The sequence below is a fragment of the Crassostrea angulata genome, chromosome 1 (genome assembly GCF_025612915.1).
Source record: "Crassostrea angulata isolate pt1a10 chromosome 1, ASM2561291v2, whole genome shotgun sequence".
Taxonomy (NCBI): domain Eukaryota; kingdom Metazoa; phylum Mollusca; class Bivalvia; order Ostreida; family Ostreidae; genus Magallana; species Magallana angulata.
The window spans coordinates 11237620-11299027 of NC_069111.1; the positions used below are offsets into that span (position 1 = coordinate 11237620).

Genomic DNA, 61408 nt, shown 5'->3' on the forward strand with positions numbered 1-61408 from the left:
AGAACTTATTACAAAAGTCGTAAATATTTCAAGTCTCATAGAATGGTCATCAATAAAAATTTATATAAGACCATTTGTTTTCTTTTTTTAATTTCCATGATTATATTTTACAGCCATTAGAATAAAACAATGATTAGTTAGTGATTAATTAGCATTCATTTATTTGGTCGTAAGTCATAGGTTCTTTTGTAAAATGTTTTGCAAGTTATAGTATGACTACCGGTATCTTACGTGTACCTCTAATAAATTCTCTTTCATTGTGAACCTACATTATATATACGGCATGTATCATTAAATTGATGCTGTGAGCTATTACATGTACTTTCAACATCTACGGTGATAATTCGGTGATAATTTGCATGTATTCTTTCCTCTTATTAGATTACGGGCCACCCATACTTGTGTACCACATAATCAGCATTCTTTACTAATGGGATGGAAGGTTGGGTAAATTCTCAGAATGTGTGTGGGAAAACGAGCTGGAACAGAATTCGAATTTCTGACTGAAATTTACGTTTCGGCGAATTAAGTTTCTTCCGATTTCCCCATCGCCCAATATTCAGAGAGCTTGCATTTAGGCAAATGCGCTAGCCAAGGTTGACGATTCACGGTGTCGCTCTATTCCCTTAGGATGTTAATATACATACATGTATTTACATTTGCAATTTATTAACCTTTTTTGTTCTGTTTGCACAGAAAACAAGAAAACCATTTCAAAAACACATATGACAGAATACCTTTCAAACCAATACAAAGATATTGAATGATCACATAAGTCGACATAATTAGTTAATCGTATATGATGCTGTCCTTCTAAGGGAGAAATATAACAATTACTTTCTACTGTGTTTTTCAATGAAATTCTTCGATTTATTTACATAAGTAGTTCCGAAACAGTGGTTTCTATTGTTAAAAGCACATATTAGAGATATATTTTTCATGGATTATATTTTCGAGGCACATTATCTGTAGGTGGTCCAATGTGATATCCGGTTTTAGAGGGAGCTGTTCTTGCTGTTATTAATTTACTCCCTCCGTGATCTGCAATTTCATCCGATTTATTTAATGAAAATAATGGATTTCATAAATTTGAGAATGTAAATATAAGCATCAAAGAATTTATTTTTTGGTGCCATCGTGTCTAACTGCCGTCAGTAGAGCAGACAAATAATCGTAACGCCTTAATAATCGTAGCGCGCTGACGTCCCTTTCTAGTATTCAAGTTTCTAGTTATTGAAACGACGCCATTAAAAATAAATCATTCAACATACAATGTAAAACTATCATATACTATATTCAAAATTACCATCTAAACATCTAACCCTTTAAACTAATCATGAACAAGGTGAGAATGACAGAGCCTCCATGTGGTCTTGATGACGTCTGGACGATTTCAATAACTAACCACAAAAGAAATCTTCCATCCAATAGTTGTACACCCATTTTAAAAATGGACGATGTAAGAATTTGTGATCTTTTGTAATAAAAGACCCACGACCAATTTTGTTAGGTATTGGATCTCCATTTTGAATTTGATTTGAATATTGGTACTGTTATATGTGTTTCGAGGGGTTGAAGTATGTAGTACAATCAAATGTTAAAAAACAATCGGTACCAAATTTATACGAATATAAACTGCTTTGTAAACAGTTTATAAAAAGTATGAGCGTTCCAACCGTTAGATTATGTACATGTTGCATAAAGCATAGTTTATTTTCAAAACTTAACTTGAAATTGAACTGATTGCCATTTATCTGTGCATAGGAGTTGATAAATAATGAATACGAAATATCTCCTGGTTAAAATACTTTAATATCGATTAGAAATCTCTATAATATTGACTGTCCTAAAGACGATCCACAGCAAGAAAACCTGAAAAAATTGATAGAAAAATGTATCACACAATACGGGTACGAAAGAAGAATTTCTTTGTGTAACAAAACATATAACAATTTATTAGACTTTAAAGAAGAAATAATGAATCATATGTATAGTAATGTTGGCTTCTCTATAATTCGTAAAATAAACTTAATAAATCATGTACTGGTATAAATCAGTGTGTATATATTGAACATAAATTCTACTTTTAAAATTGAATTCATATCTAACTTTAAGATATGAATTAATACGCCGTATTTAGGTTTGTTTAAATTCATCAATTCGGTACACTTAATAGATTAAGTGTTTTAAATTCGTTAAATAAACAGCGTATGAATATATAATTATCCTAAACTTAAATATTTTTTTCCATTTTAATTTTATGTTCAGTATGTATACACAAGCATAGAAAAGACCTACACGGACCCTTTAATCTGTCCGGGAGCATGTCTCGCAGCAGTGGACTTTGTAGTAGTCTGAGCTACACATTTCCCGGAGGTTGTCACTAAACAGTTGTTTCAGGTAATCCTCACAGGTGATATCCATTATCCCAAAGTCCGAGTCCTTACAGGTGCCGCCGTGACTATCCCGGCCGTCTCTCTCGAGAAGCTGTCTGACCAAATCGTCCAGCTTTTCATACTCTCGGCGAGTCAGGGCTGTAAAAACAGATAAAAAACACGTAACTTTTAGAATTTTTGTGTTAAATATAATTTTGTATATAGATAGTCTTGGTAATCACAAAATGTAACCGTGTCTACCTGTGATTCTGTTCCATGAATGAGCTTACAGGTGTAAAACAGTACACTCGGACATTGCCGGAAACCTATACGTTGGTCATAGCTGCAGCTAGATATGTAGCTCTCTGGTTGAACAAATTCGGAAAGAAAAACTGGTTCAACTACTAGTATCTCTGGTTGAAAAAATTCGGAAAGACAAACTGGTTTGTCTATCCGATTTTTTTTCAACCTGAGAGCTACAGATCTGCAGCTACGTTGGTCAATGTTTCGTCTCTCGCTGCATATACAACATGTGTATCATTACAAATTATACATGTGTATCATTACAAATTATACAACATGTGTATTATTAAAAAATTAGGCAACATGTATATTTATTTTTCCCCTAAACTTGATAAAGAAATAAATCCTAACAGTTATTGCTGATTCCTGGACGGGAATACATGTAAAAAGACTGGGATTCTAAAGGCGCCGACAATAACGAAAGTGACAATTAGAAGGTCGCTAAAATCTTGAAACTTTTAACACCCTTTCGCAAGGGAATTGAGCTTATATAACCTCTATTTTCCAGATTACGTTTTCTTTAATGTATATCAATCAGAATTAATTCGTCCAATATATTAAATGTCATTTGGATGATAATAGATGTGCCTGTTATTAAAAAAAAGGATATAAAAATTTTTGTAAATCTGTGAATTAGAATACATCTAGGCTGGCCAGAGAATTTTTGGTGTTAACACATGACAGCGTGTGACTTAAGAAGTGAACATCATCTTTAAAAAATCTTTATTCATATATTCATATCTCATCTACCGCCCCAGCATGCGCTTCGCAGTGGCAAAATCGTTTTCGCACAAGGCAAAAATCGAAGTGACGTCATATTTGTTAGGAAAATGTGGAAACATAGCCGTAAATTCGCATCACCAACAAAAAATGCCTCTTTTTTGGAAACGTACGTACATATAATAAAGTACATGTAGGGACTAACATGTTATTGTTAATTTGATTTACAAAAAGCTGCACTTAGTGGTACGGGTCGTTTTCTGATTAAGAGTAAAAATGTAAAGAAATGGTATTCAATTTTTCTTTATCCTACTGTCTTTTACAAGAATTTAGATTATCGGGAATCAAAATTAGTACATGTACAAATTTTGATGCCCGATAATCTAAATTTTTGTAAAGGACTCTGCATTACACAATATTCATGTGACAAAAATGAAACTTTTTAACCGGAAATTGAGGAAAGTTTGAAAAAGATAAATTGGAATTCAAAAGAAAATGCAAAATTGCGCATTCAATTGTATGATCTACAAAACCACATCACTTCATATGTATACATTGAATACTGTTATGAAAGAAAAAGGAATCATTCTTTGAGCATTATGAGGTAATACTTTTGGTCGGGGCGTGATCAATTCCAATTAAATCCCTAAGGGCTTCATGATAGAAATCGCCAGTATTTTACAAGGTATATAAAAAAATAAATAAAATCGCAAAATTTTACATCCGCGAAAATAACATGTTATTATAAATAAGCGATGGAGGTATATTCAGTACATGCTTCCTGAAAGATATCACAGAGGGTGCAATCAAAAGGATTCTCAAAACTTACGTGTTGCAAAGACACCCACAACAAAAACCATCAGTAGAATTGCCGTCTTCATCTCTGTTACCTGTCCGTGTCGTTTCAGGGCTTACACTGGGGTGGCTTACTCACGACACCTGGTTCTCTATCGGTGTCACGCACGACTTCCACGGAACAGACACGCCTTGTTGGTGTTTATCGTTGTCCAATCTCGATCGTAGAGTCTTCGGGGCTGCGTAGTACTAAATAACTTGGGATAAAGTCATCAATTTTCCCGAGTTTTATTTGATTATAAATCCACATTTTCACCAATTTTTTTTACTAACCATTTATTACCAACTATTTCAATCTATCGAAGTATTTGCCTTTTCAAAAAATTGATATTCTAATTATCAAACTTTACTCGAATTTTGATTTTTTTTTAATGGACAGTGTATGTATTGGTGTTTAGTATATCATCAGTATCGTTTGTTCTTGTGAAACACACTCCTGGAGTTGGTTTATCGATGTTTTTATCAGGCTGGTCTATGTTATACTACAATGAAGCGCATTGAAGTGGTAACATTTTTTCGTTTGAATGGAATGTTCCAAACTTTGTATCGAACGTCAATTGTTATACATAAGTCACTCTCATTTCTATTGAAACGAGGAAAATGGCATTCGTCTCAATGTACATGTATTTTCTTGGACGTACCGTTTCCATATTTTTTAGACGGTTTTACATGCACGCACTTTGAATTTCCTTGTGGGAAAATACTCCCTATTGCACTTTACCAGTCACTCTGTTTTTGCCATTCTCTATTGGTTATTGAATTAACTAGAATCTTAGAACATTTTGGCATGTGTAACTGGGTTATGTTTGATATTTAAAATGCAAATAAATCTAAGAACATTTTCATTTTGAAAGAAAAAAATGGGTATTAAAATCGACACAAAACTGATCCGGTGCGTGAACAAATGGAGAGATATCTTGTTTTACCCTAGGACCCTGGCAATGTTGACGAAAGCTGCATCCCGATTTTTAATCATATATAATTATGTCTTTTACGTTGTTTATAAAATCATCTTTATAGTTTTAAACGGTGTACACTTCAAAACATTGAATTGTGCATTCCTCGTTTCAAAAGAAATGGGCGTGTCTAATGTAAAAATTGACGTTCGATAAAAAGTTGAGAACATTCCATTCAAACGCAAACTTATACCACTTCAATGCGCTTCATGGTAGTATGATTTTTTTGTCAATTTTCATACAAAATATTGCAAATAAATATTAAAACGTTTGAAATTCGCGCTTTAACTGCATGGCACTGCAATTCTTTAAAAGCAATATTGTGCCCCACAAAAATTCCAGCTTTACTGTACATATATTTATTAAGTTTTGAAATTAGCTGGCAGATGCAACAATTCAGGCCATTTTTTTCAAATGCAAGTAAATACCAAACTGTCGAACTTTTTTTGTTTTGTTGTAGCGTGATTCGTGTCTTAAGGCTTCTGAATCACCCTATGATTAACACATCTACCAAAAAGCAAATCTGAGGAAACTATCTTGGGACAGTATCACTTCACAACCAGTTGTAAATAATTTACAAATCAGGTCAGGTTTGACTTTATTATGATATTATATTTACTAGATGATACCCCAAGCGCGGGAATTAACATTTTATCCATTATTACCCCATAATGTTAATATGTTGAACCATATTTTTGTTCATTTTTTGTATATGCTTTATCTGATTTTATTCTTTAAAATTGAAAAAAACCCACTGCATTGTTGGCTATTTAGAGGAGCGGGCAGGGATGAAAAACTAAACTTAAAGCCAGTGAGAAAAGAAATGGAAATTTGGGGGTAATTGGATGATTGCAATCAAAAGCTTTGCAAACATGCAAGTAAAGATGTCACGTAATCTCAACTGACTTTTTCAAATACGAGAATTGGGCTAGCCCAGTGAGAAAAGAAATGGAATTTTGGGGGTAATTCGATGACAGCGATCTTATCAAAAGCTTTGCAGACATGCAAACTGTTGGGTTGTAGATGAAAACCGGCTTCTATACCGACGGGCCGCCCCTTTGTGGCTTTTAGACGGGGTCACGTGACCCCGTCTATTGGTTTACTGTCAGCCGAAGTCTCAAACCGGACGGCACGCAATGTGCCGTTTTTGAAATGTTGTGAATTTCATTTTGATTATCTTTCACCTGAATACTATCAAACTTCATGCGCAAGGCGAAGTTAAAATCGGGGCGGGTGTTTAACAAATTAAATAGGTGTTTCATTGGCTTCCAGTCTACTTGCGGTATGACTGCTGTTCGTCTCTAAAGGAATTTTGTACAAAGAAAATAAAAACAAGTCTGAATTTGCCTTCTCGTTCGTTGGCTCTTTAGCTGATTAAACTGAATTTAAATTTTAAACAATGCATTGTAAGCAAAATCTATAATAGATTATACATTTTGGAGGACTTATACATCATATAATGTATACAATCTTATCGATTGAAGAACCAAGTTAAATGTTAATGTTCATGTTTTCCGGCTTAGTTGGAATCATGCTTGGTGTGAATTACATTGTAAAATAATGCATTACATTACCATTACTTCATGAATCAGGGCATTAAATTACCATTACCATTACTTAATTTTCTTGAAGTAATGCATTACCTTACCATTGCATGAGAAAAGTAATGCATTACCATTACTTTGTGAAAAGTCAATAAGTTTTAAAAAAGTTATTTTTAAAAACTGAATAAAGAGTTTTTGTAAATATTTCATAAAAAAAACGTGCTTAAAATATTTACAGGTTCATGTTCACTATCAGGTTAAAATTTAATGACATATACAAGATTGCTTTTGCACTTGTAGTTCTCGAAGTAAGGTTGGTCCCGTAACATTTACACGCTAATGGCGGAGTTGACAATCTCTGTAATTTATGTCTCTGATTTTCGGAGTATGATTTTTAATGAAAGGAACGGTTGTATCGTAATTCGTGTAGGTGATGCACGGGTTTACACAAAAAAGTAGTAAGTGGCGAACGGATTTATTTTTACCTATTAATTTTGCATGAATCGCAAATGAAGAAAATGGTGTCAGATAAGTCGGTCTAAAAAATCAAAATGGCGACCGTGACAAATCTTTTTATTGTCAAAGTTCTTGGAATATTATTGTAAATTTATTGTATTTCTAACGTCAGATACCTGTGTTTGTTATCGGTATACAAATGTTCACTTTGTTTGTTAATTCAGCAGTTTTAGAGTTTTCGGGGTTTTCATAAAACTTTTATTACGGATACCGTCCGACTTGTGGATTTTCCCTTGGATCACAAAATTAAATAAATCTAATGATTAAAATTATCTACTTTGATATAGTTGTTTGATTTTCCCGCTTAGTAGTAATTTTTAAAATTTTTCCTTGAGGTCTTATTTTACATAATATACCGTTGTGTCAATTTTCTACAATTATGAAGGTATCAAATGAAAGATCTTGTAGATATAAACAATGTCATATTTTGTCATTGTCGGGATTGAGTAAAATTTAGACAAATTATCAGACAATTACAAAAAAAAAACGAATTTAACATAGATTGTAACAACTATTTCAAACTCATAAATTTTGGAAGCATATTCGAGGAAATCCAGGACACTTTCAAGACCCCGTCTTTTAGTACTCTCAGTACTTTGATTTTTTCATGTATCGTAATCGCATTGTTTCGGGCATCTCCGACAGAGCTCTGGAAATATGTTCTAAAATCCCCCAAGAAGTTGCCATTGCTGTGACATGCTGGATTATTTACAGCTTCATGAATCCATTAGAAAGTTATTTTCATCTCAATAATGGAATTAAATATACTAACATGTGGTGAAGATTTTATTTTTAAATAAGTGGTTTATGTGTCACCATAATATTCGGAAATCTTTCTCAAAGAGATTATATGAACAATTTTGTGACATTTAATATAACTACCCTATATATAGAAAGAATGAAATACAGATTTGCGTAAATTTTAAAGAAACAGAAAGTTTTTTTTCAAACTGGACAACTTGGGTAGTAAGTAATTTGCACCCACTGTTATAAACGGATTTAGGTGATAATAATAGTTAATGATGCCTCGCCACAGGTTGTGCGGAATGTGTTACCCTCGGCTGTATAGGTGCGATAAAGATGTATACATCAAATTTTGTATCAAAAAGATGGTTCGAAATCTTGACCACACAGGTTGAAGGCTTTGTCCATTCTAAGTTTTCATGCCTAGCATTCAGAAATATGTACATGGGTTTGTTTCAAAATCCAAAGAAGAAAAATGCCATTCGTGTGTCTTTTGATTTTTGTTTTTGAAAATGAAAACATATAGAGATGAAACGATAGAAACAATGTCTTAAATGTATGAAATCAATAAATTGTAAATGTAGCGATAATATAAAAAACTTATATCAATGTCATTCAACTTTTGATTTTTTTTAAGAGTTATCTGCTTTTTTTTAAAGAATACGCTGTTGTGAAAAAAATCAAATTTTCTGTCAAAATACTTGCAATTTGTCATTTTAGATTAAGAAAAGCCAATGTAAATTTTATCAGAATATTTATTGGAGTTTACAAAATAGATTTTAAGGAAATATGCTTTTCCCCATTAACTTAAATGTAAAGATTAAAATTACTAGTTAATACAAATGAACATGTATCAACAAATCTTTAAAAATTAATACCATTTCAAAAATAATGCCAAGAGTCGATCAACAACTAGTTTTAAATAAAAGAGTAATAAGGTTGAGGTCGTTATACTTTGAATAGTCTATATCAGTACCATCCTCAGCCTGATTAATCTCCACCTGACAAATAATATTTAGATTGAATAGCAGTGACGAGACACGACTGGGCTTCAATTAAACAAACCTGTGTAGAAAAATAATAGTAAGGTGGCATTTCTGTTAACAAAATATTTTTGCCATAAAACTGATTCTGGCAAACGAATTAAGAAGTCATGCATTTATCGTTACATATACATGGTTATGTCCAAAAGGTGAGAATATAATAAAGCACACTGTAATATATGCCATTTCTGACGAATACATGTACATATGCATATCACAAAGGACAATAGTACAAAATTACACAGTTTATAAGTCGCACAGGTATTTATTATAAATAAGTAACATAACTAGACACGATCTCGTTGCGAGCAACGAGGAGGTCTTCCGTCTGATTTTAGAATTTGAGATACATGTTCGATCTTGATTTTGCTATTTAACAGCTAAACATGATTTAGAATAGAAAAACGGGGTCTACATTCTAAGGGCCAGATACTATTTTGTTTCAGGGATAAGAGCTTTGTTCAAAAAGTGTTTAGAAATTCGTTACCGTTCTTGAGATATCTGAGAAAAAAAATTTTTAGGGGCCAGTCCCTTACCTCCTTATTGGAGCCGCTGTACCAAATTTTGAAGGTTGCATTTTGTAAATTACATCATTTTGAGCATCTTTTCTTCTATCTTGCATTTCAAAATATTTTCCTTTTTGAGATATAGCTTGTCATAGTTTATGGACTCATCACCCCTAAAAAATCCTTATTCCATAACACATGAATAAATCATTACAGTACTTGGATACAGAACTGTAAGATAAACATATTTGCTTCTATAGCCTTTCATTAAATTTCCCTCAGTAAAGAGCTACAGTTGAAAATTTTTAGAGCCCTTTAGTTCCCTAATTCTAAGGACCAGCCCCCTTTTTTATATCAAATAAAAGGTCATTTAAATCTCAACACATTTTGTTCAACAACTGTTTAGAAATTCGTTACCGTTTTTGAGAGATATGGGAAAGAACGTTTAAGGGGCTGATCCCTTAACTCCTTATAGGGGCCGTTTAACGAAATTTTGAAAATTGCATATGATTTAATACATTATTTTGAGCATCTTTTCTTCTATACTGCATTTCAGAATATTTTTCCTTTCTGAGATATATGTGATCAAAATTCTGGACTCTTGGCCCCTAAAACCCCTAATTACGTAACACATGATAAAATCATTACATTGCTTGGATGCATAACTGTGAGATAATCATATTTGCTTCTATAACCGTTCACAAAATATCCCTCAGTAAAGGGCTACAAATAAAAGACTTTAGAGCCCTTTGGTCCTCTAATTTTAGGGGCCAGCCCCTTTTTCTTGATATCAAATAAAAGGTCATTTAAATCTCAACACATTTTGTTCAACAACTGTTTAGAAATTCGTTACCGTTCTTGAGATATATGGGAAAGAACATTTTAGGGGCCGATCCCTTAACTCCTTATAGGGGCCGTTTAACGAAATTTTGAAAATTGCATATTATTTAGTACATCATTCTGAGCATCTTTTCTTCTTTACTGCATTTTAAAATATTTTTCCTTTCTGAGATATATGTGATCAAAATTCTGGACTTTTGGCCCCTAAAAACCCCTAAATACGTAACACATGATAACATCATTACATATCTTGGATACATAACTGTAAAATAAACATATTTGCTTCTATAAATGTTCACAAAATACCCCTCAGTAAAGAGCTCCAGATGAAAGACTTTAGAGCCCTTTAGTCCCCTAATATTAGGGGCCAGCCCCTTTTTCTTGATATCAAATGAAAGGTCTTGTTAATATAAACTTTTTTTACATTACATGTGTTAACAAAATATTTTTCAGAAAAGAGATAAACTAAGAAAACCATGAAAAATTACGACGTTTTTTTGGTCTAAATTTTCGGGACCAGGCGAGCTTTAACGCCTTTTGAGCATGACAAATATAAATGCCAAATTGCACATCTACAATCTCTTGTCTACAATCCCTGAAAGTTTGAATTCAATATCTTTTACCGTTTAGGAGGAGATCCCTGGACAAGCCGACCCTCTGAAAATCGCTTAAACGTCATTTTCTCAAGAACAGAAATGACGTCATCAAAATAAAAAAATGTATATGAAGTTCGGACTAATATCTATTAGATCTGAAAGTTTTACGAAAATCGGTTCAGCCATTTCCGAGAAATCGCCTGCACAAATTTTGTAAGAAAAAAAAAATAATAATAATAGGGAAAAAGAAACCGAACGAAAACAATAAGGTCTTCCGTTGGAAAACGGAAGACCTTAATTAATAGTTATTCAGTTAGAAAGATTTTTAAACAGTCTCTTATTATTATTTTTTTTTTTACAAACGATTCAAAATAAAGTAACAAGATCTGAACAAGAGAAAATTGTGTTGTACAATTCAAAAAGAGAATACTGGGTACGGTATATGAATGACCCTTAGATGCTAAGATCATCATTATCATTCCGAACATTGTTAAAACATTGAAAATAGCATCACTATGGCTGGGCATCTTGTGGCAGTTCAATGAACCTCGGGTCGATGGACATATCGGCCGACCACAATCAAGATTATTACAGTTCATCATTTGTGTTTAGGAAAGCAACTTATTTTACACGAAAAAACGATTATTTTAAAACAACTAATGAAAGTGAGCCGATGGGCCTTGGAAGGACATCTACAAGCGGTTACAGAGATGAAAATGTATTTTATGTTTATTGCTTAAAAAATAATCACAGAAAGAATTTCATTTCATTACTTTTTGACGCGGATAGTTTAAGACTTTATGTTTGCGGAGAATTAATGTTTCGAAAAGGATCTTTTTGGATTAAAAAGAACAAAAAAACATAAAAAAAGGCTGTTTTATGTTTAGACATAGTATATTCTAAGAATTGCACGTTATTTGATAAAAATGTTAAAAACGCATATTAAAAATGCTATTTCGTCCAAAAATCTACAGATTGATCAGTTTAATGCACATTTGAAGATTTTCAGACAAAAGCATGAATTTATCTTCTTAACGGTTGTTTTCTGGAAGGGGGGGGGGGGGGGTAGAGAAAGTTCAAAATTATATGACAATCTTTTTGAGCAGAATATACACCCTCAAAACCCCCAATAGTAGAATCGCATAATGTTCATCTCCGTGATCGGTTTGTTCCGTTTCAGGCTTCATGAGATGGTTACGGTATTCACGACACCTGGTATTTAGTTAACACGGCGTTTTCACGGAACACAATTGTATCATTGCAGAATCTTATCCGTAAAATTACCTGGAGAAAGTATGCGTTTGTCCCAAAGGTTACTCTCACTGATTTCATCCGTTGGGCATTCAGTTGAGAGATTGCTATCTATATCATTATATGTATCGTTTTCTTGTTATGTATTTTATAAGATGTTAAATCAGTTGATTATAAATATATACAACAATACAATCTTAATTTTAAAATTTTTTAAAAATGTATAAAAATTCTATAATTATAACAGAGATCAATCATCATCTTACAGGGTGTTTGACGGCATTATTACATCATCGCAAACCTGAGTCGGAATAACTCATGTTTACAAACTATATCAAATCCAACAATAAGAGGACTGAGTGGTCGACAGTGGCCATTTTTTTTTTTTTACTATACATGTGAAAAGCTCTGTATAAAGACACAGGCAAATGTAAAACCGTTATGGATTTTTTCTCCATTACATTATAGTTTAGGACCGGACATTCCATGTTACAAAATTTAAGGTAGATCTGACCTGACAATCCAGCCTCCTTTGCATTTGCGTCGCGTAATTGCGTCATGTGTTCATATTCAAACAGAGCGGAAAAAAGTCTAAGGGAAACAGAATTTAAAATGATTTAAGAAAACTTATTAACACAAGCACAGTCATAATAGATTCAGAAAAAAGCGGACTATATTTACAGATCCTTTGACCATTGCAGGCACGTAGCATCCGTGGGGGGGGGGGGGGGGGGGGGGGGGGGGGTAGGTATGCCTTTAACTTGCCCCCCCCCCCCCCCCCCCCCCCCCCCCCCCCCCCCGATGCCACGTGCCTGCATTCGGTGCCAACCTGTATTACTTGCAGTTATTTTATTAGCGCGTGTCAGATAAAATGAAACGGTATTTTTATCCAAATTATGCGCGAACGTGTGATAGACAACTAAGCACTCGACACATTCAGCAGTAGGTATGTAGGGGGTAGGTATGCCTTTAACTTGCCCCCCCCCCCCCCCCCCCATGCCACGTGCCTGCATTCGGTGCCAACCTGTATTACTTGCAGTTATTTTATTAGCGCGTGTCAGATAAAATGAAACGGTATTTTTATCCAAATTATGCGCGAACGTGTGATAGACAACTAATCACTCGACACATTCAGCAGATCTTAGTCTGAATTAGGTATTATAGGACAAAAATATTTGCAAAAAATAAATACGTTATTTATGATATATCATATCGGCGACACGGGGCTGTATTTCCTCTCCAAATACCATTAGAACGGAAATAAAATCGTATCATAAATTCTCGGTTATTTTTTTTGGAAATCCCAAACTGATCATAATATACGAACGTGACTTTCCATTCTCAAGACTCTAAAATGTATTTCACCTCTACAGAATTGTCGCTCGGCGGTTTGAAATTTTATCGTCGGAAGAAGAAATGAAATCTCTTTTTGAAATAAATTTAACCAATCGCAATGCCCCAAGAATCTTTGCTCTTTTTTCTCTGTCTCAAGGGCACCATTGTCGAATACTAATCGACATTCCTTTGATAAATCATTGATCCCAGATAAATAAATTTTGATTTATATCTCCCTCTCTCTATTTAAAAGTTGCAGCGATAAAAGGTTTGACTAGTAATAAAATAATAGAACTATGGAGGTTAAAATTTCGTGCACATTTTCAATTTTAATTTCTTCAGTAGCATTCATAACATCTGCTCTAGACACACTTGATTTTTAAAATCACATGTAACACTTTTTCAATAATTTTACTTTTTATGCTGTTTCTCGGCATTTGAGGCAAGCAATTCAAAAGATTATCGTAGAAAAATAAAACTGATGTCGTATTTACACAATCGTTATTGTTACATTATATTTAGTTCATATCTTTTAAGAAGAGAGTAAATAATAATCGACAATTCCCGATTTACCGTTGTGAGTAAAAGTAAATATTTTCTTTATTTAATATCGAGTCGCCCTTAAACTAAGAAGACGATCAAAAAAATCACGTAAAACATTTTATTTATCAATTAAAAAATTATCTGTCTTACAGTAGCATTCTTAGGTGTAAGTAACATTGTAAATGAATAATTTTGTGTGCACATGTACACTATTTTGCTTTTAAAGTAAAACCAGTTCATTTGTATCTTCTGTAACAGTGGCACGATAATGATGTATCTACGTTATTCCTGAAAATATCTCTTGTTTACGATAGCATACATATAGTACAAATTGATGGCACTAACAAAGAAATAAGAAAAACAACAGATAAATCATATCAGTCCCGCTTCTTATTGCTGTAGTCCTGTTCTCACATGGCACCCTCTAATAATTCTCACAGACTTGGCTCTTCTCTGTTTACTTGGAGTCAGCTCCCTTCTCACCATCAGACTGAAAAGTAAAGAATTTGCTCATGATATTAAATGAGTTCCTTTGTTTTAGGCACACACCTGAACACAATTGCGGGGAGAAGGGGAAATACACAAACCTGTGGAGTTGGATATGTCTAAATTGTACACTGTATTCGAGAAAAGGGTTCTTATCTGGCCCTTAAATTCAAATTATATAGAAAGTGCAATTTTTAATGATATAAAAGTTCATGCAGCTTCAAGATGGATTTCCTGATTTTCTTTTAATATCTATATGGAGCATTTTAACATATTACTGGTATGAGAAAATATATTAACAACCACATGAATAATGATCATTTTGAGAAGTTACAACATTGGCCAACAAAGAACAAAGGTCAAACTTGCCTCCCACCAGATTGACCCCCCTCCTCTTTTATTAGCAAAAACTGAAGAAAAAAATTCTACACAGAGATTTTTATTTCCTTACCAAGTTTTAATATGCTAAACTTCAAGTTGGAAAAATAGGGTCTAGAAACCTCCAGGCGGCAATTCCAAACAAACAATTTTTTTAAGGATGGCCTGATCTTTTTAGTGAAGTCACGGACTAAATTTGGCTTTCACAAAAATAAATAGTGAATGTCTTTTTTCTATGTAAGATTAATGTTCTGGATTAACAAAACATGTAATTATTTGTATGAAATTTTCAATAAAATTGAGGCCATTATTCAATGATTCTTTAGCACAAAGCTAATGAATACATGAAATCAATATGGCTTAATTTGCTTAGTCTTGAAAAAAAACCCCTACAATGTATAAGGTAGTGGCAATCTATAAAAATACGCTTTCCATTAATACTTGTTCATGAACATTTCATTGAATGCATTGTAATGCTACACAAGTATCTCTTTTACCTTCTCCTTCATGTCATATTTTGGGGTTTAGATAAATCTTTTTGGCCAATGATAAAAGAAGGTGAATTTACAAAACAAGTGCTGCAAATTTTATTTGACACTGCAATAGACACAGGGTATCATGCACAAAAATGAAAATAACCTGGTTATTTCTGAAGGTTGTTCTTGTCTATATATCATATTTAACAACAAAAGACTATATATTTATACATAATAAGGGCCTAAAATGGCCCCCTAAAATGAACATCATTTTACTGAAATTCTTTGTACATTAAATGTACAATTTCATGTACATTAAATACTTTAAAAATGGTGAATTATGGGGGCCAAATTTGTTCCAGTTCCAGGTCCAATAATCACCCAACTGGAAATCCTCCCTTTAGGCATGTACCGGTATAAATCACACCAGTTCATGAGGATCTACATAGCCTCCATTGAGGGCCAGGTTTGTGCAATTCTATAATAGAAACAGATTTACCATGGAGCCTCAGTCATCCCCAGGGGGTTGGGACACATTACATCGCTCGGGCATCTTTTCTCCGAAAGCCTCACATTCTTGATCAAGGGGCAGCATGCCATGAGCCATTTTATTATCCCATTCTCCAATTTCCTCAAAACCATCAACAAAGCGATTTTGAGGCTGAAAAATGGTTGGATTTGTGCATGTACAAAGGTCAATAAAAACTACTGAAATGGTCCACGTAACTTATATTTCTCTTGATAGGTGTTATTTGAAGTCCCCCAAGTAAGGTCTTGTGCTGAACTCCACAAGGAATATTCTGCTTAAATATGACCGTAGCACAAAGGATACGCATTGAAATGATACAAAATAGTGTCAGATGAAGCAAAAAAACAAACATGTATACATTAAAGCTAAGGCTGAATGTTATACTTTCTGTATTAAAAGCTGAATGATCCTAAGATTTGTTTTAATTATACCTTTTTAGAATCTTCAGCAGCAAACTTTTCAAACATTCCCTGGTACTTGGCTTTTTCCTTCTTGTCAAACTGTTTTATCTTCTGTTCACAAATTTTGACTTGATTTTTAGCGGCTTTATTGTCCGGCTCTATCTCACACACTTTTTCAAAGTCTCTTCTGGCAAGGTCAAAATCATTTCCAGCATAGTAGGCCTTAAAAATATATGCAAAAGAATTAATAATTAAGAATATATGTTTAAAAGTTACAATCATGTTTAGATATCACATACAATGCAATGTTAAAAAATCTCAATGTTAACTTTTCCACTATCTCATTTACTGTTTCATCAATGCATTAACTCACTATCCCATGAATGTTTTACTTCATGTTTCTCATTTAATTATTCATCATCTCATTAACATCTCATTTACTGTTTAAAAACATTTCATTCTGTTTATGCATTAATTTTTTTTCTTTATGTGACTGTCATAAAATGTTACACATCTTGAAAACTGTTTGACTATCTTTTTTTTGACTGTTTCACTACTGCACTGACTGTTTCCCCATCTCATTCACTTTCACTTACTGTCTCATTACTTGTTTTCTCATATCATTATCTATTCCACTATCCCATAAACTCTTTTGCAATCTCATTTTAAACTGTTTCACCATCTTATTAACTGTTTCACTACCTCATAATGTATTTCCATCTCTATCTTCCTACCAGTCTTACTGCGGTATTCATTCTTTAATAAGTTACATCAAGCAATAAGCTAAACTGCTTTAAACTGCACTTAATACCTTTATGCTCTTTGCTACTGTATTTATCTCTTTTAAAAGCTGACATGATAGTTGTCTTGCAATCATCTCATTATTAGTTATCTTCGCTTGTTTTCTATCTCATTAGATGCCTTGATGTGATATCTCTCTAGAACTATCCCACTTAGCAATCTTAGATATCTTGAACAGCTTGTGTTTCTGCTAAATATTTTGAATTCATAATCTTGCTATAAAACTCTCTAAATTTCCTGCTATTATTCTAAGTCATAACTACTGCTATCGTTAATCGTTAGTCTGCCTATAGCTGTTTACATTTTCAATATCTGGTAGTCCTATCTTTTGCCTTACCTGTCCCCTCCTGAAGTAAGCTTTAACACACTTGTCGTCCAGGTCCAGGGCTTTGTTACAGTGGTCGCGAACTTTGACATACTGCTCCATCTTCAGGTGACACATGGCCATGTTGAGGTGAGCTTGGACGATAATTTCCTTCCGCTTCTCTTCATCCTCACCCTTAAGGGTCGTCTCAAACTCCAAATTCTTCTGACATTTATCGTAGTACTTCAGGGCTACTTTGTAGTTACCCTCCTGTTTAACAATAAACAATATGAGAATTAACAGATTTTCTTTCGAATTTGGAAAAAAGAATTCTGTTAGATATTGGATGATCCAATCTAATTAAATTAGACTTATAAATCCGTTCCTCTATGATATGCTATACAAGTAGCGATCATACATGAGTGAATCTAAGATCTGATATAATTTTAATAAGATTGTGGATGATCAAATAAATATTTTTATTCATTATGTATGATACCTTGAAAAATTTTGTTCCCTTTGTTTTGGCTATAATGGATTGCTCCAGTTTTTCATGGGGCTCCATTTCCCAGCTTTCTTTTGCCTAAAAAAAAAGAATTAAACTTGAAAACTCCATTTAAAAAACTGAGAAAGTAATACATGTACTAATGTTGTAAGTTGAGAAATATCATGATTACCCACATTTTCAAAGCTGAGTAGTTCTACATCATAAACAAGTTCAGCATCCGGAGGCACCCCTAGATCTGGATTTCCTTTTGATCCGTATGCCATACTGGGCTTGATGTCCAGCCGACATTTCTCTCCTTCCTTCATTCTCTTAACCGCAATGTCTAAACCCTCAATGACATTTGAAATGACTGCATCTCCAACTGTAAACTCCACCTCCCGATCCTCAAAAACATTTTCTCCATGTCTCCCAACATAGTGCACTGTAAAAAGTTTTAAAAATTTTCCGGCCATCCTTAAAAAAATGTTTGTTTGGAATTGCGGCCTCAAGGTTCTAGACCCAAGAGGGAGGGAGGGAATTTTTTCTTTCAAACTTGAAGTTTAATTACTTAAATATTGGTAAAAAAAAACCCCCAAAAATCTACATAATTATACAAAAAAAGTTCTTCACTTTTTGCTAATAAAATGTTATCAGCAGGGGTATTTCAATGAGGAGGAGGCAATTCCAAACAAACAATAATTTCATTTTGGCCTTAAAGGTTTATCAAATCTGTGTATACTTAAAACTGCAAATCTCATCTCTTTCATTGAATATAAACTCTTTCACTTTCACAAAGAGTATTCTAACATCTGGAACAAGGCTTAAATCGTGATCCTCAGATACATTAATCATGCAAGTTCGGTTCATATTGCACACAACGCACACACTGGTATATACTTAATTTGAGCCAGCTCCAAACACTTTATTAGGCTTTGCATGTTGCCCAGTAATTAAGTGCAAATTGCAAAGTTTACTAAGATGAAATGCAGTTAAAACTGTTATAATGCGCAGAGAGGGTTTTTAACTACTGCTTTACACAAAGTATTAATAAATGGTGAAATACCATATACCATTCAAACAATGGCTTCAATATTTAGTTCTCTATTTGTTTAATAAGTATATTCTAGATGTTAATGTCATCATACATTAAAAGAGTGAATATCTAAGTGAGCTATGGATTGATTCAGCATCACGGAACACTGAGATTGATCTGTACAGATCTAATATTTACCTTTGACCAAAGCGCCTTCGTTTGGATTTTTCCATCCTTTTCCTTTTGTTGTGATATGTCTGATGATGGATCCATCATTTTTCAATGACAAATCTTCACCTAAAATCCAAGGAATACATCTAAGTATAAGTGAGTGTGTTAAGATTTTTTATGGTATCAAATTACCTGCACTTGTGGGATTAGCTAGGGAAACCAAGACTAAACTCTTTGATTTATGTTTATCATTTCAAAAATCACATCAAAGTATTAAAAAATTTTCAATGATATTTTTGGCTTTAAAAATAGTGCATTTCCTTTATCATGTTTATAGCAACATGCATTCCAAGAGAACAAATTAGAGCATGAATACACATGTATGAACTTTAAAAAAATTCTTTTTGTTGAATAGTTATTATTATTGCTTTAATATTACTCGATATAATATCAATTCTGAATATTCAAGGTTTCAGCATATATTCATTCACATAACAAAATAAAACACCTTTGGCAACCAAGAGTGATGATTTGCTGCTATCTCTTTTTAAAGCTGAACACCGCTTGTAAATAGGCACCAATACCTGGTATATAAACCCCTCAATTTCACTATACTTGACTGCATACCTGAAACTCATGGCAGACATGTTGTATTCCTTTCGTGGTCTTTGGATTTTATGCATTTATTTCTTATAATGTATGCATATTCTGTTTGTAAATAATGTATTTACCAATTAATATGATGTTACCATTCTCCTGGCGAGAAAAAAATACCGTAAAACGGGTATTTTTTACGTGCTGCTTATTTTTACGAGTTTTATAAATCCGTAAAAATTAAACGCGTAAATTTTCACAGAAGTAAAAAAAAAAAAAAAAAAGTATTTTTTAAAACTACGTATAATGCCACGTTAGTAGCTAGATTTCAATCACTCAGTCATTAACTATGACGGGGATACGAACCTAACAGTAACACAATTTTCTGATTTGTATGTGTGTTAACTGTAACAAAGTTATGGTGAAATCCCCCCTTTTTACCACAGATGATTTTAAATTTTACGGACATGTCCAATTTGTAAAAAAATTAGGCGTAAAAATTCAAATCGCCCTATTTTAAGTAAAATTCGTAAAAAAATCACAGCAGTAAAAATTACCCGTTAAACGGTATGTAAAGTTTGAAAATAAACTTCATCACGACGGAGTAACACGGCGAGGCAAAATGTACGTCCACACAGGTGAGAGCTCTACAGCAAAATACTTTGAACTGTTAAGAGGTCTGTGCCTTATATAGGAGTTATAGGGGTAGCAGTGGTGAATGAGAAATATGGCGGACAGTGCCTATTTACGAACTAGTGTTCAGCTTTAAGAAGAAGGGACCAAGAAATTTGCACTGTTGGCTAGTAAAGATAAAAACAAACATGTACCAGTACATTTTTTTATATAAACAAGAGTAGTCATATCTATGAACCTTGTGCTATACCTTTCCAACTAACAAGCTCCACTTCAAAGATAAGGGTGGCATTGGGTGGTATCTTGGGTAATGACCCCGCTTCTCCATAAGCATACTTAGGTTTGCAGGTGAACTTGGCCAGTTCTCCTTTCTTCATGGTCGCAATTCCCAAATCCCATGCTTTAATAACTGATCCTAAAAACACACAAATATATTTATTTATTAAAAAAAATAATAATAATTCACAGTCTTCTGTCCAATTGTTGATAAAAATTAGTCTGTAAAAAATCAATACAGACATATTAAAACAAAAAAAAATAATATTTAAGGATTCTATTAATCTTTCCAAATATATCTAAAATGTTGTCTTTATATCAAAACAAATACTATTAAAGGTCCTTGACTATTGGTATCTCTAAAGTGTTGTTGGAAAGTTTCAGTCTACTAACCCTTACGTACCAAGTTCAAATATAAAAAGGACAATTGTTTTTATGAACAGCAATAGTGAATACATTTTTATAACTTATTTCCCCAAAATTCACTTTTTTCCCCTAACATTTTCAAGTCAAATGCATGCTTTAATTTCATATCTTGAAGATAAAAACTTAGAGAAGTTGGGCTTGTATGCAAAACATTTCCCCAAGGTGTGGAGGACCCTTATAGAGATTATCAAATCTCTACCAAAAGGTATATTGACTTATACACTGCATAGACGTATTATCCCCAAAATACAGCAATTAAAAAAGGCAACAAAACTTTTCTGATTGTAATGCATTGATAATAATGAGAAAGGTAAACTTTGTTTTGTAATGTAACAGTCAAATGTTTCGATGTTTTAGTTTATACTACCAATTTTGAATCACAGAAAAGAAACCAATGATATACAAATATCAAATAAACACAAATAAATTTTTATATCTACAATGAATATTTCCCCCTTTTGCTTTATTAAGAAACTTGATTGTGCTCTCATAAACACGTGAGAAGAGTCGAATTTAAATCCTTCATTTCAATGCTACAAATATGAACACATTTACCTCTTAGACATGGTACATGCTTCCAAAATTTTTATTTTTTTTTGAAGTGAAACAAATCCCAGATGTAAATGTTAAAAACTATGAATGTAAAGCAGATGTGTGCAAGAAGTTACATTTGAATATATTCTATAGAAAAATATGTATCATTCAAATCAACTGTAAGATGCAAAATACTAGATTCAACATGTTTTTACTTTATTGAAATTCTAATGACAATTTGTATTATCAAGAGGAGAAATGATAGTGTATGAATGTGTCTGATTTTCATAAACAATTACATATTTTGACTGATCTTGGTTGCAGCTACATTTGAAATATATAGTCAATATCATAATGTAACATGGGGGTGTTAAACAACGGATATTCAATCAAGTAAAGCAGGAAATTTTCTCTAGCGTTGAAAACTGTAGGAAATGTTCAATATAGAAACACTATTTTAAGACATAGAATGCAGTGTCTCTTGTGAACAGAAATACTGGGAGTTCACCTCCCATTTAGTTAGCAAAATAATGGTCCAATTTAGGCAACTGACCATCAAATTTTAATTAATCTACAAAAATGTAGCCTGTGTCTACCTGATATTAATTCCAACCACTTCAAAAACTGAAAACGAAACTAACTGAATAAAATGATTCAGAGGTCGCAACCCGCATGTTTCTCACCTTTCCCAAGATCAAACTTGAAATGTTCGCCTCTATCACGACTCGAGTCGAACTGTGTTCCATCGTCCAGTGACCCAACGTAGTGGACGGAGACATTGTCTCCAGGCACGGGGCTCTCGTTTCCTTCCCCGGCACGTAAAATCTGCTTAATCACACCTCCATCCTTGTCAGGGGTAATGTCGGTTGGTTCATGCGCTTCTTGTGTCATTATTCACCGCTGATTCACGCGTACAACTTGTAAATAACAGTAAATATCCTCTTTTTTGTGCACGTGCACAACAATTTATTGTTCTACTTTCCTTTTTGTCGATTTTCGCGAAAAGTCCATAATTTGTGATTGTCGATCCCGATTTCAATAAATAAGGATATAAATAAATGCTGTTTTAACAATATAAATAAATATATAATCTATCTCAATGTTTATAAAAAGAATACTATTTAGAAAAGTTTTAGTCAAAAATACTCACATTCTTAATTATCTTTAAAAGATTTATTTTAAATCGGGATAGGAATTAGAAATTCATGTCGAACTGTGAACTAGTGTTTGGAATAAAAAAATAAACAATGTCCTTTAAGAGGGATGGTGATGATGTTGACCAGCTTGGGGTCTTAAGAGTATGTATTGAATGTATTGTGTTAAATTTCAGTTTATCGAATGACTGGTTTTACTTTAAGTGTCTGAAAATCAAAGACGAATGATTGCACATTGTAGAGAAGGAGGGTTAAAGAATTATTTACAGAAGACATTCCAGAGGATGAGGCTTTGCTGACAAGCAATGGAAGGTAGGCAATATAGGCATTATCCTGTTATTAGCATCGCGATGCTGATAATTGTTGACGTTGTTGACGTTATTAACGTCAATTGTAGGCCCAATTGTAATACTTTTATAATACTTATCTTATAAGAGGGAAAGTATAAAGTTCACGTTATTATTTGTTGAATCTATTAAGATGTATATATTTGTGTGTTTCTCTGTGTTGTACATAACGGTATTTAAAGTGTTACAACAGTAACATTTTGTTTTGTAAAGATCTACTACGGAATAAAGGTAAAATATATTAAGATATATGTTAATCCATGTCATATTACGATGAAGAATCAGGCACCAAAGTTGTATTTTAAAAGTATTTCATTACGGAATAAAGGTCGGATATCGAGTCCATTTCAATCTATAATGCTTATATCATGAAGGAAAATGGCATTGGGGTTTTATAATTAAAATCAACTTTGTTACGGAATAAAGGTCAAATGCGAAGTTGTTTCTTGTATGTAATGTATACCATTTATTCCATTGAATAGTATGTCAAGAAATTTTATAATTTATATTGATAATGATGGGTTTGTGTGTAAATAATTTACATTCTTGCTCTTTATTCCGTAGAAGAATGCGTGAATTTTGGACGAGGTTTAAATGCACGGACTTTAAATGCATTGTCATTACACAGGGATGTCGATAACGGGAATATTACTAGACAGACGATTATTCTCGCTCTCTCTATATATACTCCTGTTATTGGCATCGCGATGCTAATAATTTCCAGACATTTCGGATGAACTGAACACTCTGTAATAGTGACATCCCCCCCAAAAAAAAACCAAGCCCCAGGTTTTTTTTCTGATGGACCCCCCAAAGAAACCCTCTTTCCCGGGAATACTTCCCTAGCGGAGTTTTTATAATGATTTCTGAACATCGTCTCTCTATATATACTCCTGTTATTGGCATCGCGATGCTAATAATTTCCAGGCATTTCAGAGTGAATATATAGACGGACGAATCATTCTTGCTCTCTCTATATATACTCCTGTTATTAGCATCGCGATGCTAATAATTTCCAGCCATTTCAGAGTGAATATATAGACGGACGAATCATTCTCGCTCTCTCTATATATACTCCTGTTATTGGCATCGCGATGCTTATAATTTCCAGCCATTTCAGAGTGAATATATAGACGGACGAATCATTCTCGCTCTCTCTATATATACTCCTGTTATTGGCATCGCGATGCTTATAATTTCCAGCCATTTCAGAGTGAATATATAGACGGACGAATCATTCTCGCTCTCTCTATATATACTCCTGTTATTAGCATTGCGATGCTAATAATTTCCAGCTTTATTTCGGATGAACTGAACACTGTAATAGTGACATCCCCCCCAAACAAACCAAGCCCCAGTTTTTTTTCTGATGGACCCCCCAAAGAAACCCTCTTTCCCGGGAATACTTCCCCTCGCGGAGTTTTTATAATGATTTCTTATTATCGTCTCTCTATATATACTCCTGTTATTGGCATCGAGATGCTAATAATTTCCAGCCATTTTGGATGAACTGAACACTGTTATAGTGACATCCCCCCAAAAAAAACCAAGCCCCAGTTTTTTTTCTCATGGACCCCCCAAAGAAACCCTCTTTCCCGGGAATACTTCCCCTCGCGGAGTTTTTATAATGATTTCTTAACATCGCCTCTCTATATATACTCCTGTTATTGGCATCGCGATGCTAATAATTTCCAGCCATTTCAGAGTGAATAGATATCATTCTCGATGTCTATATATACTCCTGTTATTAGCATCGCGATGCTAATAATTTCCAGTTTTATTTCGGATGAACTGAACACTGTAATAGTGACATCCCCCCCAAAAAAACCAAGCCCCAGTTTTTTTTCTGATGGACCCCCCAAAGAAACCCTCTTTCCCGGGAATACTTCCCCTCGCGGAGTTTTTATAATGATTTCTTATTATCGTCTCTCTATATATACTCCTGTTATTGGCATCGTGATGCTAATAATTTCCAGCCATTTCAGAGTGAATAGATATCATTCTCGCTCTCTATATATACTCCTGTTATTGGCATCGCGATGCTAATAATTTCCAGCCATTTTGGATGAACTGAACACTGTAATAGTGACATCCCCCCCAAAAAAACCAAGCCCCAGTTTTTTTCTGATGGACCCCCCAAAGAAACCCTCTTTCCCGGGAATACTTCCCTTCGCGGAGTTTTTATAATGATTTCTTAATATCGTCTCTCTATATATACTCCTGTTATTGGCATCGCGATGCTAATAATTTCCAGCCATTTAAGAGTGAATAATTATTCTCGCTCTCTATATATACTCCTGTTATTAGCATCGCGATGTCAATAATAGGAGTATATATAGAGAGACGAAACATTCTCGCCAAAGTATGAATATTTAGTGTATTTGCGATGAAGTACTGGAATGCACATAAGTGATATTATGTTTTGTAATAATCTACACAGATGCATCATCCTGATGTTTAAAAAAGGTATAAAGAGTATTCATTGATAATTTTAACGCTTCTGAAGTTACGTAAAATAACGTCAAAAATTATCAGCATCGCGATGCTAATAACAGGATAATGCCGCAATATAGATACTGACAGTCTGATATTATAAGCAAAATATTTTACAATTATGGACTTCATTATAGGTTGATATATGGTAATATGGATATTGACTGAATACACAGAAAGTGAAATCGACTGAGCTTGTTAGTCTGTTATCACTTCTTGGGTGTATTCGTTTGGTCAGTTGGAAAGTGCAAGAGTAATCCTAATTTGCTCGTTTGCAGTTTGGAAATCTCCGATAGATTTCCATTGTCTACTTTCCAATTTTAGGTAGACGCCGGAGATATCCTAGACAAGTTCTGCATGAAGCTAGCAAACCAATACTTGTGTCTGAGGTTGATATTATTAGTTACATGGTTTGTAGTTGACCTAATATGGTTTATACATGGTCAGTAAATTCCATATGGGGCGAGAGCGGAGCTCGAGCCCCCATATGAAATTTACTGACCATGTATAAACCATATTAGGTCAACTAAAAACCATATAACGATTATATCTTACCGACTGCCTTTATTTTAATGACAAGAGGCCCATGGGCCACATCGCTCACCTGAGGTACAATAGGTATGATAAAGTCAGCTTAATGGAGTCATAATACAAACAATCTGGACAATGTACAATAATACACGTAGATCCTGTATAAATAAAATCCATTTTCCCCCATGGAACTCGGATAGCCCTGATTGCTGCCAATATTTACAAGAGCAGACTTTGATCACCGCTCCTGCACATATATAGGAACTCAACGTTACGCAGGCAGGGATGACCGCACACCTACGCAACTCAACAGGTACCAACGTTTCCGCCAACAGCTCAACCTAACGCAAGCAGGGAGTGCCGCACATTTGTGCTAGAAAGGCCTGAACACCTGCAGGGATGACCTTACACTAGTGCTCCGCCTCAACCACCACCAATACAAGCAGGTATGACTGTACACTTGCATTAATGCGATATAGAGCAGGAATGACCGCACACTTTGTATCGAAGGTTAGAAAACACGGATGTTCACACACTCAATCTACCCATACCTGTTCAAGTTTAACCCAAAACAGTCGCTCATCATAATGCAATAGACACTGTCCCTATATATGTGCCGGCCTAAAATAATTCATAGTATCTAAAAATTGGAAATCAAAAATAACTAATCCGGCCTAACCCAAAACTTCTGATGCAGAACAACTTATATACATTGAATATTTATTATTGTATAAAAATAATCATCACAATAATTGGTTAACAGTGGATGCATTAATTAAAATAATCAAGAATCAATAAATCAAGGGCAACAACTCAATACAGTAATACAAAAAGATTCTAATGAAAAAATAGCTGCCTGCTTCAATTTTATAGTCATATCACATGTTGAGTATTGCAGTTCTCAAAAAAATCCATTACAATTGTTTATATATGGGATATTTAGCTACATCAAACTCTAGATCTGAACCTTCTTGTGAGGCCGAAGAATTGTCCTGGAGCCAAAGCTTTAACAATTATAAAGAATCTTGCTGATTAGTTTCTGAGAAGAAGATTTTTAAAGATTTACTCTATATATTCCTATGTAAAACTTTAACACCCCCCCCCATGTCACCCTACCCCCAGGGATCATGATTTTCACAACTTTGAATCTACACTACCTGAGGATGCTTCCACACAAGTTTCAGCTTTCCTGGCTGTTTAGTTTCTGAGATGAAGATTTTTAAAGAATTACTCTATATATTCCTATGTAAAACTTCGACCCCCCATTGTGGCCCCACCCTACCCCCGGGGGTCATGAATTTCACAACTTTGAATCTACACTACCAGAGGATGCTTCCACACAAGTTTCAGCTTTCCTGGCTGTTTAGTTTCTGAGAAGAAGATTTTTAAAGATTTACTCTATATATTCCTATGTAAAACTTCGACCACCCATTGTGGCCCCACCCTACCCCCCGGGGTCATGATTTTCACAACATAGAATTTACACTACCTGAGGATGCTTTCACACAAGTTTCAGCTTTCCTGGCTGTTTAGTTTCTGAGAAGAAGATTTTTAAAGATTTACTCTATATATTCCTATGTAAAACTTCGACCCCCCATTGTGGCCCCACCCTACCCCGGGGGTCATGAATTTCACAACTTTGAATCAACACTACCTGAGGATGCTTCCACACATATTTCAGCTTTCCTGGCTGATTAGTTTCTGAGATGAAGATTTTTAAAGAATTACTCTATATATTCCTATGTAAAACTTCGACCCCCCATTGTGGCCGCACCCTACCCCCGGGGGTCATGAATTTCACAACTTTGAATCTACACTACCTGAGGATGCTTCCACACAAGTTTCAGCTTTCCTGGCTGTTTAGTTTCTGAGAAGAAGATTTTTAAAGATTTACTCGATATATCCCTATGTAAAACTTCGAACCCCCATTGTGGCCCCACCCTACCCCCGGGGGTCATGAATTTCACAACTTTGAATCTACACTACCTGAGGATGCTTCCACACAAGTTTCAGCTTTCCTGGCTGTTTAGTTTCTGAGAAGAAGATTTTTAAAGATTTACTCGATATATCCCTATGTAAAACTTCGACCCCCCATTGTGGCCCCACCCTACCCCCGGGGGTCATGAATTTCACAACTTTGAATCTACACTACCTGAGGATGCTTCCACACAAGTTTCAGCTTGCCTGGCTTTCTGGTTCTTGAGAAGAAGATTTTTGAAAATTTCTCGAAATTTTTCATTAATTTCTAATTATCTCCCCTTTTAAATGGGTGTGGCCCTTAATTTTCACAACTTTGAATCCCCTTTGTCTAAGGATGATTTGTGCCAAGTTTGGTTGAAATTGGCGAAGTAGTTCTTGAGAAGATGTTGAAAATGTGAAAAGTTTACGGACAGACAGACAGACGGACGACAGACAAAATGTGATCAGAATAGCTCACTTGAGCTTTCAGCTCAGGTGAGCTAATAAAAAGTAAATAATTTAATTCTGGTTGTAACCCACTTTCTGATTGGCTAAAGAATTATTTTATATTGTATAAAGAATGTTGCCTACGTCATAGTAAGACTAACGTCAAAAATGTATTAATCCGCCTGACGTTTCGTTTGAATTTTGTACAATTTGATGTCATTTTAAAGGTCAAATGACTGTTTTTATCTACAATTAATAGCAAAAAATTAAATAGACTAAAGTTTACGCTTTTTTATAAACCGCTTCGCAGTTTATAAAGTGTAAACTGCCCCAAACCATTTTATATCGTATAAAACTAAAAAACATTGCATTCATTCCTTAAATAAAACAATGAACATCAAGCTCTTATAATAATATTACAAGTTTCAGTACGAAACATGACATCATAATGCTCTAAAATGACGTCATAATGCTTAAAGGGGTAATATTTTCTACAGACTATGTATGGAATATACAGTAAAACACGGTTATAGCGAACACGCTTAAAATGAATTGACGCTTACAGCGAAGTAAATTTCATTCCCCAATTTTTAATTAGTTTAACTAATTAAAAATTGAAAAAAATATGAAAAATCTCCATATTAAAAAAAACGGTTTTCATTTTTTGCTAATAAAATTTTATCAGTGGAGGGTATTTCAATAAGGATGGAGGCAATTCCAAACAAACAATTATTATGGCCTTATTGTCATATATAATATTACTGCTTACATCATCTTAATGTACATATTTGTCTACCACAGACAATAAATGTTATCAGCATTACAAGCCAGGAAATATGACAATATAAATACCATACTAAATAATGTTTTCTCAAATACAGACTGGCACTAGGTTTTATTTAACCCTACCCCTCTATTTTAGGTATGCATGCCTAGTGTGTGCCAACAGACCTGTGTTTGATACAGTCATTGTATTGTCACAACACAGACAAGGAAAGAAACATCAGGCTTGTATGATTTTTTTATTTCTTGATTTTACTAGAAAGTGTGTCACATTTAAAGACTTACAAATTCATGATGTAATCTAGAGCCTTACCAGATCTTATTTTCATCTAGACTTTGTGCAATTCCAAGAGAAGAAAGATGAGCTAGATATGCTGATAAAGCAAAGAAAACAAGACCAGTATTTGAAGGATGGAACTACTGATATAAAGCAGGTACAGAACTATTACACAGATCAGTTGGTGAGAAATGATTACCGGTACTAAATATTTTCACCATGAAAAAAATATGCACATTTTTATTGACATTTTAGGCCACAACATCACATAAAGGCCTGGGATGCGGACACAGGTATGACCCAAGGGTAAAGAAAAAGTTCCAGTCTCAGAAAACACGTGTAAGCCTGTCTGGTCCATCTGATGGTGAGACACCATGTCAGAGCGAGGCTCATACTGCTACTGATATTGCATCACTTCCTGGAAACTCCCGTGTCATAATACCATCACCAAAGGTTGCTGGAATTTTGAAAAAGGAATTCCCAATAAATGAGTCCAAAATTGAAAAATCTAAAGTTCTATCCTGTTCCTCTGGTGAATTCAATACCAATGAAAAATTCAGGCAACACATTATGGGCCAGAAGGGCCCTTTTCTTCATGATAAACAATTGAAAAATATTTTCTCAGGTCCAACATCAAATAGTTTTACTCCTATGCCATACAAGAGAAAAGCAGCATATGGGGATGATATTCAGTGTAAATCTAAACAAACAAAGGAGAGTTGTCATAATGCAATAGACAATAATTCTAAACCTGGTTGTGCCTCTAAAACCTATGAACAAAATCACCATGTGAATGAAATTGATCTTACCTCAGTGTTCAAGTCGAAAATAAAAAAGCCAACCACCCAAAAAAGCCAGGAGGACAAGAAAAGAATTCAAGAAAAACAAGAACTGGCTGACAAATACCTATACTACAGGGGGTAAGTACTAGTTTGTTGTTCAAGAAATAAGGCTGGAAGTTATGGTGAATAGATATTATAGACAATGCTTTCATTGTGAGAGAATTTGCACTGAACTGAATTTTCTATTTAAATATAACTAAATTCTTCTTTTTTCTTTGACAGTGGGGGATGGAAGAAAAACTGGAAGGGAGAGTGGATCAAGGATGAAGATGTGGAGTTTGACTCTGATGAAGAACCACCAGATCTTCCATAGACTCACATTTTGTATAGATGTTTTACTGGATCAAACCCAAAATAAAATGTTTTACAAAATTATAGCCTTTATTTTTAGTAGATCTGACATTGTATTTATAGGTCTATGGAGTTCATATATAATCAACATTTAAGGGCACTGGTAAAGCAGTTATTCAGAGAAACTAATGCAGCAGGCAAGTTGAGTAATGAGTAACCCACCTGAGTTGAGCTTTAAAGGAGACATAGAGAATGTGGCATATTAATCACTAACATAAAAAAGACATCCACTGGTGAACAAAATCTACAGAAATCAAAAATACTACTGGATACGATGCAAATATTTCAATGGCAACTTTGCTTTCTAGATATAGAAAGAGTTAAACTAATATGAACAGATTTTAAGGGAAGTAACTCTACCACATATTACAATGCACGTATATAAGGCTGACTGTGCCATCTATCTTTATTTGCATTTTCAGCAATTTAGACATTTTAATGCCATATGCAGTGATATAAATATAATTATACATATATTAATTTATAAACTAAATGAAATATATGGAATTTTGGAAATTGTATGGCAAATCTATATCATACAAAATGAAACAAGAACTGAAGTCAAAATATTTAAAGTAAAGGTTGGTTTATGGTTTAAAAGTCCCTAATAAGTATGCAGTATAAGTATAGGGAGCATAGCATTTTCACATGACTGTTGAATCTTTGGAAATAATAGCTTTTCCAAGGAAGATTAAGCAGCCATCCATGTAACTTAAAATTTTCCACCAGTATACATGCATTCCTTTGCTCTTGCATATTTTTTTCCTCATTATTTTGTGACTGTCCTGAAAAGCATATAAATAGACTTCAGATAAAACAACATATGCCTGTACTAACCACCAAAAAGTCAAAGACAAGGACTTTGATGAATGTTTTGAGATTTTTATTCACTAACAATCTTAATAACATTTTAAGTGCTGAGATGAACCATTTCATTGTGATGATAACTTCAAGCTAAAAAACAGACAACAAAAGAAATCAAAATTAAGGATATAGTTGATCTGTTTAAAACATTGTTGTCTACATGTATTCAGCTCTGAGAACATACATGCATATAACAAGAGCAAGTGTTTGTGGGAAAGTTTCAGATTTTGGTACCCGGTAGGTTTACAGTCACAACCATACGTGTATAGTCAAACACTTGGCCACTCAACAAAGTAATTCTGTTAGGGTGGACAAAACATGACAGAGAGCTCTTTATGTGACATTACATCCCTAAGGAATGAGGCTGTGCTTTTTAAAGAGTTCATCAGGAGGACTGGGCGTGTCCAGGCTGGGTTTCTTCAGACAGAAGTGGTACTCCTCCTGTGAGGCCCTCTGAGGGGACCTTCTCTTCTGACTAGTGCTCTCTCCACACTGCATACTAATGATGTCGGGGTCTACTGTCAGGTTGTCAATGATGTCTCGGTGTGGTAATCTGTTTGAATAGGACGCAGAGTAATTTTCCTGCCTTGAAGAACCAAGAGAATGAGGTGCTTCTGTGTTGTCTAGAATTTCTAGGATATCCAAGGATTTTATCTGAAAAGACCAACAACCTTAAGTTTATGTAAACATGTAAATGTGCAATGGATACTAGTAACAGCAGTGTTTTTAAATGTTGAACACAAATAGTACATCCCATATATGTTCGCTTTTATTTTACAGTCAGTTTTGAACTATAGGAAATTTTAACAATAAAATTGTGCTCATGATTTAATATTCTTGCGATTTAATACAAAAAAAAAGCGGAATCATAGAATTAAGTACTTTTGTAAAATAAGGAATTTACAGTATTTAAATCTGAAATGTGAAGGGAAAAAATCTTACTTTACTAGACATTCCACTTGTGTGGTTTCCATTGTAATAGTCTTGATCATGGAACTGAGGCATAAACCCAGAGAACTGTGCTGGTCCAGAGTAAGTTGGTATCTTAAAGAATATTTATTATTTTAAAATACAAACTGCACATGAAGAAGTATGTTTAAAAAGCAATATGAGCTGTATTTTTAGAATTTATTTTGCTGTAAAAACCTGCTGGTATGCTAAGTCTACACGTAACTTTAACTTTTATGATAAATAAGGTTGGAGAAAATCATTAATTTTTGTCAGAGGAAAAATATCTCTTCTAAGGAACATATAGCAAATCAATTTTTGTACAGGATGACAATAATTCAATTTCGCTCCAATTAAGGCTCCTTAACCACCCTTTTCACAAAAATTCCGTGAAAATTTTCCTAAAACCATGATATTTTTGTCATTTTAGTAGAAAGAAACATTTTCATTAAAAAAAAAATTCATCATGAAAATTGCAGCTCATATTGCTTTAACTGTTGAACAACAGCAATATAAGTTTCAGCACAAAGAAGCAAGCCTCAAACTATATGTCTCATCAATTACCATTTCAGTTTTGCAGTTTTTTGTGTCCCTCAGGATCTGACTGCCTTGGTATCCCGAGGACACTGAAGAACCCTGTGATGAAAACCTTGCCTCTGGCATCTCAGGGAATAAGTTTCCCCAGGAATTCTCCACCTTGTCTCTCCTCCTATTGTTCCCGTCCCTGTCTCTACAATTGTTTCCCTCCTCACTCCTCCAAAAATTCCCCTCCTTGCCTCTTTTCCAATCTTTACCTTCCTCTCTCCAACTGATCCTCTCCTCTCTCCTCCAATATCTCCCCTCGATATTTTCCTTATCCCCCCGCCAGCCTTGGTTTAGCAGCTTCTTTGCTTGTTCATCATGTTTCTTAAGGATGTCTAGACCATCAGCATTATACAGGTCCTCTAGTGAGATCTCCTCACGTGTTATGGTCGATTGCTCTGTGTGACGCTTAGCCTGAGCAATCACCTGGTCATGGCACTGCAGCAGAGTCTGTGCATCGCTTTGAATATCTGTCAGATCATGGAAACAGGGTTGAAACTGCCTCTTTCCCAGTTGAAAAGGACTACTGCTAAACACCATGGACTCATTGGTGCTAGGCTCCTTCTGTAATGTAGCTTTCTGATGGTTTACTTCCTCCCTAGGGTTGGAATTGCCAGCATTTGATAATGTTAAATGCTTTGGAACAGGCTTTTTTTCCGTACTTTTATCTGTAATATAAATTTGTAGTAGCTTTGGTGAGTTCTTTGCCATGCTCAAAAAAGTTCTTTGATATATAGCCTTAAAAATTAGTAGTCATTTTTATATCAAAAGCAAACAAAAAGAAAGAAAACTTTAAAATATCATATACATGTACTGTACCTTTTCTAGGGGTGGGATATCCGGTCAATAGAGATCTTTTCACAGATGAGCATGTCCTTAGTAAAGGAGTTGGGGTGTAGGACCTTGGTGCACTATTAACATAGTAAAAATCAGTGTTGTAGTTTTACTGAATAATAATTAGTTACACAGAGATATGAATGACAACTCACAAGTATAGTTGATCTCATTTCCAAAACAATGTGTAGTAAACTTACTTTATTCTCATTATTCTCCTCAACTCATCTGTAGTTTCTTGGACAAAATCTACTGTCAATTCATTAAAACAAGTAGCACAGTGATCGAGCTGTAATACACCTGACACTAATAGAATTGTTTGGAATGAAGAAAAGCTACTTCATGTTTTGAAATTTACATTTATTGTGAAATTGTGAAGAATCTTATTCAAAATCCTAAATCCAAAATAATACCTCTGTCAGGAAATATAATCTCTGGCTTTATTCGAGACAAAACTTTATCCACAGTTTCTTCCAATGAAGGCAGCTGTTAAACAAGATATTTTTCATTCAAGTATCATGTAAGCATCATTTTATATTTGTGATTCATAAGCCATTGTTGAGAAATATTTCAGGATAATAATCATTTTTTAGGAAGAAATCTTTATCTATTTCCTTTAACCAATAAAATTAAACAAAATTACAAAACATGAAATCGAAGTTGGAGAAATAAGAATTGGCTTACATGCTCTTCTTTCCCTCCTGAACTACAGCTGCTGACAAGGCTCCTAATGCTGAAGAAATACACTTAATGATTACACTTCTTTCTTATAAATGAACTTAACCCCAACCAAATTTCTCATTAGTTAAACGATTCGGAAAGTGTTTAATAAATCGCTGCTAATTTTTAGGACTGAAATTTAGAATTACATGTATCTGATCTTCATTACCTATATATATATACAGTCAAACCTTGTAATCTCAAACTCAAGAGGACTAGCTGACTCAAAAAAAATATCTTAAGATATCTAAGAGTTAGCAATTGGTATCTTTTGATTACTTCAAATTATCAATATGATTCACAATCATATCAGAGTTTGAGATATGGAAGTTCAAATGTATGTGTATAAAGATTTCTAAAAAATACCATCATCTAACTTATCAAATAGTCTATATTGTAAATATAAAGCATGAGTACAGCATCAAGTGCTGGTATCTATATGACAGAGATTGGTGGTACCTTTGTGGAGCAGACACCCTTTGTATAGAGGCCGGGGTGATGGAGTGTAAAGTACTAGGGGCACTCCTGTATCCTGTCTCTGGTCCACTCACATCTGCAGATCTCACTCTGACCACCTCATTTTCCTTTGACCTACCATTGCTAAAAAGAATTCGGTCATATAGTAAATAAAAATTTTGTTTGCTGTATATATCACTCTAAACTCTGTCAACATGAGTCCTTTGAATATAAGTCACGTGTATAGAAGTAATATCACTCTGCAGAAACCACCTTAACAGATGAGAGCTGAGTCTGTCTGCTTCATTGGATCGTGTGGCTGTTGGACTTTTATTTAGAAATTCTTGTAGATCTTCCTCTGCTGTTCTCTGCCTTCCATTCAATGTATAAGCTGCTGTAAAAACAACACAATTTATAAATCAATTTATCCGAACATTTCAAAAAATAATTTGGAAAATGCATGATCACCCATTTTGGAACATCGTGATTTCTGTTCTTTCTGCTTGTATTATTATTAAACAATACGATTAATGCATGCTTAGTAAATAACAATAGATTAATATTAAAATCATGATCTCCCTTATTTTGGAGATTTTAGTAACTTATGATATCTATAAACTTAAAAGTAAATACCTCTCAATATTGTTTCTGATTTTTTTCCTTGATTAAATAGTCCAAGTCGTTTCTTGAAAAGAAAGAAGGCAATCGATTACAACTGAATTTCAACCATACAAACTGTAAATTCCTAATTAAATGCAAGGAACTGATAATATATTTCAAGAAGCAGTAATATTACAAGAAGCACACTGTCACAGATAATAAAACCTTGGTTTTTTAGGACAGTTGTAAAGTATATGGATTTACAACAAAATTAAGTTTGACACTTGCATTTCTATATTCTTGCTACATGATAGAAACTACTGGAATTGTAAAAAAAAAAAAAAAAGGAAATCTACAGTATATACCCTTAGTGAAATTCCACACCTAAAAGCACTAGTTAGATTTATTAAATGAATAAGTAAGTTCATGGAATATTTAGAATACCAGTTCGTTAAAATTGGATATGCCAGCAATTATCAGGTTGAAAAGACATTTGCTTTATCATATAATATGCATGCAATCATGTTCTGTACTGCTGAACTAAATTTACATTTTATAGTTCAAAAAATGATCATCTTCACAACTTCCAAAAACAAATTCATGAAAATAAGATAAATGATACTGACTGTCATTCGATTACTAGCAATTCTGGAAATTGCATTTCTTGCATGCTGTTCTTTTTGTTGTTGTGCTGATCTAAGAGCCTGTATAAAGTTATATTCATTTCATTTATGTTTCAGTTTTAGAAAAATATAATGAAGAGATACAATATTATTATGTAAATGAACTCAATTATTTAAAAAATTGTCAAAAACTTACATATCTCAAATTTGAAGCTGAGTGGGCTTGTACTTGGCCAATTGTTTCCTCTGTCTGAAAAGATAATGCAAATTCACAAAGTGAGCAACTCAATAAGTCAGGGGTTTTCTTATAATAGCTCTGTATTTATTTGTTTATTTTTAATCACATGTTTCAGTAATGATGATCATGTTATTCAAAAGAAAGCACCTTATGAAGTTTTATCCTGGCTCCTTTGGTTTTGCTCATTTTACGTTTTCTGCTCCTTGTGTTTCGTTCAGCTGGACTCATGTTATCCTCCAAGTCTTTTCTATCAGCTGCAGAATACAATTCTCTTAAATGTTTCTGCCCAAATCCTGCACAGGCAGAATTTTTGTCAGGAGAAGCTGTATGTGTCTTTTTCCTGTCAGTTTCACTATGTGTTCCTGCAACAAGAAAGGCACCATTCCCTCCTGGAGATTTTGAGCGTGTCCTGAAAACTTAAACCATGCACATATTGTAAATATTAAATTTTAGAATTCAAGTAGGTCATCTTAAAATTTCAAAATTATTATTTTGCAATTGTCCAATACATGTACATATGCACCATAACTCAATCTGTTGTGTATAATGTAAATACCTTCTAAAACAGATTCTTTTATTTTCTGTTTTTCTTTTGCTGCAGTTTGTCTTATATATTCTTCAATGTTTCTGTGTTTTCCCATTAGACTGAAATGAAGCATTTTTTCATAACCATTAATGTTACAAACAATCAATGAAAATTAAAGCATATCAACAAATATCATTCCCCTTTCATGCTGGTTAACATATGAAAGTCCAATGATTCAAGAAATGACAAACTATAAGCTAGATTTAACCTTAGAATAGTTGGTGATGGAGAAGTTTATACATTTTATACCACTAGGCAGTACCAGTACAATACCAGTAGTTAGGCCTATACATTGAAGCCAATACCAGCAAATGAAACCTATCTGAAAGTGTTATGTTCATTTTTTTCAATATGCATAGTACCAATATAAGACTTATAAAGAAATGAACCAACTTTTCATATGAAAAGTGTATTAAATTTAACATCCTGTTGATATAACTAGATCCAGACGAGTTACAAATAAGGTATTTCGACAAAGGGGAATAACTTAGTAAGAAATGTTATTGTTAATGTTATGTAGAATTATAGATGCTGAATAAAAGTTCAAGGCAACATAAATAAATAATGCATACGACTGTCCTCACATACATTCTTGCCTTGGGCCGTGTTGTATCATCGTATACCCTTCTCGATGATTGTCGTGATTTTGACACTTGAAATCGCCGCCATTGAAGACTGCAACTGTTTCCGAAACTAATGACCATTTTTAGTGGTTCTGAATTTCAATCAATAGAACAAACGTAAAAACATACACTTATTATCAAATTTCAATCAAAAGAAACATAATTCTACTTTCTCCCTAGCAACTTCGAAAAAATACGAAACTGTAGGCATAGCTTTGTTTCATTAACATCGTCACTGGTAACCAGCGTAAATCTTGTCGAGAAGTTTGTGTTTGTTGTTAGTGTTGGATATATAGCTATTAAGAACAAAATGGCTCAAACAGTAATATCCGCGAATTACCCACCTCATATCGATCCAACAAGGACGCCTTTGGCCTATGGAGATCGGGCTCTTCCACGTTTGGTAAGATTTTCAACAAAGTCTCCTTATATGATGATAGAGGAAACGCGGGAGGCAACGTAGCGCACCTGCAAAGTTGTATTTTTCAGTTAATCTTTTCGTCTTAATAATATTATAGATGACATCAATAAAGCATACACTAATTAACATAATGCAATAAGCAAAATAGAGCATTGTGACAATTATATTTATACATAATTGCACTGTATTGATCAACTTTAATGATAATTAAACCATATTTTTATTAAAATTAGAACAGGGAATTGAAAGATTCAACACTATTAGTTCGTCAAAGAGCTGTTATGTCATTATGTGACCATCTGCATGATCCTGAACACATAGCAGAGGCATTAAGAGTGGGTAAGTGAGCATAGAATTATTATATACGTGTTATCAATTCGATATAAATGATTCAGTGTGAAAATGTGGCTATAAAGTCAAATCATTTTTTTTTAATGTCAATTCAAGTTATTTTCATAAACAATATAAAGTCTACTTTTTCCTAAAGAGAGAATGTAATGATTGCCAATGCATTTGCAATTCTCTTTGCTTATAGAGAAGTGGATACTGGACAGGTTGCGTTCATCCTCTGTGCCTGTCCAGTGTGTCCTCTTTAAAGAGTTTAATAAATAAGTAAAGTATATAGTGATCTGCATGAATATATGCATATCATGTTTTATGATAGTTAAATAGATTTCAAATTAACTTTCATAATGGAAACAAGTTCTATAAATTGTATTGCATGTGTTATGATTAAGGCATCACATAATTATATAAATGAAAATAAAGATACCTTGATTTTGATTTAAAGGAATAGCAGAGAGTCTGAAGTCTTTACTCACTGATGGAGATCTGACTGTTAGACAAAAAGCTACAGAGTGCTTGTTTGTCATTGGAGGTAATAAATATTATAAACATTATTGCAAGTTATACATTGTCTTTTAATATGTTTAATACGGAACTATGTTTTCTGTTCAGTAGTTTACATCTATTTCATATTTTTAATTCTAACAGGTCATGCAATTGGGAGAGATGCCTTTTTAGACAATGGCATCATTCCACCAGTGGCAAAATTGTTTGATGACAAAGAAGACATTGCTAGGAAGAATTCCCACCAAGCAATAGAAATGATTTCTGAAACACCCCCTGGAGCTGAGGGCATTGTGAATGCAAATTTAGTCCCTATTCTTGTTCAAAAATTATCAACAGAAAAAGATGAAATCAAGGTAGAACGCTCCTATTTACCATATAAGCACTTATTTACTTAGGAATATGAGCATCGTGTACAACATAGTAGAATGTCTGAATGACTAAGGAATCCATTGATAAACTAAGTACTCATTATTTGGATACACACAAAAGGCATCGGCTAACAATAAAAAAAACATGTTACATAAAAATGTCACCATTCTGAATAGATATTTATGATTGTGATATGATTTCTCTTTCATCTAGATACTGATCTTGGACACCCTTCACTATTGCATGAGAGTGAACACTCAGCAGGCATTGGCAGCTGGAGCTATGGAGACCTTTACTAAGCTCCTGGACCATGCCTCTGATGTGATCCGAGCGAAAGCTGCCAGGGACATTATGGATCTCAGGTATCCTGTTGACATATATGATCAACACAGACTAATTTTGTTAATGACAAATATAAACTATAAACAAGTTCTCATTTGTTGTAAAAGATAATTTTACAAAATATTTCATTTTCACATGTTCAAATGAACAGAAAAGTTTTGGAAAAAAAGTGGTATCAATATGCAATATACCCCGGTACTAGTACATATACCTGTGTGATAAGTCATCTTTATTAATGCATATATTTTCTACTTCAGTGTCCCATTAGATGGTAAGAACAAAGCTGTGGATGTGAAGTCTGTACCACCTTTGGTCCGACTTCTCAAGGACAAGGAGCCCGATGTGCGCGCCAATGCAGCAGGTGCCCTTATGATGTAAGTTTTCACAATTTGCATTATGTCATAAAATCTTGTTGGGTTTTTCTCTTGAGCTTGAATTGTAACAAATAGTCTCTACAATATCTAAATTTAAATTGCTATCATTTCTTTTCTTAGAAATTGACCATTAATATGATTTTTTTTTTTGCATTATTTCTAATTCTACCAACAGGATAACAATAACCACAAAAGGCAAATACACAGCAATAAATGAAGGCAAAGCCATTCAGCCTCTAGTAGACTTAGTGGATGATCCCGTCAGTGAAGTCAGACTTAATGCCATCAAGGTAAAACTTAATCAGTGTTCTTATGGCAGAGAAAATGCAAATAAAATGTAATTCATAAACTGGAAACCAATTTAATAAGACTGCAAGAAAAAACAGCAAGGTTTTGAAGATGGTGGCATTTATTTCTTGCTGTAATCCAGTCTCCATTAATACAGCATGTATTTGCTCAAGTGATAAAGCATTCCAGACCATTTCGTTATTACTGACAAATCATAATCATAAAATTGCTGCCAATATAAGTTTGAATGCAATATACACTTCAGCTTTAATTTGATGATTTTGGCTCATAAAAACAGTGTTATCCACCGCAAATTTTGAATTTTTAAGCATTAATATTTTAGGCTCTTACCTGTCTGTCTGAGGCACCTGAGGGAAGAACAGTGTTACTGAAGCATGTTGAAAAGGTAAATATACAATTCTTATTACCATTGCTACGATCAAATACATTACCCAGGTATATATACATGTAATCACCAGAAATTGATAATGCACAGTACACAAATAAAACAATAATTAGAGAAGTTGAGGTATATATATCTTTCATGAATAGGACAAAATGTCTCCAGACAATTTTCTGGATTACCTTTTATGATTTACCTTTTATTAATTATACAGTGGAGCCTCACTTATCCGGACACTTTTGTCCCCAGGCCAAATCGTCCGGATAGGTGAAGCGTCCGGATATCTGAATTGTGATAAGCTAGCGGTGATCGCAACTCTCGCTCTTTTGGCCGGTGGTGTTGACATATTTGAAGCTGCTCAACATTTGATGATTGAAAATGGATGAAAATCTGTATATATTCCCTTATTGATAATTGTCCAAGCTATTTTTTCATTGACATAACTTACCCAAGCTAATTTTACGTATCCATCTTTCTATAGAGTTAATTGCACCCAAGCGATATTTACAAGTAGCGTGAACACTCATCCACGCCATGTTTGGCATAAATTATTATTACACTGTTAATTGAACACACGCTATAAAATTAATGTCGATACCCTGAACATCCAAAGCGGTCTTAATAACTATCGTAAACAGAACTCAGATTGTCAAATATTTCATTTCAATTACGTTTTAAAATGAATAGGCGTACGAACGATCAAATCACACTACGATTAATAGAATTTTAATTCAATCAATAGATGACTTTTTAAAACACAAATTAAACAATTTTCATGACATTTTAATCAAACAAAAACAGTTCATAAGTTAAATGGCGACAATTAAACATGTCGCATCCATGGTTATCGTAATATCCTCGGGCGAGTACATAGCGTGACACAGGTGACCCCGATTACCGGACGAAGCCATTGTTTAAAACCAACAACCAGTGTCAGATGTTTTTACACCAATTTGCACTCGCGCATAAAAAACTTCGGTGTGTTCCCGTTTTGCACACATTTAATAATTGGGTATAGAACAATAGGTGTGATTTGTGTTTTGATAGCAATTATAGTCTGCTTTCGGTCAAAGATTTTACCTGGATATCTATCCGTCTTTTATCAGTGCCTTAACGATAAAACAAGAAGAATACTGATATTTTGTTGTGTTTTAGGTCTACTAACTAATAACTATCACCATTTTTTTTTGGATAAAATAAAGATAATGATATATTTAAAAAGTCTGATTAAAAATAATGATTAGATTAGATGAATTGACTTTTACATTTTTGTCCATTTACCTTAAATATAAAACCAAATAATTTAGGAAAAATTGCTGGTCCAATCAATGGATAATGGGAAAACTACATAAACAGTCATATGTGGTACTCCGTGTCTCTATTTACAATTGAGTTGCAAATTACGTAAAATGCATGTTTATAACTGATTGTTTGGTATCAACAGAAAGAATGTTATGAAAGAAAACAGATCTTTATCACAAAATATTTCAATGTTTCAAGTAGCGAACTTGACATCACCGCTTTAGTATATGGCGGGTCACTTTCTAGTTTTTCAAATCAGAGGTTAAATACATAAAAAATCTGACAAAAAAATTTAATATTGATGCGATATACCTCAAACTGAAAAAGGTTGAAAATGCATGAATTAGGTCTACATTTGATAGGTTTTGTGAAATAATCTTTACAGTTTTTGAAGCATGCATATAAAATTGCATATTTATCATCATACATTTTGTCCATTTTCTTCGATTATTTAAGAGATAACACAACATAAATGAAAAATATTTAGCAGCGTTTTCAGTAGACACATTTATTCCATTAATGTCAGCAAACGCAATAATCAAATATTAACATATGATATTTTCTCTTCAAACTTCTAGCATGTACATGTACTTCCTATAGGCAGTAAGTTAAACAAAGGCGCTACATATTCAACATTTTCGCAATAATCTTTCTTGTTTAAAAAAATCATGATATTGTTCATGACTAAATTGATGTTTGAAATCAAATTCATGAATATGGATGTCAATTATTATGTAAATGTGCTTTTATGCAAGTTATATTGTAACATGAAATACATGTTTTCAATTGCGAGTAGATATGTTTTTTATTTTATTGTCAATGCCCTCGCAGGAATTGTGATATAGACTATAGCAATTAAGCAATTATCTCACCTGGTCAAATTCCCGTTTCGCACACATTTTTTCGATACCTTATTTTCAAATGTGTGCAAAACGGGAACTGTGCCCCCGAACACTTAAATGTGACCGTCCGGTTAAATGAGGTAAAATTTAAAGGAAAACAATATTATGTGGTAAAATTTGACCGTCCGGATCCGGAACGCGGAATTCCGGATAAACGAGACAAATTATTGTGTAAAAAATCCGTTCCCAATAAAAATCGACCGGAAAGTGAAGCGTCCAGATATCTGGCGTCCGGATATCTGAGGCTCCACTGTATATTATACTGTACATTCATTAAGATAATTTTGTATTTGTATTTGCTTATATGGTAAATGTTTTATACTTTTGTATTTACTATAGGCATTAGGAGTACCATGTCCTTCTTTAGCACAAAAAGTAAAAAAAGAATTCACTTTTAGTTTAACTATACCAGTCTCCAAATGTACAATATTTATAGAAAATTATACAAATTTATGTGAATTTTTACAGATTCGAGCTCATGAAACGGATTCCATCCCAGCTGTTGTAAAAGCTGCTGCCATAGCAGTTAAAGTGATAACCTGGAAGCCTTGAACTCTGACTGTATGAACCAAGTGTGAATGTGTCTGAGGAAGTGGAGTAAATGTTCATCCAAAAACTGTGATATGTAAATAGACATCTCATCTTATGTGTGTAATCATGAATGAATACAGCTCTTAAATTTATCTATCAATCCTTAATGATGAAGTAAAGAAATGAAATATTGGAAACTGCTTTCAGAAAGAAATTGTGTATTTTTACCTATTGGTTCATTATTTTCATTTCTTTATACTGATTTTAATACCTTATTGTATAGTATGTGCATGTACCTCTGAACCATGTGATGTTTATAAATACACAATTATTTATATATGACTTGTTTCTTTTTGTCAGTTTTTCATTTAATTTCCTTTATTGTACAATAAATGTAAATACAGTATTGTATCATATAACACAATAGTGTATCATATCATTCAGTACTATATAATCGAAATTATGTTACATTTAACAAGAAACAGATCTATCAAGCAAGTTTGAGTGACGTAGGAGGTTTTTTTAAGGACAGCTTTTTTCCCCCCAACAGTCATACTACTTCAAAAATTTACACCTGCTCCAGCATCAGGATTATCATGATCAAGCTCTGTACCTGAAGCTATCTATATATTTACACATCCAGTAATATTAGTGTTTAATGCTGCCTAGGTATGAGGAGAATTTACTTCATTTTATCACTAGCTCGAAGAGCTTAACGCAATTTGAGTTGTTCCAAAATCAAACACTTAAGCATCTAGATAATTAAGATCAATCTCTATATCTCAAGCTACCACTATGATTCATTTATATAAATAAATCAACCAGACAAGTTTATAACAGTACTTTTATCTATATCATAAACATGTGACCTGTTCCAAAAAGACTAAACCTCCTCCAGCATCCAAAACTTATGGCTCAGATTCAGCATCCATGTCTGTGGACTGCATCAGAGTCACAAGATGCATTATCTATTCAAATTTGATTAAGATCAAACCAATAATAACTAAGATTTGTCCATCCAAGGGCACCTGCTCTTATAACTTAACCAGCTCAAAAACCTTAACCTCATCCAGCATCTTAAACCTATGGCTCAGATTCAGCATTCCATCCTTTGATGTACATATTAAGATGCCATAGGACACACCATCTGTGCAAGTTTGATGAAGACAGGACAAGTTATTTCTAAGATATAATCATCAGAGGGCACCTGCTCCAAAAACTTTAACCAGTTCCAAAAACCTTATTCTCATTCAACATTAGAAACCTATGGGTCAGATTCAGTATTCAAGCCTCTCAAGTGAATAAGTATCATAAAACGCACAATCCATGCAAGTTTGGTGAAGATAGGACAAGCATTTGTAAGCAAGATACAAGACCTGGACCAAAAATTTTAACCAGGTCTGGACGCAGATGCCGTGGGTATAGCATATATATAAGCTTCCCCTGAATCCATTTTGGTGAGCTAAAGCTCACCCAGAGAATGCACTTTAGATTATTTCAAGTCTTTTAACTGTGATGTTCAATCATGTTTTCTGATTGTAAAAAAACTTGGGGTATGTACCCTCTGATAATCTCTCCTCCTCTCTCTCCTTTCCCTCTCTCTCTCTCTCTCTCTCTCTCTCTCTCAATCTTTATATATAATGAAAACAAATACAGATATTTTAGTCTTTATTTTCTTGTAACTTAAGCTAATTTAAAGATAGTAAAAACCTTACAAAGAAAAATGGTTTAAATGAAATACCGGGGTAAAATGAGCCCTCATAAAAAATCACATACTGTTATTCAACCTAATATCTAAACCCATGTGCAATGTACATGAATAATTAACTATCACTTGGATAGTTTATTTGGAACACAGATGAAAGTCAATTGATTGTAAAATGTCCACAGCCTTTGAAACCATGTTTAGCTGCCTTTTACATGATCTCTTCACACAAATTCACATCATTCATTTCAAATCAATTTTAACCTGATTTTACAGTTCATTAAATAAAACCACAACATACCACATTCTGAAGGGCCACATAAAAATCAAAACCTTAACAAATACTTCACTCCATTCCCCTTACCCCTAATATCGATAAGTCATGAAATAATTCTACATATTAAGTACCGGGTATTTAATGTGAAATGGGAGGTTCCATTTCCCTTTAAGAGACAAATTCCATACGGTCAATTTCTTATAGGTACACCTTGTATTTGTAATACAAAGACATCTACCAGTACATGCAACTGAACAAAACAAAAACAAAAGAAAAATGATCTTTCACAAAAACATCAGACTCCCAGACATTAAATAAAACGTATTCATGTAAGAACTTACAAATGTCCATCTTTTGTGTACAATTATAAAATGATTCATTCACAGAGAGTTATAACTTTTCAAGTAGTACATGATGTATGAATACCAATACACAACTATATGATAGTGTAAATAAATAAAACAGCATCATCTGAAACCCACAGCTAGTATTGCACATTTACTGGCTGCAGGACAACTCTGCCCTACATGGTCAATAAGCACAAGATCAAAAAAGTGTATGCAATGTTAGCCTTGGGTTTAGGACAATGATAAAAATAGGTTCTAAAGGACAGTAACAAAGGAAAATGTATCTAAAACAACAATGGATTCAACAAATAAATGGTGCAAGGTAACAGATCTACTGGTAAACTTTATATTACAGGTATATATACAAACACAATTACACTACTTCGAGAATGAACTGGATTAGAAAACAAATATTTCTACCTCAGAAATAATACTTCAATTTTTTTGAAAGACTGATAAGGAGATTCCAGCAGTAAATCTAAATAATGTATTAATAAAACCCTGTAGGAGTTTATGCAATCATTAAAAATTTTCATGTTAGTAGTTGATGAAATTAATTGATGGCCAAGAAATGCATGAAGTCCTCCTTGTTTTCTATTGGGGTTCGTGTGGGCCTGCCCAGATTTTTACGACTGCCCATTAGTGTTTTGATTTCTAGAAGAACTGGTCCTTCCATTCCCCGCATGTCTAGCACACACTGGGCAACCTCCTCTGGAGTAACAGCTACCATTGTCTGCAAACAAGAGTACCCTGTTTATTCTAAAGTACATAAGCATTCATTGTTGGATACCCATATCTTTCAGTCATTGCAGATGAATTGAAAGGCATTACTGTAGATTCTTAATCCAACGCGAGGAATTAATATCCGCATAAAATTGCGTGAAGCACCCCACCATGGATTTAAAAATCTCACTTATATTTTCTGAGAATTGAGAGCTATATGAGAATAGGATAAAAATTCTGCATTTGCGATTTAATATCCTCGCGTTTTAATACAAAACAGCGGGATCGCAGAATTAAGAACTTGTGTAAAATAAGGAATCTTCAGTATCATCCCTGGGAATCTAAGATGACTTCAAATTTTCACAAACAGAAGATAGAATACTTTTGATGTGACATACAGATCAGATGATCAGATTCAAAGTGGTGCTTGATGATGTATACTACATGTACGTATGTACATGTATTACGCTAAAATAATGCTTACCGTTTTGTATCCACAACCTTGAGCAATTTTAGAGAAAGAGAAATCTTCATGGTTTCCAGCATCTGTTGGCTGGCCTCCAACTGAATCATGGGCTCCGTTGTTGATGACTATATGTTTGAAATTGTCCAGACTGGACTGGCCCACAGTTGCCATGGCACCCATGTGCATAATAACTGAACCATCCCCGTCCAGACAAAAGATCTGTCTCTTGGGCTTCTGCATGGCCACCCCAAGGGCTATTGAGGATGTGTGTCCCATTGAGCCCACAGTTAAAAAGTCCTTCTCATGGCCCATGTCTTTGGAAACTCTGTATGAATAATAATATGGTATCAGAGGGAAGAACTGCACAAGGACTGTTTGCCAATTTTTATTTTCATGTGAGAAATTTGTGCAAGGTTCGTGAGCACCCTCGCTGCAAATATTTCTTGCCGCAATACAGTCTTCAAATGTCTCTGGTATACAGTTTTCCAGATAATCTACCGGGTACATCATAATCACAAAAACTAATTGCCAATAACTACTAGTATTTCATCTCCATTAAATTGTGAAAGAAAGTTGTTGCAAGTAAATATTGGATTACACAATGTATACATATGTGTGTGATTGTTGTATTTAATGCAAAATGTTTCAGACTTTTTCTCTCTGAAAACCACACAAATTAGTATTGAAAATTAGTATGAATCATGTTTGTTAGAAGTTGAAAGATTTTTCTGTGGATTTGCAATGCTGAATCACTGGATCATTGAATAACAGGCAGATTTTCAACATTTATTATCACGGTCATAGAGGATATAACATTGGAGAAATGGAATTGATGTTGTTCAGTTACCTGTACTCAAACAGCTCTCTAGACAACATCCCAGTAGCACTGACCACGACATCTTTCTGGCTCAAATTGTCAATCACAACTTTCATGGCATCTTCTCTTGTCATTACGAATCTGAATAAAATAAAAATATTGATCAAGAAAATTTTCTTTTTTTTCTTACATCAAAATGAACATTTCTTACAATTTTTATTTAAAGGACCCTTATTTCACTTCAATGCATTTTTATACTTTGTTTTGATGTATTTCGTAGTGACCTGCACTTCACTGTTTAAGAACATTTTACTTGAGTGAAATGTGGACTAGATTAACTTAAAGTGAACAACTTTATGCAGTGTATGATTTTCCAATTGGTCCTGATGTGGCCACTGGAAATTCTTTTGGTTTTAATTTGCACATAATTTTTCAAGAACACGGCTAAAATAAATAAACATACTCCTCTGGTGCGGGACCCTTCTTTAATTTGTATGGAGCAAATGTCTGTCTTTTTACAAGGAAAGCATAGGGAGCATTTGACTTTTCCATATAATGTTTCGCAGTCAACAAAGCCTGAAATATAAGACAGATCCGATATAAAAAAAAACAAAAAACATTGTGGATTGTTGTCCCAATATCTACATGTAAAGATCCTTCATATATTTGACACTAAAACATTTCGTCCAAAATGAACATGAAAAAAATAATACCTGATCAGCACCTTCTTCATAGTCAGGAAGTGGCTGAAATGGAATTCCTAGGGCAGCTAAATATAAACAATGAACCAGTTTAATACCTAGTTGGAAAACTACCAGTAGTTTAAATAATTTACTCTTAAGTAAATTTTCAAGACTTGCATTGTTCTATTGATCAAAACTGCAGCAAAATACTTCAATTCCAAAAAAACTTGATTGTTTTATTTCAACCTCTCACCAAGCAGTCCAGGAGTTGCCTGCCCTTGAACAAGATGCTGTGGTTCATCGCGCTTGCCTGGTTCCCCTCTCCAACCGATCAGCAGTATCATTGGTACACTGTACACAGATGGCGAGGTCAACGACATTATAGGGTTGATAATGTTGCCTAAGCCAGAGTTCTAAAATACAAAATCAATCAATTCATAAAAATTTCAGCAATGTCTGATTTCATTAACAACCAGAAGAAATGTTCAGGTAGTCTTTCTTCATGAGCGATTGTTAAATAATCTAATTTTAATAATTAATAACTATAACTTAAACAAATTTGCTAAGGCCTAAGTTATAATGCTATGGTTTTCATATACCGTACATGACTGTACTTAATTGTAATTATGTACTTATTACTTGGCCTATCATCATGTTATGATACATGTATAGTCACAAATATATATCTACTTCAGAAATCACACATAGTAAATGTTATTTGAAAATACTTCTAGATTAAAAATTACTAATTTAAAACTCAAATTGCATGGACTGTTACAGTAGATGATTAATGTTTAAAATACCTGCAGGTACACCATTGGATGTTTACCAGTTGCTAGGTGATAACCTGTTGCTATGGCTACTGCATTACCCTCGCTTGCAGCAATAACATGTTTTTCTTTGGGTGCATTTTGTGTTACATATGCACAAAAATCTTAAATCAAATAATTGTCACCAATTAATAAGTACTGCTGACTGAAATAAATATAGGTATTAAAACAAGTCATAATTTTCATAGTTCATCTGGATTTCTCTGATCTTTCCCTTACAACAATAAAATCTTTTGAACAGAATATAAAATGACTATGAAAGAAAGTGGGCGCTTAAGATGTACATTCGGCAGGAATCTGGGCGCACAAGGAGAGTGAAAATTTCATCAATTAATTTTAAGCATTTTTTGAATTATAACCGTTATTTGGTTTCTGTTGGATGTGGAATGAGTGGAAAAATATTTGTCATGCAATAGGTTTTATCATAATATGGGTCTAAATATAGCAACACGATGCAATTTTTGCAAAATCCTACTTATTTACAACTGTTTTTAAATGATTTTGTTGTCTCTGGGTATTCTCTCCACAAATTTGAAACATGTAAAGATAACGCATTTCAACATTAAAAAAGTCGCTTTTGAAAAAAAAATGGAGAGATGACCCAGAGATGACTAATTATGTACTTTTTAAAATTATTTTTTGAAGGATAAATAACAAAGTCCATTGATATGACAGTGTTGTTCCAAACAGTACTTTACACCACATATTTACAAGTCTCGCATGGCTCAGTGGTTTCGTACTGGATTAGTGACTACAAACATGCAGTGTTTTGGGTTCAAATCCAACCGGTGGTCTTCTTTTTTTTAATTAAAATTTTTTGTTTTAAATGTTTGTTATTATAACATGATGTTGAATTATAATATACCGGTATATTTTAATTTGTCGTTATTGGTTTCTAGATCTGCTGTATGAACACTGTTTTCTTTTCTTATTACTAGTTTTTTAGGATATACATAATATAACTTCATTAAAATAGGTTTGAATTAACATTTCCAATATAACTAGTTATCGGTTTACCTCTCATTGTCATTTTTGAAAGCTTGTGAGTTTTTTAATAACCGGAATAGCCATGTACTTCGACTCTCAACATAATATATTATGACATAGCCTTTCGAGGTTATAGACATTTAAATCACAATTGATTCGTGTCGAGAATTCCTGCAAATTTACAATCTTGTGCGCTCACTTTCTTTGTTTTTTTAAAGACAAATTATTTCTTACAAAAAGGAATGGATTAATAAATTCGAAACAGATTGAATAATTACAATTGCTTCCAGATCATCAAAGTGCTTTTAATCAGTAACAGTGGTCACCATGGGAATACATTACCTTTCAGGAGTGAGTCTGGCACACCACAGAAAAAGTCAACGCCAATGTTGAGGCATGACTTGTAGAACTCGTCAGGCTGTAAGAAGTCTCTCACCAATTCTGTTAATTCTCCAGCATCTGCATTCCTTTTCTGTTGTTCTTCATATTGCTGAGGGGAAAAAATTCCATATAAAGCCAATTTTATACATACATATATCATAGTATCAAAAAGAAGTTTGAGACATTCAAATTCAATTAAGTATGAATAAGTTGGAATTTGTTCACAGTAAACCAAATACATGTATTATATGCATGGTATACATATCCATAAAATTTGCAAGCATCCAATTTTCTCCATGCAAATCTGTTTTATACTCTGTCCCAAATTCTGCTTCCACTACATTTTGCCTAATATTTTGATGATAAAAAATACCTAGTGCCCAAACTATGTTTATCCACTAGAATGAAATCAAAGTACTGAAGTACTAACGGGGGTTGATTTTATCAATTATTATTTATTTTAAAATCAACGATATGTTATTTTGCCTGGCAAGTAGTTTATAATCTGTATTTGAATTACGCACACTTTTATAATATGAATTCACGGACTTTTCCGACAAGAATTTCGAAAAAAACCTTTATGAAACATGTGGTGTTATATTTAAAAATAGAATTGATTCCATCAAACTATGTATCAGTAATCGAAATATTTCAAATATTGTATAGATCTATGCAATAATGAACTCTAGTCTTGTTCAACCAGATGCTCAGCTGTTTTCGTTAATCTCCGACAAGCAAGAGGTACTCTCTGCCAACACCAGGTCGCGTTATAGCTTGATGACGCGACCTCTAAATATAGACTGACTCTCTGCTTGTCAGGGATTTACGGAGACAGCCGATGGTTGAACGAGACTTTATATTGAACTCCGGCGTAGGAATACATACGACTGCAAATAATATCTAAAATGTTCGTACTATTTAAAATCTGACTATTTTTAAGGTATTCTTAAATAAGTTTCATTAACAAAAATGCTTCAGCATACATTACGTCAAATTTATCGATTATTTTCAAGCGGTGATGATTTGTGATTAGGTCCAAACACTGTTTCAGTTTCGGTTTGCCAGAGTAACTGCATAGGAGAGTTGATTAAAAATCAACTCCCAAAAAGTCCAGATTATATGTTTTGAAATGCCCCTCTACTGCTTCAGGTTTCAATGCATAACCAAAAATAGAAAGTCAAAGGGGATTTTGCATTGCAGATGATAACTTTGAAATTTGTGGGAGTAATTCCCAATGGAAAAAAGTTGTAAATTTTTCCCATTCTACATCTCCATAAGAAAATTGTTTTTGATCATGTTAATTTGGTAAATTAAGATAAATGAAATGTCAATGAAGTAATTTTGGATTTTCCCCCTTATATCGATTTCAATTGTACTTTTTTACCAGGTATGTGTTTTTTTGTTAAAATTCGTTAAAAGGTGAGGGAAGCAGTAACCTGGGACAGTCTATTAATAGTTTTTAGCTGTATCAAATAAATAAAATGACTTCATGCTCATCAAAATTGATCAGTTCTTAGAACTTCTTACACATGCCATTTTTAAATAAGAATTAAATAACACATATAATTCTTGGTTAACAGTATTTGATTAACCAGTTTCAATACATAAAGACAGAATTGCTAAATGTTAATTGAATCATGCTTCCTTTACCTTTATTATTTGTTGTTTTTTTTTATTAATTAAGCTCTTCATTTCATAACATTAATTTTAAAGCTTGCTTGCATTCACATGTAATAATGCAATCAAAAATTGAATTGGCTGTATTCAATTTAAAGTAAAATTTAGCTGATCCTTGAATATGCTGAATGATTTAGTCAAATCTTTCAATGCAATGCTGGGAATGCTGAAAGCTTGCATATTACTGGGTGTACTGTGTACATGCAATGCTTCAGGGGGGACCACAACTATGAGGCTCCATCTCATATACCACTAAGCATTTACCAGTAACAAAGATAGTTACATATTCCAGCCTAACTGACAAGGGAAAAGTACCATAGTACATGATAATTCATGTACTGTTCCCTTTTAAATCATTATGTATAACGGTACACGTAGTTCTGTAACGTGCAGCGGGTCACTGCCTGTGTTACCCCAAGGGCCTGTCCCCGAGTAGAATCAAATAACCCTGATTGCTGCCAATATTTACAAGTGCAGACTTCAATCACCGCACCTGCACATAAATAGGGACTCAAACGTTACGCAAGCAGGGATGACCACACACCTACGCAACTTAACAGGTATCAATGTAAACGCAAGCAGGGATGACTGCACACTTGCACCAACAACCAATTCATAATCACAGGACCTAGATTCAGACCTAATGTGACACCTGGCTGACCAAATTGTAAACCCTATTGAGCAGTCCAGCAAGCTATTGAAAACTCTACCGTTATTCTGTCATTTGCTCTAATAACATATTCAATATAAATCAATATATCAAAGGACAATAACTCTAATAAAAAATAAAGTAATAAGCTGCCTGTTTCAGTTCTTTATCATTCCATAAGATACTGTCATTATTATGGTACACTATTCAAATGTTTTATAAGCCAGAATAAAACCAATAGAATTTTTAGTCTAAGAGCATAATACTTCATATCTGTTCATGTACCGTAATACTCTGAATGAGCAGTAATGAGATTACCGGTAATTAATGCAAAGAGAAACTAGGATATAATCCTCTCTTTGGCCATAATCTTACATGGACCGTACATAATGTTTGCTTGAAAAATGCATGCGATACATAATTTATCCACCCATTCTTAGCAATTAATACATAATGTGTCAGGTAATTCTGGCATACTGCAAAAGTTCAGGGTGCATTGATGATAAAAAAAATTGGCTTTGGTTCACATTTTGCAAGTTATCTAACTTGCATTTCAAGTCTGCCAAAGTAAAAGACTTCAATTAAAATGTAATTGTACCTGTATTTTCCACTCATTATTATCTTAAAATTAACATAACCTAATGATAAACAGGAAATATTTTCTGAATAATTCCTCAAAGTATAGGTACTGTGTTTGACCAATATTGTTCTTCTCAAGGACAATTTTAAGCAATTGTATAAAGAGCATGAACTTAACTCTATTATAGTAAAATAATTTGGCAATAAATTAATGCTCACACTATTTGGACAGTTTTTAATTTTTGGTGTTTACATACATTAATTTTATAAAAGGTTATATAAGTTACTGGGTATTACTCTTTTTTCCCCTCTAATTTATATGCAGATAAACTTTTTATCCTACATTTTTTCATAAATCAATTAAAGCTGAACAAAAATTTAATTTTTGCACTCAAACCTCAAACTTGGACAAAATTGCTTGAACAGTTTGCAAGGCTATGATAAAATTTCCTCTTTACATAATAATAGCATATGATAAAAGAAACTGGGAAAGGCAGATAATCACACAAAACAACAACACACAAACTCTGATTGAACAAAATCACTTAAGTTCAAGTATCCATAAGATCCTGCTACGGTCTGTAATAAAGACTTTCCTTACAAATTTTGAGGATAAGACATGTCCTTGAAAATTAATCAGTGGTTAGAGCAGTGGGGGAAGTGTAATTAGTAGAAAGATCTCTGCAAAGATACTAGTATATGCTTGAGGGTTGTTAGAAAAGTTCACGAACACAGTGATTTACGGAAAAATTACTGTGCCCAGTACTTTAAAGGATGAAGTATGTTTTATTAAATGACTATCCTTTGAAAATAAGTTTGCAAAAAAATCTGATGATTTGAAATTTTTTTTTTTTTAAAAATATACAGGGATTTTTACTTTGCATGACATAGATTGTTGTTCATCATCAAAAATATCAGTCCTTCCATCTTAAACCTCTGATGCCATTTGTAAACCATTGTCATTGACACCTTTGGGCCATCTCCAACAGCCTCTAAGAACCTTCTGGTCTCTATCAGATATTTTCCTGCATGCACACAAAATTTAATAATGACCCAGTGCTCCAAGACCTACATTGCCATTAGTATTTTTGACACAATTTCCAAGCTTTGATTGTCCATGTTTTACAATAAAATGGCCGGAAATGCTTCAATTGAATTGAAACTTTCGCAAAATGATGTTTTTTAGTTATTGTAATGTGATAGAAATATTGTGCATTTTTCTGCAATAAAAAGGTACATTTACTTAAGAAGGAAAAATGCATTCAAAATAAAACTAATAAAAATGTTACATGCTCTGTAAGGCATATCTAATGTATATTTTTAATTGAGCCTTAAAAAAAACCAATTGTTACATATTAATCAGAAAATACGTCAAGTTTAAATCAAAGGAGTTTTACTGGTATCATGCAAAAAAAGTATGATCACAATCAAACTTTTCCACAAACTTTTCTAACAACCCTCGCAAATTAAAAAAAGCCTTGGATTTGAAAACATAGAAAGTACAACAAAGTCTGAAGACAGCAAGTCTTACCTTTTCTTGCTTGCTCTATAGGGGATGCGCCGATAAATAAAAAGCAGCACATGAAAAGAAATGATCATGATCTCATAAAAATAAACAAAACATAAAATACATGTACTCCATACACCGGTAACTTTGCTGCACAATCTGAAATGTAATTCTTATTATTTCAAGTAACTTAAAAATAGATTAATTAAGAGGGTTGGAGGGTTGTGGCCATCATTAGACTATAACAATCTTCTTTTGAAGAAAAGTTCTGTATAAAGATGGAGAAAATTAAAACTTGAAGCTAAAACCCACGGAAATTCAATTTTCTTTACTAAATAGTGGCGCATAGCTTTTGAAAAATCATACCTAAAAATTTAAAATAGATCTAATGGTTAATTGTTGAACACCCAGCCTCCTTGAATTTCTACGGTTAATAATTTTTGTCAAAACAACCAATAAAGCTGTTGTTTTAGAGCACTGTTAGCAATAGAAAACAGTTTGTGTGTTCGTCCAATTAGCTAGGTGATACCTACAACTCCTGGCTACAATTTACTGTTGTTGTACCTTTTACAAAAGAGAAAGTTTTCTTCACGTCAAGACCATCAATATCATTTTAACTTTTTATTTAATACAATACCAAAAAAAGGTTTGAAGAGAAGGTTGAATAAATTGGAGATGACTGTCAAAATCTAACATGTTTACCATATAAAGAGAATACCAAATCAAATTTAAATTAGACCACTGGGTTGATATAACAAGGCTTAAAAAAAGGTGTGTTTCAATTTCAGAACAAAATTCAATGCAATCAGTAAATAACATACGTACATGTCCACCTGTACTTTTTTTGAACAAAGGAATGTTTTAGTTGACCAAAAAAAGTGCAAGTCCAGCGTAATTTAAAATCAAAGAAAGTTTTTGACTGGCAAGCAACATCATAGAGGGGCAAATGTATGCATGAATACTGAAATTTTGGCAGACATGAATTAAAATTCACCCTCCCCATTTAACAATTCAGTGGTCCAATTTTACACATACCAATAAATATGGTAATTCATAAAATTTTTATACCCTCTCTATTCTGTCAAAAGAAAAAGCTCATCTAAAATTGAAATACACTGAAATAGGAAAATTACCGGTAATATCTACTGAAGTGTATGGATCCCTGATCCATGGTTTAGTACATTTCTACGCTTAATAAATTTCTCTGACATATAAAAATCAACCAGTTAGAAACTCACAAAACTTCACACTACCAGCCGTATAAAAATAGTTGGTCAAATGTAAAAGATGTTGGCAATGCATTCAGATGTATTGTCTTCTGTTGTGTCAGCAGTCTGCTTGTGAACTTGAATATCAACGATTATTTCAGCTAGGAAACATCCACCTCATAGCCACACAAAACAGGGGGAAGTCTGATCTTATTCATATTATATACAACTTTGAATACTTGGACATAAACAACTTTTGCTTCAATTTAATATCAAAGATTTTGTCTTGATTCTAGAATGTTGAAGACTCAATGTAAAGCAGTGAATGATTTATGATTTTGAAAAGATATTTGCAAAGAACATGTACATAGAAATATATATATTTATTATAGATAATGATAATATGAATAAGGAGTAAAGAAGTATGATATCTTTTAATCAAATTCAACCCTCAAAATAATCCTCTAAATGAACATTTCAGCAAATCAAAATAGAATTCTTGGAGACTAAAAGCAGGAATTGTGTAATAAGATTATATACTGACATACCTATAATAATTTCAATGCATTTTTTTTTTAATTTATCATTTTTAAAGAAGTAACATACTAATTAGTTACATTTGTATACACTTAGTCTGAATTGATAGTTTTCATATTTTCAAATCAGTTATATCTTGGAGGTCAAGCGGGTAAATTTTCCTTTCTTAGCAACCAATTTTAGATGTATGACTTTAGCAGAAATACATACAGTGTCAAAACAAAGTCACAATTACAAATTGATTAAAGGAGGCTTGAAATTATGTGTATTTGACATATAAACAGTATTACATTAGCGATAATCAAAAAACCATGTCCAAACATGACAGCTCAAATTGGTTGATTAATAAAGGAATCGTAATATTTTGGTCTCCAAAATTGCAACTGACAGAAAATAACTCCTGCTAAAATTGCATCGATAACTATCAATTGGTAACTTATTGCACATCAAATTAAAAAAAAACAATAAATTATTAAATTATGCGAACATCAGGCTGAATTTATAATAAAAATGTGCAAATGTTATAAATGCAAGACAAATTAAGTTGCAATTTGATATGAATGAATTCTTAGTTTTGATATGAATATAATTATCAAATAATATTGATACCCGGTATAAAGGTATTCAATAATATAAAGGTATCTAATTTTGTGGGCTACCATGGAGTCCATCACACCTTGTGTTTGGGGTTTTAGAGAGAGAGAGAATGATGACTTACATTGTTCTGACTGCCAAGCTTCAAATGAGAGAAACATATACACATATGAAGACAACTATTTATAATAAAACAAATACATTGTAAACACATGGCTGTAACAGTAACACAATCATAACATTGTCCAAACAAATCAGAAACAATGGAATCCTCGACAAAACAAAAACTCAGTGCAACCTTATCAACTGCCTTGTAAAATAAGGTCAATCCGCAACTCTGTTCAATTTCTTATTGTGTTAATTAAGTAAAAAATCATTTACTGGGTATTACTAGTATCTTAAATATCAGTATATGGACTAACATATAAGGTCTTTAAGTTATAATTCTACGAGTGAATTTTGATGATAAACAACGAACATGAAAATAATTAACTTTGAACTGAGATTTGTAATGTCTTATTTTTTAATCAGCTCTGGCACAAAATATACAGCTGTAGAGAGATATGGGTGACAGCTGCAAAAAATGCAGGACTCCCTGATAATCAGCCTGGTATCTATTGTCCACATACAGTTGTCAGTTGCATTATAATTCATAAACATAAATCTATATTTGTCGATAATAGATTTCTTTCAAAGGATCTTAATATTAATTTAATATTTTTTCAGCAATAGAAGTCTTACTAGTTTTATCAAAACAACCTTTGTTTGTTAAACAATAAGATAGAGAAGATTACATTTTACCATTGTTTAACTGTATGAGTGGGATGATCATTACGGTACCTTTTGAATGGCCTGGCTCTTATGAAGAGCTGGTCCTGTATGAAAGTCTTGTGTCACCTTCACCGAGCTCAAGCGTCCAAATGAAAGAAAGACATTTCTATTTCCCTATTAAAAGAAAAGAAAAGAGAGAGTCAACAATGATGGTAGCAGTCATTATACAGTGATTATAACTTTGAATTATGGACAAATAAACCATTGAGAGTTGCATCTTTAGCTTATAAACTAAAATATTACCAGGAGTGGGGTGGGGGTCTTTTTAATGATTTAAAAAAAAAAAAAAAAATTCTTATATAATAAATGAAAAATTTATTTGCCATGTTCACAGAAAATGACATATGCTTTGGAAAATCCTTTATTCTGTACATCACTATAATGATCATGCCTTTTCTGCTTTTGATGAAAAGGTTTTATTAAAATTAAGGAGACGATTTGAAATATTATTTGTGATAAGCAGTTTACAAACAATCTGTCAGAGTGGTCCCCTTTTAAGTATGTTACATTCAGTAAAAATCTGATTTTCCAACACCTATCGTTATCTATGAACATGCCAATTTAATAATGATTGGTTAGTTATGAAATAATCTAGTTTAAAGCTGCTTGGTCTGAATTTATATTACCCGGTAAGTAATTTTATATATATAGTATTATATACACTGTGCCAGTATCAACTTGAATATATCTGTACACTTTAAATCATGCATTGAAATGCTTAGCAATCTGTAGTTTCATTTTCTGTGCTAGCTCAAAACACAAAATTTACCAAATGGACCTATAATAGAATATATAATCTGACAAGTTACAAATTCTATGTAATGCAAATTCAAAATGCTTGATATTATCACATACCATTGCTTACAAACAAATTTAATTTACCTATATGTAACAGAAACTCACTCAGATGCCTGAAAACCAACTTTGTGAATATTTTTTCTTTGTTATTTCTGCATCAATTTCATTTCAAGAATAATTCTTACAATTAATTAATCAACAACAAAAAAATCAATGCTTCTTTGATTCAACTTCAAAACAATTTTCCAAAAACCCATTTCTGAGATGTAATTATAAATTATTATATCCAATCCAACATTTTTTTTCCACAATCGCATCCATCTTACAATGAATATACAGTAAAATCCTAGGATTGTTATACTTCATTTATGCCAGACTCATAAATTCCTGATGGGTTTATTTCACATATAAATTTAAAAATTGTGTCCATGTATATAAAAAAAGTTAACGCAAGTATATCAGAGTAAATTTATCAAAGCCCTTTAAAACTCAGACTTAAAACTACTTTTTAGAGGGTCTATCCACAGAATCAACGCAACGACTCGTGGAAAAGTGAAAATTCTTATTAGTTTATCATACGTTTGACACCTCTGACCTGATCAAAAGTATATTCAACTGTGATAATCATTCATTTATACTGTATACTACTGCAGTCTGAAAGCTATGCATTACTTCAGCAGCTTTAGCGTGCATATATATATATATATATATATATATATATATATATATATATATATATATATATATATATATATATATATATATATATATCAAGATTGGGGTTGGAGTCCAAAATCCATCCCCTGAAAAAATTTCAATTAGTTTAAATTCACAAACGTGTAGTAAAGCTACAGTTTGTAGTACAGAGAGCACCCCCCCCCCCCCCACCCACCTTCACCTAAAAAAAAATCTGGAACCGCGCATGTTCACGCAGCTGGCGAACAAGACATGTCCTATTCATTATAATCCTTATCATTGTGTCCCTAATCGACCGGTGGAACGTGTCAACAGATACACCAGGGAAACGCCTTTGTTTCGAAAACCAAATAATAAAATATATATATATTACCAGCAAACGGAATAACATTGGTCCAGCTCTTGCCATTGTCAAAGTTAGGTCCTTCCTCCTCCGTTAAGTAGAGAAAAAATATCGTGAACGTCCCAGAAGAAGTTTACCCGTTCTGTCAATCACCAACCGTGACAACGTGAACTAAACCGGAAATGCCTTTCGCAGGGTAAAATGCGGAAACTTTTTGATTGTCATGATGTGCAAATTAAAATCCGGGGAAAATGTTTTAACTTTAATTCTTTAATTAATTACATTGTTCATCGACATTCATCGACAGTTTCTTAAAAAACAGAATTTCAATTCACTCAAATGAATGAAGTTTCAAATTAGAGTCATCTGGCCCTCTGATGAATGCATCGATCCTTTTTATATAATATACAATCGTATAGAATGTCGCATTTTCATAAATACTTCTTTTAAATTCAATATTTTGGTCAATCATTTAGAATGCACCAGTAAACCATTTTATACATAAAAAATAAAAATAAAATTTTTGATCTCAAATTGTTTCCAAGTCCCTTTAAAAAATGAAAAGTAAATTAAAAAGACGCCTGTCGAAATGTTGAAATAAGAAGTTATACGAGTCTCTTTTATAGATATATATATATATATATATATATATATATATATATATATATATATATATATATATATATATATATATATATATATATATATATATATATATATATATATATATATATATATATATATATATCACAAAATTCTCAATTTTTTGTTAATTCCTCTTTACAATATTTTGATACTTACTTTTATGTGTTTTTTTTCTTTTTTATGAACACGTTTTCTATACTATATTAATTAATAAAACTTTAACCCAATTCAGTGAGATAATACAATGTTGTCGAAGAAGTCCGATATCTAGAAAGCAATATGACCTTGTCTCTCTTATAACCGACGCAGTTACATAGAACTTGTATATTATATACAGAAAATAATGGTTTATTATCTTATGAAAGTTGGCTTGGTCAAACAATGGCAGAACATTGAACATACGTATGATGAAAGACAGTTTATATCAATT

At 33.2% G+C, this 61408-nt stretch overlaps 5 protein-coding genes across 11 annotated transcripts; 2 read left to right on the forward strand and 3 right to left on the reverse strand.

Moving 5' to 3' along the window:
- Positions 1-14231: 14231 nt before the first annotated feature.
- On the reverse strand, positions 14232-22666 carry LOC128188602 (peptidyl-prolyl cis-trans isomerase FKBP4-like). Of its 2 annotated transcripts, XM_052859764.1 has the most exons (9): positions 22340-22666; positions 20671-20835; positions 19221-19319; positions 18184-18431; positions 18002-18085; positions 17536-17772; positions 16428-16619; positions 15967-16128; positions 14232-14617 (listed from the first exon to the last, which is right to left on the reverse strand). In XM_052859764.1, the coding sequence occupies exons 1-8, from the start codon at positions 22545-22547 to the stop codon at positions 15976-15978; spliced, it is 1386 nt and encodes a 461-aa protein (XP_052715724.1). In that variant the 5' UTR covers positions 22548-22666; the 3' UTR covers positions 14232-14617; positions 15967-15975. The 2 variants fall into 2 exon arrangements, with proteins under 2 accessions (XP_052715724.1, XP_052715733.1); XM_052859773.1 differs by lacking the exon at positions 15967-16128.
- A 97-nt stretch (positions 22667-22763) lies between these two features.
- On the forward strand, positions 22764-30859 carry LOC128188614 (sodium channel modifier 1-like). The gene is made up of 6 exons (XM_052859784.1): positions 22764-22954; positions 23052-23122; positions 29510-29598; positions 29704-29804; positions 29903-30567; positions 30712-30859. Exons 1-6 carry the CDS (start codon positions 22904-22906, stop codon positions 30800-30802), a joined length of 1068 nt encoding a protein of 355 aa, XP_052715744.1. The 5' UTR covers positions 22764-22903; the 3' UTR covers positions 30803-30859.
- Positions 30860-31759: 900 nt separating this feature from the next.
- On the reverse strand, positions 31760-38035 carry LOC128160491 (uncharacterized). 3 transcript variants are annotated; one of them, XM_052823833.1, is made up of 15 exons: positions 37880-38035; positions 37262-37350; positions 36853-37121; positions 36664-36717; positions 36471-36548; positions 35878-35929; positions 35518-35635; positions 35248-35388; positions 34753-34801; positions 34482-34554; positions 34269-34320; positions 34054-34145; positions 33217-33902; positions 32647-32748; positions 31760-32358 (listed from the first exon to the last, which is right to left on the reverse strand). In XM_052823833.1, the coding sequence occupies exons 1-15, from the start codon at positions 37993-37995 to the stop codon at positions 32056-32058; spliced, it is 2274 nt and encodes a 757-aa protein (XP_052679793.1). In that variant the 5' UTR covers positions 37996-38035; the 3' UTR covers positions 31760-32055. The 3 variants fall into 3 exon arrangements, with proteins under 3 accessions (XP_052679793.1, XP_052679787.1, XP_052679798.1); XM_052823827.1 differs by having other exon boundaries at positions 35518-35638; XM_052823838.1 differs by lacking the exon at positions 37880-38035 and having other exon boundaries at positions 35518-35638; positions 36853-37114; positions 37262-37866.
- Positions 38036-38133: 98 nt separating this feature from the next.
- LOC128160515 (radial spoke head 14 homolog) lies at positions 38134-44040 on the forward strand. The gene is made up of 9 exons (XM_052823847.1): positions 38134-38317; positions 38569-38674; positions 39126-39212; positions 39329-39540; positions 39770-39918; positions 40156-40272; positions 40448-40562; positions 40904-40966; positions 43636-44040. The coding sequence occupies exons 1-9, from the start codon at positions 38225-38227 to the stop codon at positions 43717-43719; spliced, it is 1026 nt and encodes a 341-aa protein (XP_052679807.1). The 5' UTR covers positions 38134-38224; the 3' UTR covers positions 43720-44040.
- A 1313-nt stretch (positions 44041-45353) lies between these two features.
- Positions 45354-60514, reverse strand: LOC128187250 (phosphonopyruvate decarboxylase-like). Of its 4 annotated transcripts, XM_052857552.1 has the most exons (12): positions 60364-60514; positions 58506-58610; positions 57790-57807; positions 55351-55365; positions 50876-51023; positions 49520-49650; positions 48970-49129; positions 48747-48802; positions 48497-48609; positions 48064-48174; positions 47235-47541; positions 45354-46760 (listed from the first exon to the last, which is right to left on the reverse strand). In XM_052857552.1, the coding sequence occupies exons 1-12, from the start codon at positions 60397-60399 to the stop codon at positions 46581-46583; spliced, it is 1380 nt and encodes a 459-aa protein (XP_052713512.1). In that variant the 5' UTR covers positions 60400-60514; the 3' UTR covers positions 45354-46580. The 4 variants fall into 4 exon arrangements, with proteins under 4 accessions (XP_052713512.1, XP_052713528.1, XP_052713518.1 ...); XM_052857568.1 differs by lacking the exon at positions 57790-57807; XM_052857558.1 differs by lacking the exon at positions 55351-55365.
- Positions 60515-61408: the final 894 nt, after the last annotated feature.

What these genes read in the sequence shown, in the direction of transcription:
- LOC128160515 (XM_052823847.1), top strand. Translation starts at nt 38,225, where the DNA reads ATGGCTCAAACAGTAATATCCGCGAATTACCCACCTCATATCGATCCA. An exon ending in GTGCTTGTTTGTCATTGGAG is followed by an intron (nt 39,213 to 39,328) that starts GTAATAAATATT and finishes TAATTCTAACAG; the next exon opens with GTCATGCAATTGGGAGAGAT. An exon ending in TCAGACTTAATGCCATCAAG is followed by an intron (nt 40,563 to 40,903) that starts GTAAAACTTAAT and finishes TTAATATTTTAG; the next exon opens with GCTCTTACCTGTCTGTCTGA.
- LOC128187250 (XM_052857552.1), bottom strand. Translation starts at nt 60,399, where the DNA reads ATGGCAAGAGCTGGACCAATGTTATTCCGTTTGCTG. An exon ending in GCCAGACTCACTCCTGAAAG is followed by an intron (nt 49,651 to 50,875) that starts GTAATGTATTCC and finishes ATTTGATTTAAG; the next exon opens with ATTTTTGTGCATATGTAACA. An exon ending in GGCAACTCCTGGACTGCTTG is followed by an intron (nt 48,803 to 48,969) that starts GTGAGAGGTTGA and finishes GTTTATATTTAG; the next exon opens with CTGCCCTAGGAATTCCATTT.
- LOC128188614 (XM_052859784.1), top strand. Translation starts at nt 22,904, where the DNA reads ATGTCCTTTAAGAGGGATGGTGATGATGTTGACCAGCTTGGGGTCTTA. An exon ending in ACCAGCTTGGGGTCTTAAGA is followed by an intron (nt 22,955 to 23,051) that starts GTATGTATTGAA and finishes TGCACATTGTAG; the next exon opens with AGAAGGAGGGTTAAAGAATT. An exon ending in GAACTACTGATATAAAGCAG is followed by an intron (nt 29,805 to 29,902) that starts GTACAGAACTAT and finishes TTGACATTTTAG; the next exon opens with GCCACAACATCACATAAAGG.
- LOC128188602 (XM_052859764.1), bottom strand. Translation starts at nt 22,547, where the DNA reads ATGACACAAGAAGCGCATGAACCAACCGACATTACCCCTGACAAGGAT. An exon ending in AGGGAACAAAATTTTTCAAG is followed by an intron (nt 17,773 to 18,001) that starts GTATCATACATA and finishes ATTGTTAAACAG; the next exon opens with GAGGGTAACTACAAAGTAGC. An exon ending in CTTACTTCAGGAGGGGACAG is followed by an intron (nt 16,620 to 17,535) that starts GTAAGGCAAAAG and finishes TATATTTTTAAG; the next exon opens with GCCTACTATGCTGGAAATGA.
- LOC128160491 (XM_052823827.1), bottom strand. Translation starts at nt 37,995, where the DNA reads ATGGTCATTAGTTTCGGAAACAGTTGCAGTCTTCAATGGCGGCGATTT. An exon ending in AAAAGAATCTGTTTTAGAAG is followed by an intron (nt 37,122 to 37,261) that starts GTATTTACATTA and finishes GCATGGTTTAAG; the next exon opens with TTTTCAGGACACGCTCAAAA. An exon ending in CAAGTGGAATGTCTAGTAAA is followed by an intron (nt 32,359 to 32,646) that starts GTAAGATTTTTT and finishes TGGTCTTTTCAG; the next exon opens with ATAAAATCCTTGGATATCCT.